Genomic DNA, 72,089 nt, shown 5'->3' with positions numbered 1-72,089 from the left:
GCTACTTTAATTGACAAAAATGAACCGAAAGCAAATCAAAGCATGTAAACCTAGGAAACCCTAATTTAACTAGTCTGACCTCTACAGTGCAAGGAATGTAAATGCAACTTCTACCAATGCTGTCATTACCTCTAATAAGTGAGAATGCATGGATCTAAACTACTTGCATCATGAAAGTTATGTTTTTGTATTTTTCCTTTAAGTGTGTGGAATGATTGTGATCTTGTGCTAACTAGGGTTTGGTTGTGCAGATGGGATGGAGAAGGAAGGAAAGCGTGGGACAGGTTGGGGAGGCTAGGAGAGGTCCCTAGGGATCCTTAGCATCCATCCACAGAGGTTCCTCGCATTCAGATGCTCAGCAACCGAAAGAGTGGCCTTCTACAGGATGGCTGTGGAGGATCCTACAGGATACTCTGTTTTCTACAGGATAGTCCTGTAGGTCTTCTACAGGATGTTCACGAATTGGATTTTTGAGGATGGATGGTTGATGGAAGATGCATGGATGGTTATGGAGGTAGGATGGGGGTCTGAAGTGACCCAGGAATTGATGGATGGAGTGGTGAGGTGATGTGGAAAGCTGACTTGGCTTGAAGGTGGTTGAGACAACAATGGGGAAGAAGGTAAGGTTACTTGGCAAAAGAGAAGATGGGAGATGAGGGAACAGACTTGGTGATGGAGGAGCTGATCTGAACGAGGATCAAATGAACGAGGAGGTGATGAAGATGCCCTGCACAATGCTTATTCAAACAAATCAATGAATTCTTGCAAACAAACCAAGTCCTAGCTAACTTAATCTAATTGTTAATGAAATAAACGAACAGCAGCTTTGTTTGGAAAGAGAACCATGTACTTTACGTGAGAAAGAGCATTCCAAAAGATCTAAATGCATAACAAACTCCTACCAATCGATTCTAAGCATAAAAAGCTACGTTACCCATCAAAACCAACTACCATAACAAAGCAAGTTTGAAAGAGCAGATTTTTATTTCAAGAACGCAGCAAACACATAAAGATACACAAGGGAGGTACTGGGCGCTTGAGATGGGCCCAACCCCAAGCGCTACAACCTCCCATGAAAGATTTAGAGCTGGTGCAAAGCTGGATCCATCTTTATTAATCAAGAAATGAAAAGTACATCAAAACTGTCCATAAGGAGAGCTTGAGAATGAGCTGAAAGTAAAGCTAATCCATGGCCTAAAAATCGAACTACAAGCTAGATAACTAATGGCTAAAACAAAATGACTAACTAGCTACAAAAATGACTACCAACTAGCTACCAAAAATGACCAACCACTAGCTAACCAAAATGAGGCCCCAAGCCTTCTTATTTATACAATTTGAGGACCCAACAGTCCTCCTAAAAGTTAGGGACTTGGCTGTCCAAGACTTGGAGTTAACAGCAGTCCAACTTGACTTGCTTGGCTGCCCTTGTGCTCATTAATTTGGTGGCCTTTGAACTCCGAGCTGATGGTGGAGAATTCGAGGTAAGGGTCCATAAATGAGGGGGACACCTTCCTACAAATCCTCTAGCTTGTTCTCCCACGAATTTGGCTGCCAAGTGCTCATTAAGACCTTCAATTTTGTCTCCAAGTTGACCAAAAAGGCTACACAAAGCACCCATTAGACTTGTTGGCATAATGACTAACCAAATTCACTCTATTAACATAAAAATAATCAAAAACATGCAATAAACAAATGAGAATGGTGGACTAAGCCAACTTAGGAGGTTGAATGAGCCCAAATAATTGTACATTTTTGGGGCTCATCAAGATACTAAGCCCGTATTTTGAAATGAAGTATCCTTAGTTATCGATGTATGAGTGTGATATAAGTGCTTTTGGTATTTTGGATGTCATGTTTGAGGTAGCTCGCAGGAAAGAAACTCAACTAGGAATGCATTTTCATGGTCTCTCAGTTGCGAAGAGATGATAACTCTAGTATTATCTCCTAAATCCATAGTGGTATAATGGAAAACAAGTGAATATAGGACATGTAACTAGATCGCATATGCATATTTGCAAGTGAGTACCAATTTTTGAAGTACATAGTAAAGGAACACATGATGACAACCATATTTTCATTGATTTGGCGACATCGCAAATTTTTTGGCATCCTTTCATGTGGATAGGCTTATTTTAGGACCGCATTTACTTTATAGTTCATATGAAAGTGAAGAAGAAGTATTTTTACGGTTTTATGCCATTAAATGAATAGGAAGACCATTATTTTATAAACTCGACGTGTTGAATCACATAAGTGAGATTACCCCACCTGTTCTTGAGGAGGTTATGCCTTAGATTTTGCAGGAATTTACTCAGCTATGCATTCAAGATCTATCCATAAGGTAAACCTTCAAGAATTTACAATTTCTTGTTGTGATAACAATAGTCATTTATATGCCTTGTATAAGCCTTTGTGTAGACTGTTATCTGAGAACCACTTCTCTATTGTCAAATGTATGTTTCCAAAGGCTATTTCAGTGAAGTATAATATCCAGAAAGAACCCTAAGGTGGTATTAATAGGATTGTAATATATGAGTGTCGATGTGGAGACGTGGAACAAAATTATACAGAAAATGAATGTTTAGTGTAATGAGAATACTTTCACAAAATGTGCCAATTTTTAGTATTTAAAAACATCACTAAGTGAACTTTTCTTTGTCACAGTGTCAATGACTTTTTTCAAGAAACTTGACTTTGATACCAAATGTAGGACTTCTCTTGAGTAGGCCCCAATTTTACCCAAAATCATTGTCAGAAAGAAAAATAATATTACTAGATTTAAGAAAGAAAAGTTGGTTGACTTTTATAACTACTATTATCTCATATTGTTATACAATTTAGTAAGGAGATCAATTGTTACATGTATTCTCTCTCCCGCATAATTGATGGATACATCCATCATCAAAGACATTATAAATCTATAGATGCAATTGAAATATACGATATAAACATCAAATGGTAACATCCATCGTATAAGTATTACATAAATCAATAATTACAATTGAAAAGAAAAAGGCTTACACATCAATAGTTACATCAATCATAAGAAAGATACATCATAAGTGATTGATTCGATAAGACAAGTAATTTCACCAAGGAATTGAAATATTAAGATCTAATTGTCGATTTTTTATTCTCCCTTGCTGTATTTCTCACAAACTTGTTGAATACCTGTGACCCAACTGAGGTTCACTGATTCATCGATTGGCCTACTAGCCTTTTCATTGGGTAGTCTTCTTCCTCGCAGACCCCCGAGTTGCAATGGGGTTGTATGGAAGATGGGTATACCAACAAAGTGGAGGTTAGCTTCTCAAATCAGGGGGTTCCAACTCAGCAAAACTTCACTCACTCCAAACTCACAATTGATCTCTTAATAACCACTTCATATCAAGAATCATTAGGACATTTGTCCAACAATAGGGTGCCAAAAGGTCCCTCTCTCATAGAATGTTCTTCCTTTTATATAAGGTTTTACTAGTGCTACTTGGCTCCTCATGCAAAACAAGCATTTTCTTTAATTTAGAATTTTGATTATTCACCCATCGATGTGTCAACCCTCACCAAAGTTCTCATGAATTTATTTTTCTTTATTTCTTATTAAAATACTATTTTCCCTCACCTACACATGCTTCCTTATTTCTTCTCCTAGTTGTCCCTTGATCCCAATTTAGACTCGCCCTTTTGTATATTAGGTGCTTCATTAATTTAAGTCAACTAGTAGGTTTTAGATTCTTGTCCCCCAACTACCCCTTAATTTTTCTCAAATTAAAATCATATTTGGAGATGTTTGTGTTATGCTTTTGCCACATGGCGGTTCTCTCATGAAATTCATTTTCTATATTTTTTAAACTAATAATATTTAATTTCATGCTTAGCCCCCTTTTCTTATTGAGAGTAAATTGTCATTGAATTAATGTTTCTATTTTGATTTTATATCTCCTTTTCCTCTTGGTATCAAGACAATTTAGATACTTAGGATTTATTTATTTTAAAGGTTTTCCAAGTGTGAGGATGGTTGGTATGAATATTTATTAGATTCAACTTTTACATTTACACCTACTCTTCCCTTATGAATTCTTTTAACTGCTAAATTAAATTTTCCTCAATACCTTTTTATTTATATTGTGTAGTTTAATGTTTATTAATGCATGAGCATGAACCATCATTTATCTCCCAACATTTCTTGATGCCATGTGTGCCAAGCCGGTCATGCCTTTCAAGAACTTCCTCTTGAAGTTCCAAAGATGCCATGTTGCTTGCCCTTCATGTGTATGTGACTAAAGAGGGGGACATGGGCACGATGATTAAGACCACTAGCATATCTTGTGCTACCCTCTATTGTGAGACTAATGGTGTTGAGGATCAAGGAATTTTCCTTGACGTGTGCCCCTTAATAAATCCTCGTGAGTGACCCAATCTTAGGTCCACCCTAACAAGATTATGAGCTTCAAGGCAAAGGCATCCCAATATCTTCCAGCCCAAGCCACGATGAGAGTGCTAGTGGGTGGAATCAGGGATGTTGTCTCACCCCTCCCCTGAAAGTCCATTTGTCCTATATGGCCCCATCACCCATGTGTAAGTCACTCGGCCAAGAAACTCACCTATTCCTACAACCACGAACATGATATTAGTAAGCATAGAATAATATACTTAAAAATTGAATTATATTATCAATGATCTAGATCTTGGGGACCAATATCTAAGAATGTCGAGAGAAGAATAAAACTCAACAAAAAGCACAAAGAAACTTTTCATTAAAACAAAGGAAACCATTATAGCTACATTGTAGTGGACAAATCTATCTTTTTTACGAAGTGAGGCCCAAAATTTATAGCCTTTTGAGTTACAATACCATGGGCGGATACCATGTGTAAATACCATGGGAAAATACCATCGGTAAATTACCATGAGTAACTTCCATGGGTGGATACGACTTCCCATTTATATCATTCCTCCCTCTTTAGGAAGATATAGTCCCCATTGCATAGAGTTCCCTCATAAGAAGCTTTTGTTGAACATGATCTAGTGAAGAGAAAGGTTGTGTGGTTGATCCATAACCATGGGTTTGTTGATTACCCATAACCGTGGGTTTGTGGATGACCCAAAACCAAGAGCTATTGAAAATAAGGGTTTTTCGTGGTTAACCCATAACCATGGGTTTATGGATGACTCATAACCATGGGTTTGTGGATGACCCACAACCATGATGAACGAAGATCCGAGGATGGAGATACCCTTTAATTATTGTGGGCCAATTGTGATGCTGACAATAGGCGACCTAAAAAATTGACTTCAGTGGCAAGAATTTTGTGTGGTTGACCCAGAGCCATGATGAATGAAGATATGAGGATAGAGATACCTTGTAATGCTTGTGATAAACTGTGATGCTGACAATGTGCGGCCTAGCAAATGGACTTTGGTGGCAAGGGTTTTGTGTGGTTTACCCATAACTGTGATAAAAAAGTTTGTTTTTTGGTCTACCTCGTAGAAATCTAGTGGCTTATCTTTGTAAATTCTCACTATCCAATGAGATGTGATAAAATATTCCTCCAAGTACTCAAGTTTCTCATTTTTACGCTAAAAGGCGTTCTCTTTGTGAGATTGGGTGGGCAAACATTGTTCACCCCACCCAATCAGAGCGCTTTATTTTTGCCCTTCAAACCAATTATATTTTGACACGTTTGGCAAGTTTTGCAGAATTTTAGGTGAGTTTTGGTCTATGATCAGTGGGCATCCATCATCCTTGAGGAGATTTATGAACCCATCATATTGGACGTAGTGAAAACCTGCGCAGACCTGCCAAGAATTTATTAGATTGCGCGTGAAAGGTCATTTGCAGATATGAAAATATGAGGAATGGGAAGCATTTACATTTTGGGTTAATGGAGAGGTAGAGAACTACAGAGGAAGCACCATGTCTCCTGTTGTAATGGTGTCGCAGGTGGCATCAGGAATATGAATGATAGTTGGAGCATGTATGTTCAAATCCCTCATTGAGGAAGCAGATCACAAGAAGAGTATGATGGGAGGAGGGGCCATGCCCATGCTCCGATGCCCCACCTGCAATGGCTCCAGGAGGTTTCCCTGTATCTAAAAGCGTTGTTCCGATGGCGATGAGGGTTGCGCTACATGTGGCCATATCGGTATGAAGCCTTTATCCTCCTTTGGTGGCTCTGGAAAGGGCTGGCCAATTCCGGTCAAGCTCCAGATCTCCAATGCCCGCAAGAAATTTTAACAACATCACTATTTTATTTATCTGGGGACTCTCTGGACATCGTTATTTATTGCGAACAAGCTTGATCTTAATCAGGTTGGCCGCTAGGGTTCGATATCGGCTCCATGCCCCTTCTTCTATGTATACTATGTAATATGTTGTAATATGAAAACTTGAATCGAAAGGGGTTCGAATTCTTGATTCATCTGTTATGCAACTACCATGTTCACTCAACATTTTGTGTAGTCATTCCATTGCTTTTCCGTTTTGACATCCAATTCTACTTAATTATTTTGGAAGGGAAAGAAAGCAATGGATAAATTGTGCTAGGAGTGAATAAATGTGAGTAGATGCATCGTGTTTAATTCACACCTGTGTTTTGCCCACTGAATATTGTGGTTTGCAATATGTGCATAAAATTCAATCTTGTCAATTTCAAAGAAGCTAATTTATTTTCTGGAAATTGATGAATCTTAAAATAGTCTAAAGTGACTATTAGCTACAAGAAGTCACACCCCAGTAGTTTAATTATTAGTAATTTTGGTTAGAAATGGTTGGGGAAAATGGTGCCATGGGCTGCACTACAGAGTGGACTTATTTATTAGGTTTGAGGGGTGATATGCTAGATTTGCATCCAACCTCATCATCCTTAAATGGGAAGGACCAAATGGAAGCAATCCTTCAGTGAAGACGTCAAATGGGGCAGACCACATGGACACAATCTTTCAACTAAGACATTAGGACTAGGGTTTTGTCATATTTTCTTAAGACTTGTCCCTGGCCCTAAATTTATGAAACGTACCAAACACTTAGGTAAGCTGGTCCACTAGGTGCCAATATGAACATGTCTTTGGAGTCGTATCTCATCTCATGGCAAAAACGTCCTTTGGTTGTTGGAATTGGGTGATATGGAAAATCGCAGTTTCGATTGGTAGAGTTTGGTGATAAATGAATCACAATTACCATCGATTTGGAGCTTTGATCAAATGTTCAATGATTTAGGATGATTCGGACTTGGAAAAAAACCTTGTGGACATCACTCCACCATACATAGAACTTGCAACATAAAACTCAGATGTATGATTGTGTTGATGCAGTTTGAAGAATTTGTCTAGTCATATTATATCACAAACATTCACAGGGTTTTGTTGAACTTGAGTCTTCAAGTTCGAAATTCAGTTTTGTTTAACTTGAATCTTCAGGGTGGAAATTCGGTTCAAGTTTGTTGAACCGCACAGACAAATATAATATTGAATCTGAATCTAAAGACAATCTTGAACTTGACTATGAATTTAATCGAAAAAAATTAAGGTTTGGTTTGATGTTTGAACAAAATTTTTATGCAAATCATGAAATAATTTTGGTAACTTAAGGCATTGGCACCCATCTACTACCAATGCTTTCCAGCCTAAGAGTTTTTAATATCAATATGAACAACCTCATAGGTAGAGAGAACTATTTCTTCCATCACACACCCACTTTCCTTATAGGAATTTATTTTCCAATAACTTCTTTTGAATTTCGATTTCCTCCCTAATAACACAGTTGACCAACTAGTCGCATTGTTATAGTTCATATGTCCAACTCGATATTGTTGTAGATGATGTAACAATAATAGTAAGTCAAACTGAATAAATGAGATGAAGTTTTTTTGTACAACAAGTTGGGTAGAGTCAATTCCCAGAAGGAACCTGAACCAAAGAGGATCAATGCAAAATTGATGATAAGTAAGCAAGAAACCTTGTCCATCGTAACATAGCAATGCACCCCAACTTTTCATATTTCACAAATGTTATTATAATCATCCATTGGGATGCTTCTTTGAAACTGTTGGTCTGAGAAGATGATGGTGCACTAGTGTTGATATTCTCCTCAATCTCAATTGCTACATCCCCAGTATCACACTTATGTCCATTTTACCCTCCATTGCATTGTCTTTTGAGAAAGGTAGTCATTCATCCCCTCTGCAATACATGGTAGCCATCCTTTCCTGTAACCAAATCACAAACACATTGCATTTCCAAGACAAGTAGGGTATACAAGCCTTCAAGCTGAAAATTTTCCAAACCCAAAAAAAAAAATTATATCAATGAAAATGTGATTTCTTGTTTTGTCTGTTGTCAAATTTGACGTGACTGACTCTAATCTAGTGATGGGCATCGTCTGATTATGGATATCAAATTCCTATCTCAGCAAATATACAGTTTCAAACACTATGTTTTGTTGTTTTCTGCTCTATTTGCAAGATTTTGTCATAAAGGAAATATAGAGCAATTGGATAAGTCCTTATATTGGAAATATGCAAGGGAAGAACAATTGGATCAATGAAAATGTGATTTTTTGTTTTGTCTGTTGTCCAATATGATGTGACTTAGTCCAATCTAGTGATGGCCATCATCTCATTATGGATAGCAGATTCCTATCTCTACAAAAATATAGTTTCAAACAATACATGTGTTATAAGAAGAAATTTCGGCGTAAATCACATTCAGAAAATCATTGTCGACGCGTTTCGAACCAACCAGTGTGGTTCATCGTCAGGACAAGTTGAAAAATCAGATCTATCTTTGCCAGTTAAATACTTAGAGCAGAGCTTCCAACGGCTAACTAGGACAACGTCTAAATTTGACTAGGGACCAGGGTCAACCAAACCAGTTATAAATTTAAAGGTAAACAAGGGACCTATATATAAATTACAAGAGTAAATTTAATTAAATTGGTAGTTTCATAAATCGTTAAAAGTAATTAACTAGAAAAATAGAAAATATAAATGATAGTATATAACTCTTAAATTTATAAATTATTTATTTATTTATTTAATATTTAATATTATTATTAATTATAAATCTATTTATATTTATTTATTTATATAAATATATTATTATTATTATTATTATTATTATATTAGGAGGATAAGTTTAAAGTTAGTTGAAAAAAAATAAAAATAAAAAAAAAACATAAAAAATAATAAAAATAAAAATACATAAATAAATATATGTAAGAATAAAATAATAACTAAATATACTAGAATAATATTCAGTTAAAAAAAAAAATTGGTGATTTAATAAAAAGAAATAATAGTTAAGATTTTATTTAAAAAAAAAACAAAACGACACAAATTCCAAAGAAGGAGGAGGTCAGGAAAAGGACCAAAAGAAAACCACAGAGCAAGAAGGAGACTCCCTAGGAGGAAGGAAAAGAGAAGGCTCCAAGGGGGACAACGAAAGCTCGAAAAAGATAAAAGGGGGGCGGGGGGGGAAGACTAGGAAGAAATGGCAGGGATCCAACAGCTACTGATCTTCCAGCCGTCATCTCTATTGAGATTATTAGGCCTTCTTTCAATTTCAATAGCTTCCCTGAATTTACGATGATGGAAATGAGCCACTTTGGCAATAACCCTGGCCTCCTCTATACAAACCTGATGCTTGGTCTTTTCTGCATGCTCTGCTAATGCTGAAGACTTGGTTTTCCCATGTCTTAGGTCAGCTGCATGTTCGTTGATCCTCTGGTGGATGGAGCGCCATGTTTCCCCGATATAGGGGGTCCCACAAGAACAAGGGATCAAGTAGACACCCTTCATGTCCTTAGGATCAACGGGATCTTTCACCAATCGGAGGGATTTGCGAATGGTGTTGAGGGGCCTAAAGGTTGAGGGAATATCATACCTCTTAAGGATCCGAGCAATCTTGTCTGTGGTTCCCTGGACATAGGGGAGATGGACACCTAGACGGCACTCTTTAGGTTCTTTTTTAATTAACGAATTTTTAGAGGCTTTAAGGAAAGCCTTCTGACCTAGGCGCCTACTATAGCCATTCTCCACAAAGACATTAAGGAGATGGGATCTCTGCTTATCGAAGCTCTCATTATCAGAAATCCTAAGGGCACGGGTAGCGAGGGTGTTAAGAACACCCATCTTTTGAGCAGGGAAATGATGGGAATCGGCATGAAGATACTGCTCAGTATGTGTTTTCTTCCGGAACACTGAGTGGGAGAGAGAGCCGTCCTTATTTTTAGATATAAGAATATCCAGGAAAGGCAGGCAACCATTGACCTCTTTTTCCATGAAGATACTGCTCAGTTATGTGTTGTTGTTTTCTGCTCTATTCACTAGATATTGCCACAAGGGAAAATATAGAGCAATTGGATAAGTGCTTATATTGGAAATATGCAAGGGAAAAACAATTATATCCATGAAAATGTGATTTCTTGTTTGGTTTGTTGTCAAATATGATGTGACTGAGTCTACTCTAGTGATGGGCATCATCTGATTATGGATAGCATATTCCTATCTCGTCAAAAGTATAGTTTTAAACAGTATATGTTGTTTTCTACTCTATTTGCAACAAGCACACCATCTTGCATGGATAAAGTGCCAGATGTAGTTCATCTTAAGTGGAGGACAATGGTCACATGCATGCATGCACACCCCTCCTTTGGATTTGCACCCTCCTCAACTCCTCGTGCGAGTAACCTAGCATATCTAGGACTCTACACCCCGCTCTAACAGTAGATAATGCATTCATAAACAAACTTTGAAATATAAAAGCTAACTTAAGTGGATCAATAGTCTAAAACAAGTGCTGGAAGAGGTTGGCACATGCATACTGGAGGCATGCATGCACCCTTACTCTCTCTCCCTACATAACACCAATGTCGCTCCAAAGAACACTAGTGTTGCACCATCATACTGATCTGTTGTGCCCTCACTCTAACTGCACTGGAATCAAAGTAGCCTCTGCTGGAACTGTTGTGCCATAGAGAAGGATAACAACAACAAGATAAAAATCTAACGCTGCAGGGCATTTGACAAGGATCCACATCCTTAGTTAGTCTAAAGATTAGTTAGTCTAATTTTAGTTAGTCCAACTAAGAATCCACATCCTTAGTTAATCTAAAGATTCAATTTTACAAGGGTTGATTGGAAGACTTCAACCTTTTGCAGGTGAATATTATATGAAAGATCGACAATTTCCAACCTAGGGCAAGCACCAGTAGGAATGGTTATGTCGGATATGGTCGTGTATAACAAAGACAAATATGTTAAAGCATCCATGACATTGTTATCCAAAGAAATTTTTTCTATTGGACAATTGTATATAGTCAAAACTTTCAGATGTTTCAGCAGTGCAACTCCACTTTGGTAAAATGGGCAGTTTAGAGCCTTATATTTCTAAATTTTCCAAACATGTGAGATGTTCAATACGTGTGTTGATATACTTTAATTTGAAGCATTCAACAAGAATCAACTCTTTTAAGTGCACTAAATAGGCCACAAAACATGATAACTCTTTCAAGCTTGCGCTCCCTATTCTCAGTTGTTATAATTTGCATAATGGTTCTTAGTTGTTCTAATTTGCATAATGGTTCTTAGTTGTTCTAATTGGCGTAGTGGTTCTAAGTTCAAGGGCAATTTTCCTAAATTAGTATTTAGTAAATTCAAGTATCTTAAACGCCTCTGACAGGCAATTCCCTATGGAAAGTGTTCCAATTGAGCACAACCTTTGAAGTCGATATGCTCCAGTGTGGAAATCTCTCCCAAAATATCCACTGGGATGGATAAGTTACTGCAGTCTCGCAATGCCAAATGTTGAAGTTGCAATAATTGAGAGAAGGAATTGGGCAATGTGGTTAGTTTAGTAGAGCCAGATAGATCTAAATGTCTTAGGTTTTTAAGTGCCGAGAAGTCAAATGGGAGTGATTGTGCAACTATGACACCTTTCAATACAATCTTATTCAAGTTTTTCATCAAACTGTCAATTGATTGAAGAAAACGAGAAAAATATGGCATGACGTTTTTTTCCTCAACTGACTGAGCACTACTCAAAGTACTTGAAGATACTCCCTACCCCCTCACATCAATGTTGACCTCACACAACTCGAAAGGTATCTGCAATGAGCATAATTAGTTAATTAATTTCCAGGAACTGAGTGTTTCAGTCTAACTATCACGGATGCACATCATCAGTGAAGCATGATGAATTGATTAAATGATCTAACATAAGCGTGGGACAAATACTTCTAAAATATTTTCAAGTTACTTACCTCATCAATAAAATCAAAGAACTTTCCGGTGAGGTCCGTTTTACAACCTTGAAATTCCCAAACTCTCAAATTTCAGTGAAATGGTACGAGGAAGGGAATGAAGGGAGCATTACGCTAGCAAAGCCATACCAATTCCCCCAAATGGACCAAGAAACCACGATGTTGTTCTAACTAAGGATGTGGATCCTTAATTAAAATGCCAAACCAGGGCATTTAACAAGGTGCCACCCACGTCACTGATAGAAATTCAATACATGAAGTTGTATGCAGAGTTGTAGCAACACATTGGGCACTGCAAGGGGATCAACCAATGATGAACTACCTGTGGAGTTGTAGCAAAGCACGATCATCATAAGGAGTTGAACTCAAGACAAACTTCATGTTGATATGGATCCTTAATCAAAATGACAGACTAGGGTATTCATCGAAGAACCCATGTCATTGGTGGATATGGGATCTTTGACTGGTGGATATGGGATTGAAGTCAAGAAGATAAAATAACACAACTTGATGAATATCCGATGAGATTATTGTTTTTAAATATACAATAGTACAAGTTGATGAATATCCTATGTTTTTTGTTGTCTTGATAGATGGTCCTTGTCTATAGATGCCACAATGAAGGGGTATAAGTTAGTTGAGATAGGCCACATTTGTGGACCACTAAGGTCCAATCCATTGAAATGCACCACATCCATGGGTTGTCAAGATTGCTAGTACTTCCATCGGGCCTCAAATGCAGCGGTTAACTTTGTCGGCCACATTAAAGCATAAACATGTCTTTGGGGGTTTTGAAACTGGATCAATGCTCTGATTTAACCATAGACATAACCAACTTGACAAGAAAATGAATATCCAAACAAATTTTAACACCTAAGAGTTATCCAAAAAAAATTCCCCATTGCAGTATTTCGTGAATAACCAAACCTCGCGGCTAATGGACACCCAAATCCTTATTTATTAGATAGCCAATACCTAATAATTGTAATAATATTTAGTTTGGAATACCTAACATTTTTCAAATTCGTCTAGCATTCTTGAATACCCAACATTGATTAAAGTTATCTTCTCACCAATGTGATAGATGAAAACCCAAATTTGATGAAAATGAGGAGGAATTCCTCTGCCAAAAGTTGTTCCACAACAATTGGATAAGTGCTTATATTGGAAATATGCAAGGGAAAAACAATTATATCCATGAAAATGTGATTTCTTGTTTGATCTGTTGTCAAATATGATGTGACTGCTTTAGTGACGGGCATCATCTAATTATGGATAGCAGATTCCAATTTTGGCAAAAGTACAATTTCAAACAGAATATGTTTTGTTGTTCCCTGCTCTATTTGCAAGATATTATCACAAGGGAAAAGATAGAGCAATTGGACAAGTCCTTATATTTGAAATATGCAAGGGAAAAACAATTATATCCATGAAATTGTGATTTCTTGTTCAGTCTGTTGTTCAATATGATGTGACTTCGTCTAATCTAGTGATGTGCATAATCTCATTATGGATAGCAGATTCCTCTCACAACAAAATATAATTTCAAATAGTATATGTTTGTTGTTTTGTGCTTTAATTATTAAATGGTTGTCATCCTTATACGTAAGTTCATCTCTTTGTATATTTTATTGTTGCAAGAGTTGGAGTCCATAGTCATGGCGGTGCTGCTCTTCCTATTGCAATTAAAAACTTTCTTATCGATAAGGGGTATATATTCATCTAAGACTTTTAGCATGAATCATCTCATATTAGTGATTTTAGTGAAAGTAATTGCATGTGGTTCAGTTGTGTTTGCATTGATCATATTATCTTAGACTCTTATTGAACTATGCATGATTTCATTTTGATTAAACTTCTAGAATGAATAGGGAAAATTAGATATCCACCCTGCACATTTCCTTACATCGAGTCTAGCCAGTTATCATATCTTCTCAGCTAGCTATCACTTCGGAAGTTTTGGGTGGATAGGAATGTCTAGAAAATGTTTTGATAGTTGGCTTAGCATATCCATTTGACTGTGCAGGTACAAATTTAGTGAAGCTAGAGCAAGAGTGATTGTTGTTTGCCCCAAGTTTCACTATAACTAGATTTCTCTTTTTAATTGCCCAGCATAAATGTTGTTTGTATGTACATTAGAAGTCAATCTGAAGATTTGTTCCCTGATTTAGGCAAATGCACTCACCCATTGCCGTGAATTATTTATTTTAATTGATTTCATTCTATGAGAAAATTGGCTACTATAATAAAATTATAGCCAAGTCTACAGTCATTTCTTCTTCTTCATAGTTTGTTGTTCCATATTTGTTTTTGGAATTTGAAATTTGTAATTAAACCATACAACACTACACTTCTCAAAATAATTTGTATAAAATAAGTACAACATTCTTTAGTTACTCAAACATATCTTTATACATTCTAGCCAAAACACAACAGGGCATATACTCAATGAGATTTGAACCTCCATCTCGTGGGTTTCACCCAACAAAACTTACCGTTAAACCCCATATCACTGTATAAAAGGTGAGCGGGCTTGGCCCAGGAAACTAGTAACACCCGTGACTAGTCAACGCCCTCGCTCAGGTTTGAGCACAAGACCTGACCGTCTTTACGAGTCCAACTTTACCAACCAGCCGCCTCCGCCGACCTTTAAAGGTGAGCGGGCTTGGCCCAAGAAACGAGTAACACCCGCGACTAGTCAACGCCCTCGCTCAGGTTTGAGCACAAGACCTGACCGTCTTTATGAGTTCGACTTTACCAACCAGCCACCTCCGCCGACCTTAAAAGGTGAGCGGACTTGGCCCCGAAAACGAGTAACACCCGCGACTAGTCAACGCCCTCGCTCAGGTTTGAACACAAGACCTGACTGTCTTTACAAGTCCGACTTTACCAACTAGCCGCCTCCACCAACCTTAAAAGATGAGCGGGCTTGGCCCAGGAAACGAGTAACACCCGCGACTAGTCAACGCCCTCGCTCAGGTTTGAGCACAAGCCCTGATCGTCTTTACGAGTCCGACTTTACCAACCAGCGGCCTCCGCCAACCTTCAAAAGGTGAGCGGGCTTGGCCCAGGAAACGAGTAACACCCGCGACTAGTCAACGCCCTCACTCAGGTTTGAGCACAAGACCTGACCGTCTTTACAAGTCCGACTTTACCAACCAGCCGCCTCCGCTGACCTTGCCTCCTCTATATGTTACTCACAAAAAAACCTGAATCACTTGAATACAGAGGCCCTCCCGAACTACTCAAACAATCAGACTTGTGAAAACCTCGAAGAGTCCCATCTAAACTTTCGTCTCTCCTTTGCACGTCGGTGCCATTGCTAATTTATTTCTATTCTCTCTATTTGATAGTCCCAATGACATTACCTTGTAATCAAGAGAGTTACTTTGTTGCAGCCAGAAATACGTTTCAAGATAGTTACCAAAGATATCGCCATCACCATGGGCATGATGGCACCCGTTACCCGTAGCTACTAAATGCATGGCTAGAAAAGCAGAATACGAAGCTTCAACATGCCCTGCCTTTGCGCCGTAATCATGTCTTAATACGAAGCTTCAACATGCCCTGCCTTTGCGCCATAATCATGTCTTTTCGGCTTGCAATAGAGAAAGCCCCATTTGTTGCCTTTCTTCTTTTCCATGTAGAGAACGTGTAACATCTCAAGATTCTCCGGGGACAGGCTCTTGGTCCCCAACATAAACATTCAACGGTAATAATGCATCCTTCTAAAACAGATCGATTCAATTGATCTGCATCTTCACAGGTGGCCATTGGAACAAATCCAAAACCACGCGATTCCCTAGTACGAGGATCAACGACGAGATGGCACTCCACAACCTTTCCTTCTCCGGAGGAAGTGATCTTCAAGATCCCTTTTAGTAATTCCAGGATTTGCTACATCATTTGAGTCACGGCTCCTGAACAACTCCAAGATCTTGAAAATGACTTTGACAGAATATGAAGCATGCCTCCCTTTCCTTGAGTACGACATGGTAGCTTGCAGAAGAGATTCCTGAGCAAGTTGTCTTCAATCTTCCCACAAATAAAACGCTAGCTTACCCCAATGTGTAGGCCAATCAATAAAGTCTGATCTCTGTTATCAAACTGACAGTTTGGACGCAAACACCTTGCAGAGAAGCTCCACTACTTTAGTCGGTGGAGGCAAATTGTCCGCTATTTGTTTGTAATTAATCCCCATACAATGAACACCGTTGCCATTCTGCAACTAAACCGTAATCGCATAAAACGACGGAACTGAATGCAATATAACGGTGCAACAAGTTTCAGAGTGCCCGACGAAACTCTGGTTGGTCCATCATATCTCCACGGAATCAATAAAACCTGCTATTGGAATTTTGGTTGCGATGGATTCATAACCTGGCTCTCATATCACTGACCCACATATGGGACCTGGCTCTGATATCTCTGATGCACATCTTGGGGTCAAGATCTAAGAATACCAAAGAAGAAAAAACACATCAAAAAAACAAAAATAAAAAACTCTTTATTAAAATAAAGGAAAACCATTACAACTAGACAAATGTCTTTTTCACAAAGTGAGGTGAGGTCCTAGTCTTCTGAATTACAATACCATGGATAATTACCATGGGTAAATATCATGGATAACTACTATGGGTGAATGCAACTTCTCATTTGGATAAATCAATGATATGTAATCACCCTGAGTTTATCAACTCATCACAAGCATGTGTATCCAAGTGGCTTCCTCTTGCACTCAAATAGCCATCAATAGCATTTGCTCATAAGGATAGTCATTGATATATTTACACATACTAGAAAATAAATATCGAACTAATAAGGTTAGTCATTGATATATTTACACATGCAATATGGAAATAATCATGACTATGCAAGCATAATCTTCAACATAATGCTAATTGAAATCAAGCAAATGGTCACCATAGTATGTAAATGTGGCAACATCTAACATAATTATCATTATGATACACAAAACATCAAATAGTTACATCACAATCATCATCACAACCAATAATAACATCAATTAGGTACATTACAATCATCATCACATCCACTAATAATATAAATTAGATACATCACAATCATAATCTATCCACTAATAACAATAGTAAGATAACTAGATCATCGATCTGATGTCCTCCAAGAATAATATATGTGCTATAAAGTTGTATAAAAGTTAAAATAATATAAAATCCAATCAACTAGAGTGGGACACTACCATGACCTTCCTTTGTAGGATTGGAGAAAACTCTTTTAACTAAACATCTTCTTCTAGTTCAACTTCTTCTTGCTTTCTCAAAGTGCACATCCCTTTTATTATCTCTCATATCCATCCTAAAGGAAAATTCTCAACCTTTTTCAAAAAACACCTAAAAATACCATCAAGTGACACAACCTATCACCTAGGTCATCCACTCCATTCTTTAAGCAAAAAAAAACCTAACTAGAGAAATCCCTAATCTAAATCCTAAACTCATTGTTGGTATAGAAGAGAACTATAACCTAAAACTTAATATACATGGAACAACCAACTCACATAAAGTGCCAAATCACAAATCAAGGAAATCTCAAATTAGAAGGCCAAATCACAAATCGAGGAAATCTCAAATTAGGTTCTAGATTAGAATTATTCCTTTGATACACTTTGATGGTTAAAGACTTTACCTATGAGTGAAGCTGGAGATGAATTAGAAATGAATGCAATGGTGACCAGGAGATGAGAACAAATTTCAAAACAATTTTATGATAATAACGAACTAATACTATTGGCCTAAGAAACATTGGTTATTAAAGTGTTTGTAGATAAAGAAAATTAGACATGAATTTTTAAATCTATTAAAGTTGGTTTCTAAAGGTTTTATTTTCTTAGCATTTCACATAAAAATTAGATATAGGATAAAGGAAATAGTTAGAGTTAAACGTCAATATGTATACCCATTGTTAACCTTTTTAAATATGCCACATTCATAATTAATCACACTATATAAAATAGCTCAAAATAATATATAAATTAGCTCAATATTAATTAACTAATATTTAATGTTTATACCACAAAGATTAACAAATTTTAGAATAATTAATTCCGCTTACAAAATCCTATAGGTGACCCATTTTATGACATGAACGCATCATGATTAGCTTGCCATCATAATAAGTTTTTATTTTTAAAGAACCTATGATTGTGTTCAATATAGGACAATGAAATACTTGTGTAAGAAGAGACATTTCATGAACACATATTTTATTATGCAATAATCTTATTGTTAGATTTTTTGCTTTTTTTATGGATATTTTATTTGGGCTAATTTTGCTAAAAAAATTAACTGAGATTTTTTAGACTCATAAATTTAAATTATATTTTTTTAGACTTGTAAGTTTAAATCATGTATTTTGTATAAATTAAATGTTTCATTTTTTTTTTAAATATTGAATCTATTTATATATTTAAAAATACATTTTAATTAATTTAAATTCACAATCTCATAAAAATGTATAAACAAATTTCCATAAAAAAATAAAAACATCTACTAACTAAATTACTCACTTTACTATTGTAAATAAACTTACTATTTAAATTTAAATATCAAGATAAAATAATTAGTTTAGATTCACCCATCTTGAATATGATACGTTTAATAAACCAAATGAAAGAGACTTTTTGATATGTCAAGTGGATTGTTCCATTAACTATTTATTCTAATTATATGCAAGTAAAATGGTGAAATCAATACCCAAAAAAATTGATTTCATTCATACATTTATTACCCTTATAGAAATTTGTTCTAATTATATGTAAGTAAAATGTTGAAATCCATACCAATTTTTTTTTATTCAGATAATATGTAAGTAAAATGTTGAAATCTACCCCCAAAAAAAAATTTAAAATTCAAGTTCATTTATGCATTTTTTACCATCATAAAATTTTACTAGATTATAGTATACATAAATTAGTTGATGTACTCAAATCGCATCGTGATTCAATAGTTCGTTGTTCTCCCGATGGGGGATGGATATGACAACTACAACGCACTCTCTTTGAAATGTGTGCCATGAATGCCATATGTCCCTCCTTTGTTGCAACGTGTTTGGTGAACGGGTGTTGGGATGGATGTAACCAACCAAGAAAGAGCTGCTACCATTTCGGTCCATGTTTCGATACCTCACAATTAGTGGTAGTTGCCTACAATGACCTTTTTGGCTACTTTTCCTTAGCTTGCAAACCACCTCTCAAACTTTGTGGATGGTTCTAGTTTTGATGATTTGATGCTTTCTGTGGATATCTGGGTTTGATGACTTGATGCTTTCTGTGGAAATCTGGTTGGAGGTTCATACTTCCAGATCAATCTTTTTGACTATCATATAGTCTCAATGTAAAACTTTTTTATATTAATAGAAAATATTTTGTACCCATTTACAAAAAAAACATCATTATTTTATAAAATATTTTAAGAATTAAATTAAAAAAAATGTAAAAATTTCAACATGGATTATGTGTTTAATAGTCTAGAAAGGTGTAAATGATGAATGAGACTAGATTTAAATATTTTGCAAAAAAAATAACTCAACCTCACATGTGGATTCAAAAGACCCATTGGCCCTTTTCATACCTAATAACATAGAATTCGGATTTAAGGGGGATTTTAAACACCCATCACTTAGTTGTTGAGGGACCTCAATGCAACTTAAGTGTTTTTATTTAACTTCTTCACGATGTTTGGGCATGGCCCTTTGACTTTAGTTCGAGCAAATGAAATCTTGTTCTCTTCTCCTTTATATGAAGGTTGAAATAAATTTCTAACTTTTGAAACCATTAATTCAATTTAATAACATCAATCTCACCTTAGTAGGGTTTGATGTTACTTTTGTTTCCATTTCAAACAGAGGTTGAGAAGAAGTGATGGCACTGGAACTTGGTCTCTCTTACTCTAACTCATCTTCAACTCCTTTTCCAGGTCTTTGTTATCTCCAAATTTCTCGTCATATCTAGCGTTTGAGTTAGAGATACCAAACTTCTTGAACTGTCTAAACATGTGCTTTATAGTTGCCATGATGACGACGATGTTGTGATGGATGTCAGTGACTTGTGCTTCCATCTTTGAAAATCTCTCCTCTGACTCATCTTCTAAATTTGTTCCTATACTCATCCACCATGGCTAGGGTTTTACACATTTATTTTTTGTGCTAATTCTTGATCTTGCAAATTTCCACAAGAAACACCAATAAAGTTGCTTTGGTACCGTATGATTTGTAAATGTTATGGATACTCCATTAGAACAATTCATCACAATAGATCTTACAATATTTTACAGTCTATTATTATACAAAATTGTACTTTGGATTTAGGTTTAATAATACTAGCTTATCACACAAAATATTAAATTAAATTGAAACTAAAATGAATGAAACTAAGAAAATAATACATCATCCACATCCATAACACGAGATGCACCATCGGAAAATCCAATACATGAAAAAACTAGCTAGAAGGTGAGGCTTGTGATTGATCTTTTCTTCTTAGTTATGAACTGCAAACACAAAGAAAGTGCACCCACTGTGGGGTTGCCATGGATACTGCTGTCTATATGGTCACTACAAGATATGCTACTTCCTATATTCTACTTCAATATCTCACTCTCAATGCTTTGCTTTACTATGGAACAAATATCCAATATAATAAGAATAAAACCTTTTAATTTCCTAGCATCATAGTATTTAACATGACCTAATAGCCATATAAGTTTAGGGTTATGCTTTTTGCATGGTTCAACTCCTAAATAGGGTTAGAGTTTTAGACCCTCTAAAATATTCTTGAAAGTCAACATGTGATTAGTTTTCATATGTGTGAATAATGGAAGTTGACATGACATCCAATTGGTTTAATGGTAGTCAACATGATAGGTCGACTTGTGGGAGGCATGACTTCCTCATACAAACTCTGATTGAGGTGATCTTCACGCTATTGGAAAACTCTCGATATGCAAAATAATATTGAGATGTTGATAACTTTTTTCACAATCTTTTTGACCCCAGAAATGGTTGTTTAAGGCTTTAAATAAGCTACATACATTTCTAAACTCCAAATCACCAAAATAAGACTTGCTCCTAAAGTGAGCCTTACAAGCTAATAACTCTAATTTTTCCACCCAAAATGTACCAAAATAGATCACACATTATATAATTATTGATTCATTAATAGTGAAAAGCTCTTTGTTCCTTGCCATTGGATCCAACCTCCTGGGCATTTTTATTAAAGGACATGTGTTTGGGTTTTGATCCACTTATGTGCATGTGGATCACGAGATAATTTAAGATGAAGGCTAAATGCTCTATGGTTTGTCATCATTGGAATCCAATGAGATAATCTTTGCTAAAAGTTGTAGTTCTAGAATTGATGAAATTATTGTTTTTGATCTAGAAATGGATTCAACAACTTAGAATACACCTATTGTAACTAGATTGTGCATTGCTAACTTATGATATTTGTGATTCCATCAATCCAAATAATTGTTGCTAGATTCTAGACCAAAAATGTTGATTTCCCTTCTTTTTTATTATAAGCAAATGTAAAAGGCCCATTCATAGCATCTTTAGACTATTTGAATACAAACTTTTTGGGCGTAACCACATGTTTGACCACTACATCAAGTTGATCCCATGGCGCTAGGAAAAACCTTCACAAAAATTAAACTTTGTCTAGTAGTGAACAACTCTTCACTCACTCTTAGGCATGTGTGTGAAGGTTTGGGGGGGGGGGGGGGGGGGGGGGGGGCTTATTTCTTGCCCCAAGGAATCCTAGAGCATAGTTTTGCATGGAGCCTTACCCATACGACAAACAACGAAGTAGAAGCATATGCTTTGCTCCTGCAAGGCCTATCATTGGCATAGCAATGGGGCATAAAACTGTTATTGGTACTTGGGATTTCACAATTATCCTTAGGCATATGTTTTCATGGTTCAACTCCAAAGGACAATAAGTTGGCTCAGGTTTTCTTTCGAATTATAACACTCAAAGGAAGTTTTGACTTAATGCAATGGTTCCATGTCCTACATGCCAACAACAAATAGGCAGACACATGAGCCAATCATGGCACATATAAAATGTTGGGGCAATTAATTCCCCCCCCCCCCCCCCCCCACAACCTCCGCACAAAAAAAATAAAATAAATAAATAAAAAAAATAAAATAAATAAAAATAAAATAAATAAATAAATAAATTTATATCAAAAAATAATAAATACATGACTCATATGTATTCGGTTATGAGACCCCTTATTAAAGGATCTTTACATGAAGAAGGCATAGCCTTTACAAAACAAACCGAGAACAATCTAGAAATTGAAAAAATAACCTAGAGAGGCCATACAATTTGGCCCATAATTGGCAGAGGGGCCACATAGATAAGCCCATTAATGGGCAACCAGCATTACAAAGCGGGTCATAAACCCCTGCAAAAGATATTAAAAAAACTAGGGTAGAGAACAACCCTCAAAATAAAACGACAATAGGGCACAAGCCGCCTTGATAGTCGAAACATCAAGCTTGAAATAATGCACAAGCTCCCCTAAGGGCCAAGCAAGAAAAGCCCAGAATTGAGCAATAAAAAACAAGGCCGGAAGGCCCAAAACAATCGACGACATCCACAAGATCGACGATTGTAGGCACCTCAATAGGAGGGCCACAAATGGTGATAGTAGAGAACTGGGCGATGACTCGAAGAAACCTTGAGTAGACAAACACCGGAGTAGGAACACTTGCAACAATTGAAGTCGATGGAACCCAAAAACATGCAAACCTAAGACACCACAGAAAGGGCACCTCATACCAATATCCATCGCAACACCAACAAGGAAAAAACACCATAACATATCGATTGAAAGGGAGGCACGAACTAGGCGCCGAGGTGATTAGGGTTCAACCGCCCTGTCCCCCATGAAAATTCCAACCTAAAGAGTAAGAATGTCCCAACTTCCCATACTACCATATGAGTAAGAAGTTATAGCAACTTGGGGCAATTAATAGTTGATGGACAAGAATATTATCAAGATATTCCATAGGCATGTGTTTTAGTCAAAATGAGTTTTTCTATTATATTAGGAAAAATAATATTTTGTTCAATCTCTACTTAGAAGCAGGCACATTGGTTGATCCACTTCTCCTTGTTGACTTCGATCATAGCTTTTATATTATAATAATATATTCTATTTTTTTATAAAAGAAAAAAAAAAAAAAAAAAGAAAAACTAAACTTCTCATTCTTTGCTAATTTAAAGAAAAAGTTATCTATCAATGTATGTTATAGTTTAATATTGAAAAGATTGTAACACACATAAAACAAATAAATTAAACCATTTTTCCATCAAAATTCTTCCACATATCCAAAAATTAATTAATTTCAAAAAAAAAGAGCAAATGAGAATAAAACTTTCCCTGATGTGATGTGGGAAGGAAAAAAATAACCTAAACTTATCTACTTTTTAATTCACATTTACATATTTATATAATAAATTTATGTAAATGTATTTAAACTAAATTTTATTAAAAAATTACTTTAACTCTTTCTTAATATTTTATAAAATTCAAAATTAAATTAAAATAAATTTAAATTTTAAACACATTTATTTTCACAGTGAAAAAATCACATTATTTTCACCATAAAAAAACCTTGAAATTATATTACCACTATTCCATCTATAAATTAAAATACTTTAAAATTTCATATCATTTTAATATAAGTATTTTATTCTTATACCCTTTCTCATGAATAAATTCCACAACTTTATACGCCTTGCAAAGTGAATGTGATTATTTATGTATAAATAAAATTTAAAATTTAACCTAATTAACCAGAAATAAATAAAATGTTTCCCATGTTGAATGTCGGTGCAACATATTTTATATATATATGTGTCGGTGTTACACGTGAGATGAAGTTAAAGTTTGTGGACCTGAAGAATGTTCCTAGTTGTGTGAATTGAAAAAATTATTTACACAATGTAGATTAGCGTAATAAAACTTATAAATTATTTACCTCTCCAAGTTTACATAGCATATTCACATTGGTGTCCAAGATATTGAACGTTAGAATTTTATCGATGCATTAAATTATTAATTTATTAATAATAGTAAAATAAGGTGAAGATTGATGTGATGACCCCGGGAAAAATGTAAATATGGAATGTTACTGTGGTAAGAAACTAATGTGAGTTGTTAATTATTGTTTACTAAATGACATTATCTTATTTATGAAATTGAATATATTGGAATATATATCTTTGAAATGCTGGCAGCCTCTTGGTGGAGGATTTTTTAAAGAAAATGAATCAGTTATGGAACTGAAAAACTACCCTTTCACACAGGAAAAGTCCTGGGAAGGAAAACCCCTGGGTTGTTGGGACAGACAGGGGGAAAAAATTCCAAGGAAGGGAAAAGGAAAAGAAGAAAGGGTTAAGTCTGGTAAGGACCAGATAACCCAAGCACGGAGGTGCATGAGTCTTGTTGAGGGCTTCAGGCCTGCAAGATAGCTCGGGGGGAGAATCCAACGTGATGATGGATCTCAAGGTTGGGTGGATAAGAGCAAGCATGAAATGCAGGTGAACTTCTGGAGCGCTAACTCCTGTAACTGGTAGACCAGGTACGAGTTATTTACAGAAATTAGACAACAGTAACAGTATACTGAGTATATAGATAGAAAATACAGTTGAATCTGAGTCTCTTTTAACAGCTAAATGTAAAGAGAAATATAACTGTGGGATATCTGTAAAATAGAAACAGTATGTACAGTTCAAATGAATATCTGGAAACTAGATGTTTAAGACAGTAAACGAGAGAAACTATCTGCTGTAAACGATTCACGCTATCTATATATAACAGTACGAAAACCCAAATGCGGTCCTGAAAGACCATAGTAGTTGTGCAGAATATTTATGTAAACAGTATAAATAAATAGCGATTACACGGCATGGTGCCCAGCTACGGCATGGCGCCCAGCCAGAATGGAAAGATACATTTGAAATACCAGAACAGTAGAAAGATACATTTGAAATACCAGTGCTGTGAATATTAAATAACGAAGTAGTAATGAAAACTAAAACAGACCCCTGTACCGAGGGTTCAGACATTCCATTACATTTTGTATCATGTATGGCAGCAAATAACTGTGTTTATCGTGCTACGCTACGCCAGGACTCATCCGGCTAAGCGCACAAGTAAACCAATACAAATAATCACCGAAAATCGAACATTATATCATCTCAGAACAGAACCCAGCCGTGGGTAAATGGCCGCGTACCCTGCTGTGGTACAACTACATATAAAGAATCAAATGTATACGATTGCTATAATAAAACCCTATAGCAGTTTAGCTCAACCCTGTTAAACAATGGAAATAACAATAAATCTTATCATTAAAGCGAGCTTAAGGCATACTACCTTAAGCAAGATTAATGGCGTATAAGGCAAAGACGGCCATTGATACAAACTCGATCGAATGTAGAAATATAAATATCGTATTCACAGAAGAAGAAAGGAAGCATATTAACATTAAGCTATATGAATAACCCTTGATGGGTACAGCGAAACAATGTATATTAAATGTCCAGAGAACCGATGAATACCATATAGTTCTTCACAAATAAAGACGATGGTCTGAGAGTTTCTATTAAACATTTTTAAAGCATGAGAAACAAAAAGGGGCGAGTATTCAGACTTCAGATTAAATCAGTTTAGGCATGGAGGCCGTGAACCCTTAAATCAAATGTACATACAACAATTGGGCATATATGCCAGAAACCGCATTTAACATAGCCTAATAAATCAAACGAGACACAGGTTCCGGCATGGAATGGCCGACCGCAAATCATAACCCAGGGTTTGGATCGATTGCAGAAACCCTGAGACAAATAAAACAGAGAGCGCCATGAGGAACTCCTCTGGCCAAGAAATCGACGTTAAACAAATCTCATATGTATAAACCCTTTACCAATCAGGGTAAATCTCAGCTCCGCATCCAGTCAAGATATGAGTACATACCTGAGAGCGCATTGAGGCAGCATAGTCATTCCGCGAGCGGTAGGAGGGCCGTGGATGCAACCCGCCTGTACACTGGCAAATATACTCGGAGTTAGCTCATGAGCAGAACAATCTAAACTAATAAATTCTGAGAAAATAAACGCACTGTATATATATCTGAACAGCCGAAGAGTAGACTAGTAAGCATGGCGGGCATCAGTTGTTATTATACCTGAAACAGCGATGCAGAACCTGGCAATCGGTGCAGAGGAGGAACCCGCCGAGCTGGGGAGTATTCGGCCTCACCAGACATACGCAAATGAGCCAAATCAAGTGACTCGGTGGTATATGAATCACCCTCCAAACCCTTGGGCGAGTCTGAGCCCTTAGATGTAAGTAATGAATCCCCATCGTTCATTCAAGCGGGAGTCTGGGCGCGAAAATCCACAGCGTGTCAACCGAGGAGTCACATGGCTTCACGACGGTGCTAGGCCACCTGGCAAGGGTTGGTGAAGCCATTTAAATTTCCGTCAACCACCTGGCGCCGGAGTTGGTCAGGGCAACAATCCGGTGGATGAACTGACCTTGACTTAAACATTAACTCCCAAAGGTCACCAAGTGTAAACCATATAGTATTATGACAAGAGTGAGACATACGTGTTGTTAAGGTTTGCATATATAGCAGAGCGTATAATACTTAAGAACGATACCTTTACATATGTGTTTCTATGTTCGAATAGATGGGTGGAGTAAGGTTTAATAAGCCATGTAAATATTTTTTTTTATTTTTACATATTTATTGTTGGGATCGTGACAATGTGGTATCAGAGCGGAGGTTTCAATACTGTGGCCTCTGGAGCAGTAAGATCCAGCTGCATGGAAGATTATCTTATATATATATATGAAGAATTAATTCAGCTAACTGATTCTCTTGTTTTATTAATTAGGAGGTAAATACAGAAACGATAATCAGCTAACAGTCAACAATAAAAGTAGAGGAAATGCAGGGAGCTGACAGCATTCTTCGGGAAAATCCAGAGCTGTGGGTACAGCTTGGTGAAGAGACACGCAGTACCAATCTGGCGATACTAGAAACTGTTCAAGAACTGAAAAATGAGATGGCACGTCTGCGAGAAGACAATGCGCGATTGACGGTGGAGCAGGAAAGAATACTGAAGAGTTTGTCGGACAGACAAAATCCACCGTTAGCCAATCCCAGTGCAGAACAGCAAAGGGCAACTGAAGAACGAAATTACCCAACTGCACCTGAAATTTCAGAAGAAAAGGAGGACCATTCTGATAACGTACTAGAACAACAGACCTCAAAGCGACAGAAGATGGAATTACAGGGGGAATTCCGAAAAATTAAACCTCCACATTTCGATGGGGAACAGGAAGAAGCGGCGGAGGCATGGTTAATTAACATGAACAAGTATTTCCAGCTGTATGAGTATGATCAGAATCTGAAGGCACAGCTGGCCATCTTCCAGCTACAAGGCAAAGCAACCCTGTGGTGGGAAGAAACCAAGATTGTAAAAGGAGTGAGTGAGCAGAACATAACATGGGAAAAGTTTCAGAAATACTTCAAGGAGAGATATCTAACCGAGCGTTTCTATGATGAGAAGGCACGGGAATTCCATGATTTACGACTAGGACAGCAGTCTATGGACGAGTTCATTAACCGCTTCACTTCCCTGCTTCGCTATGTGCCATATATTAAGGAGGAGAAGGCCAAGGTGCAGAGATTTGTGAGCAGCCTACCTGCCTATATAAGAGAACGAATTGAGTTTGACAATCCCAGAACAATGGATGAGGCGATTCGTAAGGCAAGAATCTGTTACCAACAGAACAAACAAAAAGGAGACATTTCAAATAAAAGATGGAATGAAAGAAAGGGTAACAGAATTGCTGGTAATAATAAAGGGAGTCGTGGTAATGGCAGCAAGGGTGCTGGTAAGGGACAGGTTAGCAGAAATGTAACAAAGAGTACTTTCCGGACTAAGCCAAGTGAGAGCAGGATCAGTGAACCACCTGCCAGGTCGGATATTGAAGGGATGACCAGACCTCCAGTCCAATGTTGGGGTTGTGGAGGACCGCACTATGTTAAGAACTGCCCGCAGCGTAAAGGAATGGACCAGATATCTCAGATCCACGAAGCATCGACCGTTGGGGAAGTGGCGCGCAGCGTACCAAGGATTAACGCAGCCTTGGATGATCGTCAAGCGGAATACCAGCCGACCATGGTGGAGTTTGAAGGTAAAATTTCAAATCTTTCTATAGCTGTTCTTATTGACCCAGGAGCTACTTTAAGTTATGTTAGCCCAAAAATAGTAGAACAGTGTAAGTTACCATCTGAAAGGTTCAGGAATCCATGGCTGGTACAGCTAGCTACGGGAGCTAAGAGACGAGTCTTGGCCAAAATTAGTAATTGCTCTTTAAGCATAGCTGGACAGCCAATAACAGCAGATCTGAATGTACTTCCATTGGGTTCCTACGACGTCCTGATTGGTATGGATTGGCTGGAAAAACACTGGTCATTGGTAAACTGCAAGACCAAAACCATCTACTATAAGGATGACTTGGGAAAGCAGCAGGAGTTGCAGGGGATTAAACACCCTGTACAGATCCGACCTATTACTGCATCCCAGCTAGCTAAATGTCTCAGAAAGAAATGTCAAATTTATGCTATTCAAGTTGGTTATGCAAACCAGAAAGACAAAACATCTGCACTGGACAATATTCCGGTGGTACAGGAATTTGCGGATGTTTTTCCTGAGGAGGTACCAGGACTGCCCCCCAAAAGGGATATAGATTTTACTATAGAACTAACACCAGGAGTAGCACCGGTGTCACGGGCACCATACCGAATGAGCGTACCAGAATTAACAGAATTAAAAATGCAACTGCAAGAGCTGTTGGATAAGAATTATATCCGCCCCAGCGTATCACCATGGGGAGCTCCAGTATTATTTGTCAAAAAGAAAGATGGAACTCTCCGTATGTGCATAGACTATCGTCAGCTGAATAAGCTCACGATCAAAAATAAATACCCCTTGCCTCGGATTGATGAACTCTTTGATCAAGTGAAGGGGGCAAAAGTATTCTCCAAGATCGATTTGCGATCTGGTTATCATCAGATCAGGATTAAAGAAGAGGACATTGCCAAAACCGCCTTCAGAACACGCTACGGCCACTACGAATTTGTGGTGTTGCCTTTTGGTTTGACCAATGCACCTGCCACCTTTATGTGTTTGATGAACAGCGTGTTTCACAGGTTTTTGGACAAATTCGTGCTGATATTTATCGATGATATTCTGATATATTCTCGTTCCCAGGAGGAACATGAAGAGCACCTTAGGGTGGTGTTGCAAACTCTTCGAGAACACCAGCTATACGCTAAGTTTAGTAAGTGTGACTTTTTCAAGGAGGAAATCCAATATTTAGGCCATGTGATTACCAAAGAAGGAATTGCAGTGGATCCTGAGAAGATAAAGACTATTATGGAATGGCCCATACCCAAGGATGTAGCTGATATCAGATCCTTTATGGGACTAGCTGGCTATTACAGAAGATTTGTGGAAGGTTTCTCGAGGATAGCATACCCTATCACTTCCTTACAGAAAAAGGGGAAGGTATTTAAGTGGACACCGGAGTGTCAGCAGAGCTTTGATCGGTTGAAGCATTTACTCACCACCGCACCCATCTTGAGTATAGCTGATCCTAATAAGGATTACGTGGTGTGTACCGATGCAAGTAAGGAGGGTGTGGGAGGAGTATTAATGCAGGAAGGGAAAGTAATTGCGTATGAATCGAGAAAACTAAAAGATCATGAGCAGAAATACTCTGCTTACGATCTAGAGTTAACAGCTGTTATTCATGCGCTGAAAATGTGGCGACATTACCTCCTGGGGAGGAAATTTCTGTTGTTAACAGATCACCACAGCTTGACAAATTACTTCAGTCAACCTACCCTGAATGCAAGACAAGGTCGTTGGGCAGATTTCCTAAGTGGATTCGATTTCGAGATTAAGCACTTAAAAGGCAAAGAGAACCGGGTGGCTGATGCATTAAGTCGAAAGGTGCAGTGTTTGTGTGAACTTTCAGTCAGCAAGTGGCGGAACTCTCTGTTTGAGCAAATAAAAACAGCAGCAAATCAAGATGCTGAATACCAACAAATAAAACAGCAGGTACAACAATCAGTTAATGGAAGATTACAGCAAGGATATACACTAGATGGTGCTGGAATGCTGTATTTTAATAAAAGGTTGTATGTACCTGACTCGAATGATCTTAAGAATCTGATTTTGGACGAGTTCCATATCAGCCACTACACTGGCCACCCAGGATACCAAAAGATGGTCACTGCACTTAGGAAGGAATATTATTGGCCAGGAATGAAGAAGCAGGTAGTTGAATATTTGGCGCGGTGTTTGGAGTGCCAGCAGATTAAGGCAGAACATCTGCATCCGGCCGGGCTGTTACAACCTTTGCCTATTCCGGAGTGGAAATGGGAAACCATTTCCATGGATTTTATAACCGGTTTGCCACGAACAAAGAAACACAATGATTCCATCATGGTGGTGGTTGATAAGTTGAGTAAAGCGGCACACTTCATACCCGTGCAGTCCACTTATAAGGCGGTGCAAATTGCTCACCTTTTTATGCAGAATGTGTTCAGACTGCATGGACTGCCGAAAGTAATCATATCAGACCGTGATGTAAAGTTCACATCCACTTTTTGGAGGACGTTGTTCGCTGAGTTAGGAACACAGCTGAACTTTAGCACAGCCTATCACCCGCAGACCGATGGTCAAACCGAACGAGTGAATCAGGTGTTGGAAGATATGTTGAGGGCATATGTGATGCTGAAACCAACCCAATGGGAAGAGTATTTACACTTGGTTGAATTCGCATATAATAATGGATATCATACGTCGACACAGCTAAGTCCCTTTGAGGTCCTGTATGGGCGAAAATGCCGCACACCCTCAAGCTGGGGTGGACCTGAGGATAAGCTGAGTTTGGGTCCGGAAATGCTTAAAGAAATGGAAGACATGGTGAAAAGGGTGCGTGCCAATTTGAAGGCTGCGCAGGACAGACAGAAAAGTTTTGCGGACAGGAAAAGAAGATTCAAAGAATATCAGGTTGGTGACCATGTGTTTGTGAGGATCCAAGCCAGAAGAAGCACACTGCAATGGAGCGGATGCGCTAAGCTGGCTCCTCGGTACTTTGGACCTTTTCAGATCTTGGCTAGAGTGGGGCCGGTGGCTTACCAACTCGCCTTGCCAAGTCATATTAAGATTCACAATGTTTTCCACGTTTCTGTTCTAAAGAAATATGTATACGACCCTAAACATGTGATCAGATGGCAAGATGTTCGGGTAAGAATTAATCCGGTTGTTTTGATTATGCAGATATACTCAACAGAAACTGACTGAAGGTATTGATTGTCTGCAGGTCGAACCGGAAGGCGAGGTTCTGGTCGAACCACAGAGCATTCTCGACCGGAGAGAAGTGCGGCTGCGGAAACGAGTTATTACCCAAGTTAAAGTGCTGTGGCAGCACTACGGGCCTGAGGAGGCTACTTGGGAAGACGAGGAACTTATTAGAAAAGTTTACCCGGACTTATTTAAGGGGAATAGACATCGGGACGATGTCCAATCCCAGGGGGGGGAGATGTGATGACCCCGGGAAAAATGTAAATATGGAATGTTACTGTGGTAAGAAACTAATGTGAGTTGTTAATTATTGTTTACTAAATGACATTATCTTATTTATGAAATTGAATATATTGGAATATATATCTTTGAAATGCTGGCAGCCTCTTGGTGGAGGATTTTTAAAGAAAAGGAATCAGTTATGAAACTGAAAAACTACCCTTTCACACAGGAAAAGTCCTGGGAAGGAAAACCCCTGGGCTGTTGGGACAGACAGGGGGAAAAAATTCCAAGGAAGGAAAAAGGAAAAGAAGAAAGGGTTAAGTCTGGTAAGGACCAGATAACCCAAGCACGGAGGTGCATGAGTCTTGTTGAGGGCTGCAGGCCTGCAAGATAGCTCGGGGGGAGAATCCAACGTGATGATGGATCTCAAGGTTGGGTGGATAAGAGCAAGCATGAAATGCAGGTGAACTTCTGGAGCGCTAACTCCTGTAACTGGTAGACCAGGTACGAGTTATTTACAGAAATTAGACAACAGTAACAGTATACTGAGTATATAGATAGAAAATACAGTTGAATCTGAGTCTCTTTTAACAGCTAAATGTAAAGAGAAATATAACTGTGGGATATCTGTAAAATAGAAACAGTATGTACAATTCAAATGAATATCTGGAAACTAGATGTTTAAGACAGTAAACGAGAGAAACTATCTGCTATAAACGATTCATGCTATCTATATATAACAGTACGAAAACCCAAATGCGGTCCTGAAAGACCATAGTAGTTGTGCAGAATATTTATGTAAACAGTATAAATAAATAGCGATTACACGGCATGGTGCCCAGCTACGGCATGGCGCCCAGCCAGAATGGAAAGAACAGTAGAAAGATACATTTGAAATACCAGAACAGTAGAAAGATACATTTGAAATACCAGTGCTGTGAATATTAAATAACGAAGTAGTAATGAAAACTAAAACAGACCCCTGTACCGAGGGTTCAGACATTCCATTACATTTTGTATCATGTATGGCAGCAAATAACTGTGTTTATCATGCTACGCTACGCCAGGACTCATCCGGCTAAGCGCACAAGTAAACCAATACAAATAATCACCGAAAATCGAACATTATATCATCTCAGAACAGAACCCAGCCGTGGGTAAACGGCCGCGTACCCTGCTGTGGTACAGCTACATATAAAGAATCAAATGTATACGATTGCTATAATAAAACCCTATAGCAGTTTAGCTCAACCCTGTTAAACAATGGAAATAACAATAAATCTTATCATTAAAGCGAGCTTAAGGCATACTACCTTAAGCAAGATTAATGGCGTATAAGGCAAAGACGGCCATTGATACAAACTCGACCGAATGTAGAAATATAAATATCGTATTCACAGAAGAAGAAAGGAAGCATATTAACATTAAGCTATATGAATAACCCTTGATGGGTACAGCGAAACAATGTATATTAAATGTCCAGAGAACCGATGAATACCATATAGTTCTTCACAAATAAAGACGACGATCTGAGAGTTTCTATTAAACATTTTTAAAGCATGAGAAACAAAAGGGGCGAGTATTCAGACTTCAGATTAAATCAGTTCAGGCATGGAGGCCGTGAACCCTTAAATCAAATGTACATACAACAATTGGGCATATATGCCAGAAACCGCATTTAACATAGCCTAATAAATCAAACGAGACACAGGTTCCGGCATGGAATGGCCGACCGCAAATCATAACCCAGGGTTTGGATCGATTGCAGAAACCTTGAGACAAATAAAACAGAGAGCGCCATGAGGAACTCCTCTGGCCAAGAAATCGACGTTAAACAAATCTCATATGTATAAACCCTTTACCAATCAGGGTAAATCTCAGCTCCGCATCCAGTCAAGATATGAGTACATACCTGAGAGCGCATTGAGGCAGCATAGTCATTCCGCGAGCGGTAGGAGGGCCGTGGATGCAACCCGCCTGTACACTGGCAAATATACTCGGAGTTAGCTCATGAGCAGAACAATCTAAACTAATAAATTCTGAGAAAATAAACGCACTGTATATATATCTGAACAGCCGAAGAGTAGACTAGTAAGCATGGCAGGCATCAGTTGTTATTATACCTGAAACAGCGATGCAGAACCTGGCAATCGGTGCAGAGGAGGAACTCGCCGAGCTGGGGAGTATTCGGCCTCACCAGACATATGCAAATGAGCCAAATCAAGTGACTCGGTGGTATATGAATCACCCTCCAAACCCTTGGGCGAGTCTGAGCCCTTAGATGTAAGTAATGAATCCCCATCGTTCATTCAAGCGGGAGTCTGGGCGCGAAAATCCACAGCGTGTCAACCGAGGAGTCACATGGCTTCACGACGGTGCTAGGCCACCTGGCAAGGGTTGGTGAAGCCATTTAAATTTCCGTCAACCACCTGGCGCCGGAGTTGGTCAGGGCAACAATCCGGTGGATGAACTGACCTTGACTTAAACATTAACTCCCAAGGGTCACCAAGTGTAAACCATATAGTATTATGACAAGAGTGAGACATACGTGTTGTTAAGGTTTGCATATATAGCAGAGCGTATAATACTTAAGAACGATACCTTTACATATGTGTTTCTATGTTCGAATAGATGGGTGGAGTAAGGTTTAATAAGCCATGTAAATATTTTTTTTTTATTTTTACATATTTATTGTTGGGATCGTGACAATTGAGGTTTTAGAACTAAGGGTTAATTTTGTTTAGATGTATAGAAATAAGTTAATGGTTTGTTTTTTATTATATGGATTTAACATTTTAAAATTTTTTTAGGGTATTTTTATTGTGTATGGGTTACTTATCAAGTTTGTGATTTCAATAAATTTTTACTAAATTTGATAGAAAATAGATCGGAAAAATCCATTGGAAAATTTTCTAAAAAATGGTACTAAAAACAAGTTGGTAATTTATAGATGAAATGGCTTTTTTCACAATTTCAAGTAAGATTGTGATTTTTTGTGAACACATACAAATTTACTGCTCTAAGAAATTTTCAGGGCACTCCAATTCTATATATTAAACAACTTAAACTTAAATTTTTAAAATTCTCTACAAAATTTGGTTAAAATTAATAAAAAATTGTTATTGAAAAGACCATTTATTTATTAAATAAACTATACCATAAATAAATAATTCTAAATAATATAGTTTTTCTGAATAACATTATGTATTAATAAACATTCTAAATGACACATTTCTCTATTTTGACCATTCAATTATTTGAATTTTCCCGGTTTATTAAAAGATTTGAATTTTAAAATATACCTATCAAACACGAGTTTATAATAATATACCAAATAAAAAACTTTAACCCTTATTCGCTAGGAGTCAAGATTCAACCTGGTCACATCATGGACCCATTAATAATATACCAAATAAAAAACTTTAACCCTTACTCGGTAGGAGTCAAGATTCAACCTGGTCACATCATGGACCCATTGAAAACAACACCATATCATCCCCTCAAAAATCACATCAAAATAAGCATCCATATGGTTGTGGAGTCTTTTTTAAATACCATCATTCTAGTTATCATTGCCACAAATCAATGGATGAAATCCTCTCTGTATATTAAGTGTTCATACATAAAGTTGTCTACCATCATTCTAGGTATCATTGGCCAGAAATGAATTGATGGAAATCCTTTCTGTATGATAAACTGTTAAATATGTAAAGCTGCCAATGGGTGTGCAGATTTGCAGCAATACAAACTGATCAAATGCCTCGTTCCCCACACTGATCAGATCCCTATCAAGGACATGACAATAATGGAGGAAGGGACGAGACTCTATACTGTACTTGGAGTGGTCTCCTGCATTGTCATTCTCTTCTTGAATATTGGGGATGTCCATATTCTTCCATTTTCACAGCCAAGAATGAGTTTTATGGAGCGGAATGGATCTCACTTTGTGGTGGATGGCAACGAATTGTATGTTAATGGGTGGAATTCGTACTGGTTAATGGACCAAAGCGTGGACGATTTCAACAGGCACAGAGTGAAGAAAATACTCAGGAAAGGTGCGGAAATGGGTCTCACCGTCGTTCGAACATGGGCCTTTAATGATGGAGGATACAATGCTCTTCAACAGTTACCTGGAATTTTCGATGAGAGGGTTTTCCGGGTAAGATTTCGGGAGCTCCATTTATAGTTTTCTAATAATATTTGGTTTGATTTCATTATTTTTAAAGTTGTTCATGAAACACGCTTACAGATCAGGTCTGTACACTATAACATTGACTTCGTTCAGCTTAGGTGACAGGTTTAAGGGTATATATTTCCCAAAAATTTCCGCGAATTCTATACTTTTATAAAAGTTTTTTAAGGCCTCTCTCAAAATCAACCCTGTATCGTTCCTTTTTGACATAGTAGTTGGCAGGAGGACTTAATACTCTGCCAACCTTACCAGTGAAAGAAGACACCGTTAATGCTAATCTTTTCTTTTCAAACCATGTTTTATAAAATCTCGTTATGGTTCTTCCCTTTCATTACTTGTAGGCTTAGAATTTCTCATATAACATTTGAATTCCTGCCCACCTTGGGAAAATGGCCCCTCTTGAGGATTTGGTGTACGTCTGGGTTCCGATCCGATTCCAACTTCTCAATTTCACATCTTTTGTGTAGAAATCTTCATTGCTGAAACACTGATGGAAGGGAGAAACAGTGTTACTCGTTATAAAGCTTGATGTGCAGCATAGCCTAGGCATGGTTTTTCATTTTTTGAGTTAGGGACTCTCAGGATTCAAATGTAACTCTATGGTCTTTAGTTATCCACATTCTCACTGTGGCTTGGGAACTCCCACACAGTATGCTGACACATGTTCAATCATCACAGTACATCTGTTATGATTTTGCAAATAATATTCCCAATGACCTGAGACACACTCTGAATCAACCTCCCAAAAAGTATCCAACAAAGTTGCTTGAAAGTGGTGCTTGAAAGTTGCACCGCAGCCAACACAGCTACTCACATTGTGCTGGGGCCAAAACAGTTTCTATGCCTATGCTAAAATTCCTGCAACTGTGGTAGGCAGTTCCAGCACTAGTGACCGAAGTCCTGCAACCCAGGCTCCATGCCTGAGTCAGCACCAAGATCCATAAGTGACCTGACAATTCGGCGCATCAGCAACAATATATTCTAGTCCCGCACAGATGCTACATCAACAAAATAATTTGACCAAGTCAACAATGGTCCCATGCTAAAGTCTGTGATCCATTGTGACCAGGTCTACATCTGCAAAAGCTGACCTGAGTTCAAGGGATGAATCAGTGGTCATCCTTGACCATAATGCCCAAGGTCTATCTGTAGGATTTGCCTTGGATAACACACTTTAGAGTCATTATACTCCTCAATTGTAAAATTATGTAATCCTTTTTCATTGTAAGTCATCAGTTGAGCACTTAGCAAGCATGACTTGCGTGGCAACCTTCCCTTAGTTTTTGGCATATAGCAATTCAGTGCTCAACATTCATTACTATCTACCTCTCTTTGTAATGGCAAAAACATTTTAAATTTATACATTTTTGCATGGGTTCTTTTGTCTTCTGCCTGGATTATTGATGGGATGCTCTATTCTTTCCAGTTTATGTTTTTCACTCCATACTTAATCTGATAACTATATTTCTACACCCTATATTGTTCACTCATTAATTTGCACAATACTTTGGTTCTTTACACTACTGTTTGCAACTGCACTACTTTAAGTCGTATCATACAGCGTACACTACTCTGTTTGACTTTCTGGTTACTATAATTCTACTCAATTATTTGATCATTGCATTATTGTGTAACTGCGCCATGCACTATCATTTTTTTTTTGCTGAAGCAAGAATTGGACCTTCTTTTCACTTGTAGCTAAAAAATAGGTTACATAAAATACAACAAACCCAGAGCCAACTGCTCGAGCTCTTGGCTGAGGGCCCACAAAACAAAACAACCTCCTAAACCGTTCGATCTGTCTAACGGACGAGGATCTAAATCTGAACGAAAACAAGAAAACTCAATAAGTCTTTAAGCGGACCCGATGAGGAAATAGAGACCGCAGTGAAAAGATTTCGGGTCCGCTAGGGTGATAACCCTCGAGCAAGTGTTCTGCCCGAAATTCCCCGATCCTGACCTTGAGGAGAAACGTGCAAGGAAGATAACCCGGTCCCATCAACTTGCACAACAAACCTTAGTTGTAGATCTGCTTATCCTAGATCCAACGGCTGTAAAGGATATCGGGCTGGAAAGAAGAGTGAGGAATACCCGCCCGATGAAGGCGATATTCTCTCTCCTCCTTGAGCCACGTGTTGAACGGTTAGTGGCATTGGGAGCCTTTCTATTAAACCACTTAGGGTCTTGAGGGCACCCAAAAACCACTTTAACTGTAGCAAAACTACCTTGTACTGTAGCAAAACTCTTGGTGCCGCGGTTTAGCTTCACGCTCTTCCCCGTTGCCATCCTTCCCACTGCGAGACCCAAATGTGCCAATTCTCTGGTCCTCTGTTTGTTGAACCCTTATCATCCATCTGCGTGATTTTCAACTGGCTGCTTCTCCTTCATGCACTGATAATGCTCCCTGTCTGCGCGAGCCAGAGTGTGGCAGTCCTCACGCAGTTTCCCTATGGGTACCGACTCCCATGGCCAAATCTTGTTGTCTCTTGTATAGAGCACCCCTTCATTAGCCAGCCGGTCCGCCACTCTGTTGGCATTTCTGCGCACATGAACAAATCTAAGTGTTCTTAGTATTCTTAGGTGAGATTGAATTCGGTGATAGACCTGCAAAAGTCTCCAGGTTCGAAACTTTGTCTGGTGCAGTGCCAGTGCCTATCTTTTTGATTGAATTAATTGTTAATTCCAAGTCAGCCTCTATGATTGTATTATGTAAATTCTAAGTTACCAGAAAACAGATACGGGAATGGATACGGGTACGGGTTTTGAAACGGATACGCAAAATTTTCAAACAATCTGGATACGATACGGCAGGAAACGGCACACACACACACACACACACACACACACACACATATATATATTAAAAATAAGAATTTCATATTACCATTCATATTTCAGAATCTAGATTATCATCTACGATCTATCATGATTCATCATCATCAATTCAACATATGCCATAACCATTCAACATTGTCAACATCATTAATGATTATCGATAAAATTTGAATTGTGGCTCAAAGAAAAGCATAATATATTAATACATCCAAAAACAGTAAAACAGGGTTGATGAAACTTCAAGAAAATGGCAAGTAGTTAACTTTTTTTATATAACTTCAAGAACAGGTTTGAGGTTTCTCAATCGGAAACGAAGAGATTGAATTTACTAACTTGGAAAGAACTTCGTCGGGAACAAACACACATTAATCAAAACTACATGATGGCATTGTATTATAAAAACATCTGCACCAGAACAAATCACTGATTCTCCAAACAGAAAAAGATTTGCTTATTGCCATTAAGGTCCAAAATGAATTATTATTTTTATTTATTCTACAAGACGTTGGAAAGAACTATAAATAGTTCAACCTACCTCACAAAATAAAATATTATTTTTATTTATTCTAACATATGTTGAGAGAATTATAAAAGTATCCTAAATGGGCGAAATAGATGAACAGAGCCTACACAAAACACAACATGAAGAAATTAGATGGACTTGGTGGCCACATCAATGCTCTTGATACTAGATAATGGGGATGGCCCCATCATGAGGTTGACCAAAACGCCATAATATGGACGGCTCTCTCTACAACGCTCAGGTCAACCGCATGGTTAAATCATCTCCTGTAAACCATATCTTCGTGGACCCGAAAACTGAACCTGTATTCGCGTCCTCAAAGACCAGAGTTCAACGAAAAGAGATGTAGCGTTGAAATACTTTTTGGCCCCTTCTAAGCTCGATGCATTAATTATATCAAAAAATCCCTTTAGCTGACCACCCACAAAATATCTAGCTCATAACTTGTTTTAACATGGTTCCGTCCAATTTATCATACTCGGCCGCTGCATAAATGATGCGGATTGGCAAGGTGCTTAGCTGTAATGTGAAGGCGGCCCATTAAATTTTCCAGATTACCATTCATTCGGTTTAAGAAGCGATCCCTGATAAAATTTTTGATATACAATAATGGAATATGGCTGCCAGAAAAAATGGATGCGGTATTTGCGGACCTCAAAACAATTTTTTTTTTGCTGTAAAACGTTTAAAATTTTTCCAAATACGTTTTAGAATTTCAGAAAACGTTTTCAAATTTTTAAAACAACACGTTTTTCTACAAAAACGCCATTTGAAAAAAACGTCCCGTATCCAAAAACAAAAAACGGCACCAAAACGTTTTTCTGGCGTTTCGTTCCCGGATCTGTATCTGAAACGGGAAAACGCCGTTTCGGGGGTTAGGGTAGCCGTTTCCGGTAACTTAGTGTAAATTGTATTCAATCAGAATTTCTAAGCATTGCTCAATGGCCATAAGTTCCGCCATATTGTTAGTGGCATTTCCCAAATGACTGTGAAAGATGATTTTTATATTGCCCTCTTCATCTCTTATGACTCCTCCGTAACTAGCATCCCCACGGTTTCCTTTTGAGGCTCCATCTATATTGAATTTCAAAAAGCCATGGGGAGGGGGTTGCCAGAAAGCCTTTCCTTCTAATATGTGCCTTGCGATCTTGTTTATGCCCTGAGGGACAGGCAGCTGGAGCCCCAACAGTCGTAGAATGTGAGCATCCTGGTGACAAGGGGGTTTCTCAGGGGGTTGCTTCAGAAGGGCATTAACAGTTTCTTTGAGCTATTTTAAGATTTGAGCCATGATGCTTTGGGTTGAGCCAGATTTGTCCTTGAAAATCCTGTTGTTGCATTCTTTCCAAACATCCCAGATCAAAAATCTTGGAATCAGAGTCTAGGCTATGTTGACTATCTCATTATCTAAGAAGTCTTTCCTCCAATTCTTTAAAGTTTCAGTGATGTCATTTTTGTTCCTGTCCGTTTGATTGAAGATTGAGGCCACCCAGTTCCATAAGGTGGAGGTGAATGAGCAGAGGTTGAGAAGGTGATCCATAGTTTCTTCCTGTAGACCACATAACTAGCATCTTGATGGACTAGCAAAACCTCTCTTTCTAAGATTTTCCCAAGTCAGAATCTTTTTATGCTGTACCAGCCACATGAATAGTTTGATCTTCATCTAGTGTGGGTTGTGCCATAGGTCCTTCCATATCTTATCAGGGCTTGGATAGTTAAGTCTGGTGGCTATTCTTTTGGCTTCTTTAAGGTTGAAGATGCCCTCATTGTTTCTCCCCCATCTTAGTTGGTCATTCAAGGTTGAAGTCAAAATTTTTCTCTTTTCCAGAATCGCTTCAAGAACTTCAGCTTGGTCCTTCAAAGGGGTCTCTTCACTGTAAACTGGTACCTTCCATCTTCTCCATTTACCATTGTCCCTTGTCTGATCCCAAAAGTCACTTACCCTTTTCAGTCCTTTATTGATGGTATCATTTTTGATAATGTCCAGTCCTTCTCTGCATAGGTTAGGTTCCTGCTGCCAGTTATCCTCCCAAAACCAGGCAAGATTCCCATTTCTGATCTCCCAGAAACTATGTTTCTGAACTAAGGCTCTGTTCTCCCAAGCATTGTTCCAAATATGGGAACCCCTGATGTGTCCTGTCATTCGAATGTGGTCCCTTTCTTGCCAGTCCATTGCATATTTCTGTTTCCAGAGCTTAGCCCAGGGGTTTCTCGTTTCCTTTAGCCATCTCCACCAAAGTTTTGCCCCCAAAACTTTGCTTAGAGTGTCCGGGTCATGGAGACCCAAACCACCGTGGGTTTTGGGTTTGCATAGCTTGTCCCAAGCTACCAGAGCCCATTTCTTTTTCTCTTCCCCTTTACCCCAAAGAAAATCTCTTTGGATATTCCTGATTTGTTGTGAAACTCCCATTGGGACAGGAAGAGCTAAAAACATGAAAATTGGAATGGTTTGTAGGACTGCCTTTGTAAGAACTAGCCTTCCTGCTACATTCAAAGATCTGCTTGTCCAATTACTGACTTTTTCCTTCAGTTTATTAGTTATTGGCTCCCAAACTTCTTTACTCAGAGGTTTGTCAGTGAGAGGTATTCCCAGATATTTGGAGGGAAGATGATCTCTTTGAAAGCCGAGAATTCTGGAGAGATTTCTTTGAATAGAAATATCAGTATTGAAAAAGAAAACTTTTGATTTTGTGAGGCTTACCTCTATGCTAGTCGCCATCGCGAAATCATGCAAGATTTGTTTGAAAGCTTTGGCTTCCTTGACTGTGGGTGTGCCCTGCAACATAGTGTCATCCACAAATTGCTGATGAGTCAATGTGTCCCCATTCTGAGTAAGTTTGAGTCCCTGGATTCTTCCTTCCACCTTGGCTGAATTGATCGCTTTGCCCAATCCTTCCATCATGAGAATGAAGAGGAAGGGGGAGAGCGGATCTCCTTGCCTAAGACCTCTCAATGGCCTGAAGTTCTGGATGGAGAGCCATTAAGAAGGATTGAACAACTGGCTGTGGTAACCAAGGCCATGACCCATCTTATCCAGTTGTGGTCAAAGCCATACGCTTTAAGAACTTCCCTGATGTATGACCAGCTTAGCTTATCATAAGCTTTCGCTATGTCAAGCTGTATTATCATACCTGCTTGCTTATTAGTCTTGAGGGAATGAACCACTTCGTGAGCTTGAATGATATTATTGAGAATTTGTCTACCTTCCACATATCCAGTCTGCTCCTTTGACACAAGCGTTGGGAGAAGGGGTTTGAGTCTGTTAGCAATAACTTTGGAAATGATTTTATACACCACATTGCACAAAGCTATGGGTCTAAATCTGTCTGGTGTCATGGCTTTTTCCTGTTTAGGGATTAAGGCTATGAAGGAAGCATTAAGTGCTTTTAGAACTGTTCTTGATTTTCTCGAATCCTCCACCACATCAAGAATATCATGTTTGACTGTTTCCCAGCATGTTTTGAAGAAGTCTACATTGAAACCATTCGGGCCTGGAGCCTTCCCATTGTGCATCTCTTTGATTACTTCTTTGACCTCTTCTTCCGTCACTGGCCTGTTGAGATTATAATTATCTTCCCTGGTTACCAGTTTTGGAATATGCTGAGTGAAGCTTTTAATAAATTGAGATCTGTCTGCAATGGTCTCCTCTGCTATGCTTTGAAAATGTTGTACCAGAACAGATTCCATTTCCTTGTGAGTATTTAGCTCTTTCCCTTGAGGATCTCTGAGTTTTGTGATCCGATTATGTGCCCTGTGTTCCATGGTAGACTTGTGAAAGAACCTGGTATTTCTTTCCCCTTCTTTAATCCATTGCACTCTTGATTTCTGTCTCCAGAAGATTTCCTCCTGCTGGCATCTGTTGTCCCATTCTTGTTGAAGAGAGTCTGCTTGCATTTTCCCGCCATGCACTATCATTTCACTGCATAAGTATGGTTGCATTATTCTGTTTATCTGTTTCACTAGACTGTGCCAAGCATCTCTTCTGTTGTACAAATGACAAGGCAGTAAATGGTTGTTCTTCTTCACAGTTCTGCAGTTCCTCATTCTCATGATGCCTCATCCCACCTTGTTTTAATTAATGAAAAGGAAAAATCTGTTAGTCCACCTTTACATGCCTCGAAGAGACGATATGTCTTACCTATGACATGGATAGACAACTCATTCTCAAAAAGATGTCAACAATACTTTAAAGTTTAATTACACAAAAGAATGAGAAACTATACTTGTACAAACCTGAAAAATTGTTGAAGAAAGACTGACCATGAACATTTTAGTAGCATTTTGATAATGAGATAGTTAACTGTTTAGATTGTTTTTCCAATGTCTTCTAGTTTTCTTTTCACTGTAATCAGCTGTGAAAACTCTTGCCAAATGCCTCATTTTTATTATAAGAATTTGCTTCTGGATTCAATCTCCTTAGTGACATTATTGCCTGCAAAAATGTGATTTTTTTCTTCAATGAAATTACAGTGTAGAATTTGCTATATTAGTTATCAAACTTGCATGTGGAATGAAATTTATAGTAAAATTGGCTAAAAATGAAAAATCAATTGAAAAATTTGCATTTTTGTAATGATTTAATGGAATAACCATGTTGAAATATGAATATCTATTATTAATATTGCGAAGTTCTTAAACATCTATCATGCATTGTACCTGTGTTTAATCTTAATCTGAGTACCTGTTATCGCTCAACCTGTCGTCTTGAATGTGTGAAAGCTCCAAGCACTGAGATGATAGATTCTGGTAAATAGGAGGATAGCCGTTGTCACCTTGCCAAACCTCTTATGCTCTTAAGGCCATCTCTTCTCTGGTTCAAGTGAGGCTTCCCTATGAGGGTTGCTGGAAATTACAGTTATGAAGTGCAAGGTGATGTGAAGGATAATTTTCAGCAACACAGGTTTGAAAGTTGCAGAAATAAAGTGGATGGGAGGCTGTTCTAATGATAGTAAAGGGACAACATGGCTGAAAAGTACAAGCTAGAAGTCCCCTTTCCCTGCTGCTATGTATTGCAAAAATATAGCCGTGAGTATTGCATATGTAGACAACACTCAAGATTTCAGGGAAGTACAACTATCAAAAACCATGTATGAGAAGTTTCAATCCTTGAACAGAGAAGGAAAAACTTTCATAGGAAAAGTTTAAATGATAACACAGTATGGAAGATAGGAGAAATACACCAACCTCAAACACCTGAATTATATTATTGCCTGTTTCAGCAATAAATGGAACAACAATAAGAGATATTTAGACAACCTCACCCACAAGAAATTGTTGGTTATCCAAGCACATTCAATGGTTTTGCTACTATGTTTGAAGAGAGAAAAGTCTTCTAAATCCAACCATGCCAAGAAGAGAGGGAGCTGCTCTTTAAATAGAGCCTCTAACTCAACCTCTCACTATATATATAATTTTATTATTCTAAAAAATGTGCAAAGTATTCAGGAAAATAGGCCTCCATACAACAAAATAGCTCCGCTGGTGAAATGGGCCCAATGCCATGATATCCCCATGAACCCTATGACACCCCTCTAATCTGTTGCACGGTTTGTAGGGATACCATGGCATTAGGCCCATCTCATGGGTGGAGCTGTTTTGTTGCGTGGAGGCCTATTTTGGAAGCTTGAATACTTTTAACACTTTCTAAAATAAATGAAATAAAAAAAGAAATAAAAAAAATATTGCAAGAGGTTAAGCTAGAGGTTCTATTTAAAGAGCATCTCCCTCTCATTTTGGCATGGTTGGAAGTGGGGGACTTCTCTTCCTTGGGAGTTTAATGAGAGATCTCTTGGCTGTATTTCAGATTTTAAATGTTATTTCTGTTCTGTTGAAAGTAATCTAGCGTTGAAATTTGGTACCAGAGGACAGGTGGTTCCCTTAGGCTTTGATCTTTGGCCTAGGGAAAAGTGTCCAAAAGAATTTAATTTTTCTCCTAAAGTGACTTTATAATTTTATAAAGTTAAATCTAATTTAAAAGTGACTTTAAGTGATAAAGTTACTAAGTTTAATTTTAAAGTGACTTTTATAAAGTCAATGAAAAATTAGAAAGGAAAAGTGACTTTGGAAATAAATGACTAAGTGGGTCTTTATTAAAGTGGGGTGAATTAAAAAATAAAAAGTGAGATTTAAATGAGCATTTAATCTCAGCCATTGATCTAAATCTATTTCAGCCATTGGATTTAGAGATCACCCAAAAGTCACTTGGGTCACCCAAAAGTCATTTGGAGTTATATTAAGGGAGGAAAATGAGGAAAATATCACATTCGATTCAATTCTTTCATGAGCAGATTGGGAGAAGGAGAGCAAGAGAGATTTTTGAGCAGGGAGGAGAAGGAGACAGCAGCTTGGCACACATTCCAAGGCAGCAGTTGAGCAGCTTTGTACAGCTGATTCAGCACACAGTGAAAGGCAGATTTTGGCACGATTTTCGAGGAGAGGTTTGCACAAAAATCGAAGAGCAGTTTGCTGATTTTTCTGCACGCAAAACGAGGGCCATACAGCAGCATTTTATGCTGAAAGTGGGCACGAAAATCGAGGAGACTGTACAACATTTATTGCTGTCCTGTTTGCTGTAATTTCCAGTTTGCTGTGAAGCATGGGAAAAGAGATAAGTTGTAAATTTGCTTGCTGATTTTTTTTGCTGAAAATTTCTCACTGTAAAAGGCAATTTTTAGAAATAAAAAAGAGCTCTCAAACTGGTTTTCCCCAAGAGTTGTAGGGGGTTTTTCCAGGGTCACATTGACCAAAAATCTCAGTGTTTAAATGTGTTTTAATGGATGTTTATTACTGCTGATTTTTATTTCTGTAATTCCCAGCATTCTGTAAAATTTCCAGAATTTGTGTTTTCACCAAATTTATTTTTTTCAGCTTGTTAAATGTATGGTTATGGGAAAGGGCATTTAACTATATGGGAGAAATAAGGAGAAATTGAAAACCGGGGTGGGAAATGAGAAATTTCTACATGGTATCAGAGCTTGAGTGCTGAAGGGCAGTTTGGGACAGCAAAAGGAAAAATTACAATTGCTGATTTTTCACTCAGAAAATTCCAGCAAGTTGATTTTTTCATAAACAACAGTTTTATCTTTACTACAGCAGTGTTATTTTTCAGTTTTAGGACAGCAGGATGTCATTGGGATTAAGGGTGGAGGATAGGCTGAATGGGCATACAAATTACAGCGTTTGGAAGGAGAGAATGCAGAGTATCTTTGAGGAGACAGAAGTCTGGGATATCATGGTGCATACCACACAGAACCCTGTTGTTGTGCCCACTGATGCTACTCAGTTGGCTGCTTATAATAAAAAGAACAACAAGGGTAAGAGGCTGATTCTAGACGGAATCAAAGACCATTGCATTCCTCATGTGAGAGGAAAGAGCAATGCCCATGAGATGTGGACAACATTGTCCAATCTCTACCAGAGTACCAATGAGAACCGGAAGATGGTCCTGAAGGAGAAGCTGAAGAACATTAAGATGGGTAATGATAGTGCAGCTGGATATCTCACAAAGATTACTAATGTGAGAGATGAGTTGGCAGCGATTGGAGAGGCCATTCCACCCATTGAGTTGGTGCGGATTGTAGTGAATGGCCTCCCCCGTTCATGGTTGAACTTTGCTGATGGGGTTTGTGCACGTGAGACCCTTCCCACATGGGAGAAGTTTTGGGATGATTGCATTCAGATAGAGATCAGGAAAGGTCAGCTTGGGGCAGCCAAGCCAGTTGAGCAGGATGAGGATGTAGCACTAGTGGCAGGAGGCAAGAAAGGCAAAGGGAAGAAGCAGGCTTCCACAAGCAGTGGTGGGGGCAAAGGCAAATGTAAAGGTAAACAGGGGAACACACAGAAGGACTATTCCAAGGTGAAGTGTTGGAATTGTCAAAAGATGGGACACTATGCAGTTGTGTGTCTGGAGAAGAAGAAGAAGAAGGGGAAGAACCAAGACGTGGCAGCTTCAGCAGAGATTGAGGACTTTGTTGGTCGTTTTGACCGAGAGTTTGCGTTCACTACGTGTGAGTCCTCTAGTGCAGGATCACCTGCCACACAGGTTCAGAGGGAGCATGCTTTTCCCTCGATTAGCGGAGCATCTTCAGGTATCTAGTATGTGGACAGTGGGGCTTCACGTCATATGACAGGAGTCCGTGAGTACTTCTCAGAGCTTTCAGAGAGTGGCACTGATATTGAGGTAATACTCGGTGATGACAGAGTTGTTAGAGCAGTCGGGGTGGGGACAGTGACATTTCAGAGGGAGTCCAAACCTCCCTTGAAGGTGTCAGAGGTTCTTTATGTGCCAGGGATGAGGAAGAACCTCATATCCGTCTCAGCTTTGGAGGACAGAGGATATGAGGTACTGTTCAGGGGAGGACAGGTGTTGATGTATCCCAGGGGCACTCCAGCTGATTCAGCTAGAGTGATAGGTGTACGCCATGCAAAGGTGTACAAGTTTGCATTCCAGCCCCTTTTGGCATTGAGCAGTAGTACCGACAACAGAGCTAGCAGTTTTGAGCTGTGTGAGATTTGGCACTGCAGGATGGGACATATGTATCATGGAGCCTTGAGGACATTGCGGGAGATCACTACAGGTGTGCCAGATTTCAGTACTGATCACTTTGATACTTGCAGAGGTTGTGCGATGGGCAAATTTGCCAAATCCCCTTTTCCCAACAGTGACAACAGAGCGACGGGGATACTTGATTTGATTCATTCCGATGTGAGCGGTCGGATGTCTCATGTTTCCTTGAGTGGATATGAGTACTATGTTTTATTCATCGATGATCACTCCAGGAGGACCTGGATTTATTTTTTGAAGACCAAGAGTGAGGTCTTCAAGCGGTTTCAGGAGTTCAGAGCTCTTGTGGAGACTCAGATAGGTCGAAAGATCAAGTCCTTGAGGTCGGATAATGGAGGAGAGTACACCCTTGGAGAGTTTGTTGACTATTGTGCGGAGGCAGGCATTAGGAGGGAGTTCACTGTTCCTTACAACCTCCAGCAGAACGGGGTTGCGGAGAGGAAGAACAGATCCATCATAAGGGCTGCCAAAGCCATGTTACATGATCAGGGGTTGCCATTGTTCTTGTGGGCAGAGGCCTGCAACACAGCTGTTTACTTGCAGAACAGGAGTCCGTATCGTGCCTTGGGGCACATGACTCCGGAGGAGGCTTTCTCTGGGAAGAAGCCTGATATTGGTCATCTTCATATCTTTGGATGCATTACATACTCCTATATACCCAAGGAGAAGAGGACCAAACTAGAGCCCACCGCAGAGAAGGGTATCTTTGTGGGCTACAGTGAGACCTCAAAGGCCTTTCGGATTTACATTCCTGCACAGAGGAGAGTTGTTGTCAGACGGGATGTGAAGTTCGAGGAGGACAGGGCCTTTAGGAGGTCACGGGAGTTAGAGTATCTGGATCAGCCAGACCCTCAGCAGCAGTTAAGTCAGTCGCAGGGATCCAGTGGGCAGGGATCAGGAGGATCCGGAGGTACATCTATGAGGATGTCAGGTCTGTCAGTGAGTAGTGGCTCGCCGAGCCAGAGGGGTGGTGCTCCGGGCAACATACAGAGCAGTTCACAGAGCAGTTCACTAGGGAGTCCATTGATGGACAGTTCACACGGTACCTCAGCTTCTACAGGTTCAGGTGCAGGCAGGAGGACAGCAGACAGACAGTCAGGAGTTCAGGCTACTGATGGTGATGAGGAGGAGGAGTTTCATTCTCCTATGGGAGAAGCATGCTTAGGGAAGAGAAAGCCCAAGTGGCTTCAGGACACCTTGAGAGATGCCACATCTGTTGCTGAGCCGAAGAGGCCGGTCAGAGAGAGTAGACCACCTGAGAGGTTTTGTAGCTATATGGCGATGGTTACCAGCATCCTTGACTCTGAGCCTTCTAGCTATGAGGAGGCAGCTAGCCAGCAGGTCTGGAGAGAGGCCATGCAGGAGGAGTATTCTTCTATCATGAAGAATGATGTTTGGGAGATGGTGCCGAGGCCTGAGGGAAAATCCGTGGTTACTTCCAGATGGCTTTACAAGGTAAAGCATGCTGCAGATGGCAGCATTGAGAAATTCAAAGCGAGGTTTGTGGCTAGAGGGTTTTCCCAGGTAGAGGGAGTTGATTATGAGGAGACCTTCGCTCCCGTGGCTCGATATACTTCGATCTGCTTCATTATATCGATAGCAGCAGAGATGGGTTGGAAGATCCACCAGATGGATGTGAAGACCGCATTTCTCAATGGCTTCATACAGGAGGAGGTGTACATTGAGCAGCCACAGGGCTTTGAGGTGCATGGGAAGGAGTCCCATGTGTGCAGACTGAAGAAGGCCCTTTATGGCCTGAAGCAAGCTCCCAGAGCTTGGTACTCCAGGATAGATACATATTTGTAGGGGATGGGTTTCACAAAGAGTGAGGCAGATCCGAACCTTTACTTTTTTGTGATTGGTGAGGAGCCTCTCATTCTGGTGCTGTATGTGGATGACTTGATCATTACAGGTGCAGAGAGACTCATAGAGCACTGCAAGAGAGATCTTGCGACGGAGTTTGAGATGAAGGACATCGGCTTGATGCATTACTTTTTGGGTTTGGAGGTGTGGCAGGAGGAGGGGCATTTCTTCCTGGGGCAGGGGAAGTATATTGTGGATATCCTTAGCAGATTCCACATGGAGGATTGTAGACCCATGTCGACACCAATGATCACCAACTGGAAGAAGCTTCATGCTTCGGATTCCGAGTTGGTGGATCCCACATTGTACAGGCAGCTGATTGGTTCCTTGATGTATTTGGTCAACACTAGACTAGATATCTGTTTTGCAGTCAACACGATGAGTCAGTTTATGTGTGAGCCTAGGAAGGTTCACTGGGTGGCTGCAAAACACATTTTGCGGTACTTGCAGGGGACAGTGGATTATGGTCTGGACTACAGGCAGGGAGATGGAGTGAGATTGGCAGGATACACTGATTCTGATTGGGCAGGTTGTGCTTCTGATAGGAAGAGCACTTCAGGGTGCTGTTTTGGGTTGGGTTCAGCAGTAGTGTCATGGTTCAGCTGGAAGCAGCAGTCAGTAGCACTGAGTTCAGCGAAAGCAGAGTATATGGCAGCCAGTCTAGCTAGTTGTGAGGCTATCTGGCTTCGCAAGATGTTGTTTGGCTTATTTGGTCAGCCGTTGAGACCTTCAGTGATTTACTGTGATAATCAGAGTTGCATTAAACTCACGGAGAATCCAGTATTTCATGACAGGTCAAAGCATATCGGGATCAGATATCATTTTATCAGAGACTATGTTCAGAAGGGAGTTGTGAAGCTTGAGTATATTTCCACTGATGAGCAGGTTGCAGATATCCTTACCAAAGCCTTACCATGGGGCAAGCATGTCTACTTTAGAGACAAGATGGGTGTGGTGAGGAACACCTTCCTTGGTAAGAGGGAGTGTTGAAATTTGGTACCGGAGGACAAGTGGTTCCCTTAGGCTTTGATCTTTGGCCTAGGGAAAAGTGTCCAAAAGAATTTAATTTTTCTCCTAAAGTGACTTTATAATTTTATAAAGTTAAATCTAATTTAAAAGTGACTTTAAGTGATAAAGTTACTAAGTCTAATTTTAAAGTGACTTTTATAAAGTCAATGAAAAATTAGAAAGGAAAAGTGACTTTGGAAATAAATGACTAAGTGGGTCTTTATTAAAGTGGGGTGAATTAAAAAATAAAAAGTGAGATTTAAATGAGCATTTAATCTCAGCCATTGATCTAAATCTATTTCAGCCATTGGATTTAGAGATCACCCAAAAGTCACTTGGGTCACCCAAAAGTCATTTGGAGTTATATTAAGAGAGGAAAAGGAGGAAAAGATCACATTCGATTCAATTCTTTCATGAGCAGATTGGGAGAAGGAGAGCAAAAGAGCAAGAGAGATTTCTGAGCAGGGAGGAGAAGGAGACAGCAGCTTGGCACACATTCCAAGGCAGCAGTTGAGCAGATTTGTACAGCTGATTCAGCACACAGTGAAAGGCAGATTTTGGCACGATTTTCGAGGAGAGGTTTGCACAAAAATCGAAGAGCAGTTTGCTGGTTTTTTTGCACGCAAAACGAGGGCCATACAACAGCATTTAATGCTGAAAGTGGGCACGAAAATAGAGGAGACTGTAGAGCATTTATTGCTGTCCTGTTTGCTGTAATTTCCAGTTTGCTGTGAAGCATGGGAAAAGAGATAAGTTGTAAATTTGCTTGCTGATTTTTTTTGCTGAAAATTTCTCACTGTAAAAGGCAATTTTCAGAAATAAAGAAGAGCTCTCAAACTGGTTTTCCCCAAGAGTTGTAGGGGGTTTTTCCAGGGTCACATTGACCAAAAATCTTAGTGTTTAAATGTGTTTTAATGGATGTTTATTACTGCTGATTTTTATTTCTGCAATCCAGCATCCTGTAAAATTTCCAGAATTTGTGTTTTCAGCAAATTTATTTTTTTCAGCTTGTTAAATGTATGGTTATGGGAAAGGGCATTTAACTATATGGGAGAAATAAGGAGAAACTGAAAACCGGGGTGGGAAATGAGAAATTTCTACATCTAGACACGTGCTTTTGGGAGCAGGAATTTTGTATATCTTTTCCATTTTCTGTTTGTTAAGGAACCAAGTATAGTGTAGATTAAAACTCGTTTCCTCTTCATGATAATTACTTGTTATTGTTATCTGCTTTCTTATTACTTATTATGTTCTCTTCATCAAGCAATTATACAAATGTTCAAAAACAAAAGGATCACAAAGAGACAAAGAACACTAGAAATTAGGCTCCAAGCCAGGGCAAAACCTCACAAGGGGGAAAACCCAACCAATCCTTCTCTTATAGAATCAGAATAAAATGAGATATCCAAGACCCAAAACCAAGACCAAGACTGCCACAAGTTTACTGAGTCAACCCTCCTCCAATGAAGTCAAAGTCAACAAAAGTTAACACTGGTCAAAAATCTGAATCTGGTCAAACCCTGAAATTTCAGCTCCTGAAATTTCGGGCATGCAGTACCTCAGAAAAATTCACACATGTGAGCAGAACTAGGGAAAAAAACGCGTCTTCTCTCTCCTTTGACTTTGGTTGTCTTCTTATTTTTTGGCACAAAAGTCGTTGTGATGTTGAATGTGAATGAATGAGCTTCCTAGAGGTCTAGTTGACTTGTATATATAGCTGTCCAGAAGGGTCGAATAGCTGCCTCTTAGGCCGACTTGGTCTTGTGTTAACACTTTGACTCAAAAATAAATTTCTTTTTCTTTTCTTACAAAGATTCCAAATGGGACTTGACTCAAATACATTTCCTTTTGATTCTATTTGACTGAATTGACTTTATAAGCATGAAGAACATGTTTTGACCAATAATAATAATAATAATAAATAATGAATATAATCTATGACAAAAATAACATTTTATTACATTCTATGTCACAGGGTTCGCCGAATTTGAACCTTGAGGTTCGAAATTCGGCAAACCCAAAAAAAAATTCAAATTCATTTAGGTTCGGCGAACTTGATAGTCGAACCTCAATGAATTCGCACCTGATAGTTGAACCTCAAATTCGAACTTCAACAAATTCGAACCTGAAGGTGAACCTAAAGACGAACCTAAAGCCCAATTTTATAATTTTTTAAATTTTTTTTGGGGTTCGAGGTTAGATTTTGGGCAGTTTTTGTCAGTGGTTTTAAGGTTTATGAGAAAAACCATGGGCAACACATGGTTTTCTCTTGTTCCGCTTCCCACCAATTAGTTTCCCGTGGTGGACACTGGTTTGGCTTTATTTACCATGGTTGTCGATAGATTTTCACAAGCCAACTTCAGTCTGAGTGTACTCGCTCTATTGTGCTCAGTGCTGCCACTGCGTGTTGTATTCTCTGCAATTTCCTGAATTCAATTTCTAGATGCTGCTTGTCCCCGCTGCCTGGAGCGTGAAGTTAATAGTGGTCGTGATTTGTGGCTCGTGGGTGCTCACTACCACTCATATAGTGTTATTGATTGATTTTGATTTTTTATTATTTTATGTCATATATATATATATACACACACACACACACATATATATAGTCGAACTTAATGCTGAATCTCATACGAACCTCGTCGGAAAATTCGAATTCGAATCAAATTTAATTGTTTCCGAACTCGAATTCGAACCCGAACCATGTGACATAGATTACATTATGAAGACCGACACTAGTTACATTATTCAACACTGTTGATCTATCATTGGAGTTTTGTCAATGATTATGTTGTTTCTACTTGTGGACTGAATAGACATTAACATGACTCGTGATAACTGTAATCACTTTGAGCATGGGATGTTGTCTAGAGATGCAATAACCCCAGGTTTATTTCTGCGATACAGGGCAGCAAGGAAAGGGTAACATGGGTTTGTACTTCTCTGCCACATTACCTTTTTTCATCTTTAGAATTGCCTCCCATTTGTGTCCTTGTGACTCCATTCACCCAATATACAAGGAACTAATCTCTAGCCCACCATCCATTCATTTTCCTTTCAACTTTTAAACCTGCTTTGTTGGAGATTACCCTTCACATCACCTTGCACTTCATAGCTTTAATTTCCAGCAACCCTCATTAGGGAAGTCTCCCATGAGCTGGAGAGAGCTGGCTTGAAGAATAGAGGAAGGTTGGCAGGGTGACTGTGGCCAACCTCTTAGTTACCCAAATCTATTAGCTCAATGCTTTGGGCTTTCACACATTCAGAATGACAGATTGAGTGGTAACAGGACCATTGTGCTAGCTTGCAGCCTCCAAAATGCAATTCAGAGAGTAAGGGTTGCACAAAACCACCAATTTAGTTTTTTGCAATTAGCTAAAATCTGCCATGACAATGCTCTGTAAAGGTTGATGATTCAATGGTTGTGGCTTTTATTTTTCCTAGAGAAGAAGCAATCACATCATAGAAAGAATAAATATTGACCAACCTTTTGCAACTTCCAGATTTGCAGATGCCCTTGCAGTAACCTGGAACATATAGAAATGTTGAATAGAGTTACAGTTAACAGGCAATAAAGCAGCTGGCTTGGCACTTCAGGAACATTATGTCTGGGATTTTATGCTAATTTATGTTGAAAAGCGTAGCTTGGGAGGTATTCCACAAGCCCAGATTGGAGTTTGTGAGAATCTTGGTCACAAAAGGACCTTGTGGGCAAAATACCCAAGTGAAAGGGTTTTAGACCCAGATGGGGTTTAAAATTCTAAAAGGAAAAATTAAAATTAAATTTCTAAGTCTAAAGAGGATCAAACCCCTAAGGTCTAGAGGGTTCCATAGAAGGCTTGGGAAGTCTATTTAAAGCAGGCCTTAGGACAAGGCTAAGGCATCAAGTGAGAGCGAATTCATTTGATGAAGTGGCTAGCGAAGATGTAGCCAAGCTAGGAGGTCTGAGTACCTCTAGATCGCTGAGATCTAAGGAGGTCGAGTGGGAGCAAGAAAGGTCAGAACCAAGTCTGGAAGGAGGCCATTGATGCTCAGATTTAATGGAGGAAGTTCCTCAAGGGCACTCGTACTCAAGGAGAGATCAGATCTGTGAGCCCTAGATAGGGCTAGTTTCATGATGCCACAGACCTTAAAGTCTGCTACATGATTGCTGGGTTATGAACAAGTGTGAGGGCCGAGACCCTTAGAGGCAGATCTCCATCCTGAGATAAAGCCGCAGATTGGTAGGCCTATCTCTGTGGTATAGATCAGCAGACTAGGGAGGCCGAGATCTTGATCAGAAGTGCAAGAGTGAGGGCGGAAGAGAAGGCTGATAAGGCGTGTGGAATAGGGCTAGCAATAGGGCAGAAACAATATAAGAAAGCCAGATAAGAGGAGCCACAGACCTAGAAGGGTTAGAATCTAGATTGAGGGAAAAGAAGGCCGAGATAGGAACCCTTCTGCTCAGATCTGATCTGTCCGAGATAGGAGCTGTAGGCTGAAATCTTGAAGCACTGTACAATGCATCAAGGAGTGTAAAACCCTCACAATGAGTAGTGATGCGTCGAGAGGCTAAGAACCTGCAATGGAAGTCTGAATATGTAGATCTATTGCAGAAGATGAGCTGCTCAAGTTTGTGACACCAGCGCTGATTGTGAGAAGGGTTTTTGCACAAGAAGATGCGCTAGAACAGTGACCTTGTAATGTACAACAAGACATTAGATGCATGGTCATTGAATGCTGATGTTGGAGGGCTGTTCTACGTTGAACAGCAGATCTATAAGAGCCCTAGTAAGGGCTGTTCAGTGCATACCAAGTCTGCTCAGAGAAACTGTGTATGTTGCTTGGATCTGTGTGTGAAGAAGAGGGTGCCGAGTCATCCAATGAAGCCTAACAAAGTCAGGTGTGAGTTCTGTGTAGAGGCCACAGTGATTAGGATGAGCGGCAGTCTCTGTGGGTTGTATGGCATGTATAACCTCACAAGATGAATCCAAGTGTGAGCAGAAGTATGACTTGTATGAAGCGAACAGAGAGTGATGTATGGCAGATCTAGGTGTGTATGCAGTGGTTGAACAGCAGATGGAAACAGCCCTAGATGAGGGCAGATTTATGGAGCAGCTTCAGGGTTTGGAGCAGCAGTATAGTAGAGATCCAGATCTGTGCAATAGGGGAGCTATTGCAGAACAGAGCAGTTTTGTATTAGCTCAAGATCAGTCAAGTAGTGACTGAAGAATGGGCAGAGCTGAAGCACAAGATGCAGTGCAGGAAGGAATCCAGTTTGGACAGAATTGAAGGACACTCATGGTCTGTTGGAGGACAGCGGGAGAGTGATTCTTGGTGTGCCCTAAGTGCAGCACTTTGAAGGACTAAGGTAGCTGTTAGAAGTGGCAAATTGGCAGTATTGTACAGCCCAAGTTCATTGTGGGAGAAGGACGTCTTCCAGCCTAAGTTTGTCTTCATTGGAGCAGCGTAGGAAGAAGTCCCTAAGTAGCTGAAGATCAGCAGTGGTAAAGAAGGCTCAAAGTGTTGTGGCCTTGAAGTACTAAGGAGCAGGTAGTGAGCATGAAAACTCTGTGTTGGTTGTAGATGGACTTATGATCAACTAGAGGGCAGATTGGATAGCCGAGATTCAGTAACCTAAAGTACCAGGACCATTGATAAGAGGCAGTGCTGCAGAATGGGAGCGGAGGACCCATAGGTGTTCAGGATATGACCACGACAGTTGTGATTGCATGCTACATCAAATAGACGGTCAGTGTATCTTGTTCTGGGCAGTTTGGTTGCCATAGGTGTTTTACAACTAGCCCTAGCTTGTATCTTGTACTCGTGGATGTACGAGGGCCATGATCCTTGGTACGGGAGCCCTAGACAGTTGTATTATCAGTTTGTTAATATAACGAAGATGGGTTGAAATTTTTTAAAAATTCCCCTGTGCGCTAGACTGCTAGTTGATTCATTGATATGTACTATTCTGCTGTGCAAAGTAGGATATGTTGAGGCATTTGAGTTGGTTATGTCAGAGATTTTAAGACATTAACCCAGATTCTCACATGCCATGGAAAATCAACATGGTATCAAAGCCTACTTTGAACTTTGAAGGGCTAGTGGATCAGAGTGTGCAAGTGGTAGCGTGTGAGCCAGTGGAGATCGTGTAGGCTCAGAGGGAGCAACCTTGAGGAAGTTCGAGATCTTCAGGTTTTGATGAGGCAATGACATTACAGTGACAATAATTCATTCTATAGGGTATGCTGTAGAGGTGGATGCCAGGTGGGCTAGTGTCACTGATGATGTTGGATACTTCAATGGAAGTACCTCCCTCGCTAAGAGGGAGTGTTGAAAAGTGTTGCTTGGGAGGTATTCCTGATTCCACAAGGCCAGATTGGGGTTTCTGAGAATTTTGGTCACAAAAAGACCTTGTGGGCAAAAGATCCAAGTGAAGGGGTTTTAGATCTGGATGGGGTTTAAAATTCTAAAAGGAAAAATTAAAATTAAATTCCTAAGTCTAAAGAGGATCAAACACCTAAGGTCTAGAGGGTTCCATAGAAGGCCTGGGAAGTCTATTTAAAGAAGGCCTTAGGACAAGGCTAAGGTATCAAGTGAGAGGGAGTTCATTTGATGAAGAGGCTAGTGAAGATGTAGCCAAGGTAGGAGGTCTAAGTACCTCTAGATCACAAAGATCTAAGGAGGTCGAGTGGGAGCAAGAAAGGTTAGAACCAAGTTTGGAAGGAGGCCGTTAATGCTTAGATTTAATGGAGGACATTCCTCAAGGAAACTCATACTCAAGGAGAGAACAGATCTGCAAGCCCTAGATAGGGCTAATTCCATGATGCCATAGACCTTAAACCCTTGCTACATGATTGTTGGGTTATGAACAAGTGTTGTGAAAATTTCACTACTAAAATCCTATTGTAGCAACTAGAATTAATTCTTCTAACTGTAAATTAAATTAACTCTTTATTGCTACGACAACAATGATTTAATCACACTGCAACCTTCACAAATAAAAAATACTGTGGAAGATAAACTAGAATCTAAGAAAATATTGGCACACACAAAAATTATGACAGTTATTTTTGGACAAAAGTCCCCAGAAAAACCCAACTTGGGAAAACTGGTGTAGCAGCTGAGGGTTTTTATTATTAAGCAACAGTGAGAAAGTCTGAGTACAATAAATATTGCCAAATTGGCTAATCTATCCAAGAGGAATACTGGAAAAATTTCTCTAAGGGAAATTACCCTCTCTCCGAGCAATCTTGGCACTTCATTGCCTCTGAAAAGCTAGCAGTCCAACCAGCTCTGTGCAAACCCTGTGTCACCCTAGCATGGTCCCTTAAACACTTTGCTTGAATCAACTTCCATTCTAGTTGTCCCGCCTGTTGCTGAATGGGAAAATGCTTCTCTCGCCCTCTAGAAAACTTTCTCGACCTTCGGAATTGAAAACGTCTTCCTCTTCAGCTGGATCGAATTGCCTTCTTGAGGCTTTGCGCTGCCTCTACGCAGCCTCTTGGAGAAAATCTCGGCCTCCTCTTTTTGACTCTCCGGAATTGGAAAAAATTCCTCCAGACTCACATTCTGTGCCCCTCTGCTTCCCTTCTCTAGTTCGAACTCTTCTGGGAACTGCCCAAGGAAATCGATCTCTTGTGCCTCAAGTGTGTGTCGTCCATCTACCCATCGACCTCCTCTTATAATCTCCAGTTGGGACTCCAACGACCAATATTAAAACATAATCGATGGCTAAGATCATTTCTGGATTGATTTGTGTGAGTTTCTAGATGATTCACACCTTTCTCAATTAATACTGATTAATTAACCACTTTTACAAAGTTTAGACTTAGGAAATATTTAAAAATAGTCCAATAATCTAATTGACACAGTTCTAGGTGGAATTTCTAGAAGCGATTTTTGGGTTATGGAGAATCCCTGTGTTTTAGCTTCTCCACAAAGCCTCGAGACTAGAACATCTTTGATGCTACAAAAACTAACAAGTGTGAGGGCCGAGATCTTGATCAGAAGTGCAAGAATGAGGGCGGAAGAGAAGGTTGATAAGGCATGTGGAATAGGGCAAGCAATAGGGCAGAAACAAGATAAGAAAGCCAGATAAGAGGAGCCACAAACCTAGAAGGGTTAGATCAAGGGAAAAGGAGGCCGAGATAGGAACCCTTCTACTCAGATCGGATTTGGCCAAGATAGGAGTTGTAGGCCAAAATCTTGAGGCACTGTACAATGCATCAAGGAGTGTAAAACCCTCACAACGAGTAGTGATCCATGGAGAAGCCAATACCCTGTAATAGAAGGCCGAATATGTAGATCTATTGCAAGAAGATGAGTTGCTCAAGTTTGTGACACCAATGTTGATTGTGAGAAGGGTTTTTGCACAAGAAAATGCACTAGAACAGTGGCCTTGTAATGTACAACAAGACATTAAATGCAAGGTCATAGAACGCTGATGTTGGAGGGTTGTTATACGTTGAACAACAAATCTATAAGAGCCCTAGTAAGTGTGAAAATTTCAACTACGAAATTTCTATTGCAGCAATTGGAATTAATTCTTCTATTTGTTAAATAATTTATCAGAAGATAAATTGGAAATTGAAAAAATATTGGCATACACATTAAAGATAACATCGTTATTTTTGGACTAAAGTCCTCGGATAAAACCCAACTTGGAAAACTGATGCAACAATTAAGGGTTTTTATTATTAAGAAACAATGAGAAAAATTTGTACAACTAGATGCCCAAACTAGCAATCCAATAAAGGAAAACAGGCTACAAAAAATTAGTGAGACAAATTTTATCTCACCCGACACTGATCCAACTTCGAAACTGGCTCCAAATGGGCTCCATGAAACCCCTGCCTTAGTTTCTATGTCAAATATGCATAAACACTTGTACACTCTACCTGGAACTGCAACTGATCAGGTTGTCTGCCCAATCCAGCCTCTGAGAATGACTCGTTGGCCTCTTCTAGAAATTCTCCTGGCCTCCAGCAACTGAATTGACCCTCTGTCTGGCCAAATTGAACTCTACCTCTGAAGCTTCTGCACCAGCTCTACGCAGCCTCACTAAGGAAACTCAACCCTCCTAGAGCTGACTCTCCGAAACTGGAAGAGTTCCTCTGGACTCACTGTCTCTGCTTTCCTTCTCTGGCTTGAATTCTTTAGGCAAATTGTCGTTGCTCTCTGAAAAGTCGAATTGCCCAAGGAAATCGACCTCAAGTGTGCTCCTCCATCTACCCATCGACCTCTTCTTATAATCTCACTGCGGGACTCCAACGACCAAAGTTAAAACTTAATCAATGTTTGAGATTATTTTCTAGTCGATCAGTGTGAGTTTCTAGAGAAATCTCACCTTCCTCAATGAATTACTGTTAATTAATCATTTTCCCTAAGTTAGACTTGGGAAAAATCAATTTCTGATAATAAACTTATTAAGGCATCTCTAGGTGGATTTTCCTGAAACCTTTTCTAGGTTTTGGAGTCCTAGTGTTTCTTAGCCTTTCTGACAACTGTCGAGACTAGAACACCATCTGATGCTACAAAAACTAACACTCCCTCTTAGCGAGGAAGGTGTTCTAGTGTCGTACTGCTACAACACCCTGTCTCTGCATCATCTTGCATACACGTTGCTGATGTCTGGCCACTGTGATTGCCTGCCACTACCCACCAACCACTACGCAATTATGATGTTGCATCTGTGTTGTTGTTGACACTGCTATATTGTTGCCAACTCTGCATTTGTACTGCAACTCCCTCTCATTTGTTGTTGTTGTTACTGCAGTTGAGAAGCATCCGAAATACTGAATCAACTGTGTCTTTGCGCTACATCTGTCTCCTGAGCATCTGACTGCTACTAGCCATTGCACTATCCACTAAAGAATCTGCGCTATTGCTCACTGTGCTACTAAGCCTCTTGCTTTGCTGTCAACACCGCTCTGTGCTCCTTAACATCTGTCTGCAAGTTGCAACTATCACTCCAGAATCTGACTGCATCAATTAACATTGATCCATCTTGCTACTGACTACTGTGGGCCCTTGTAGCAAGGTAATGATCCATGAGGAAGACACCTCAATGGACCCTCCCCAAACCTCTGCGCTGCTCTGGGATTATAACTCCATATCACCCCACCTCACTCCTGGAGGTATAACTGCTAACATGGCGAAGTATTCCTCCAACTTGGAGGACAATTTGTCTATCTTTGCGAATGTTGTTGCCTGGTCTTGCTTCTCTTGCTTGTCCTTCTTCCTTTAACGAACATTGAGTACTGTCGTTGCCAAACTCACCACATCTGAAGCACTTGACCGTAGATAGGTCCTTCTTTTTTTCTTCTCCCCCTACCCCTCACTGGGACCTTTTGATGCAAGGGCCACATTTTCTTCCTCCTTTTCACCGTTCGAACCCTTACAGCTGCTTCCGCTGATGGAGGTCTTCACAAGTGCTCCCCTCATCTCCTCCTGCTGTAGGCTTGATGACATCCTGTGCCACCCTGGTAATGTGTCTTGTCCCAAGATGCTTTGAACGAATACTTCCCATTCTTCTGAGAGGCTGTTTAGGGCCAAACACACAAGCTCTGTAGGCCGAGGCACCTCCCTAACTGTTGAAAGCTGATCTCGGATTTCCTGAATTTTGGTGAGAAAGGGATCAATCTCTTCACCCTTCTACATCCCGATGTTTCTCAACTTCTCTTGCAGGAATATCTTTCGCTGCTCAGAAGGATTCTGATATAGCTAAGCGAGAGCATCCCACATCTCCTTGGTAGTGTTCTTGCCAAATATATGCGAGACTTTTTGGTCCCAGACTCACATGTAGGATCATCCGCTTCACTTTGGCCATCTCTTTCTTGTATTCTCTGTTGATCTGCATCATTCAATATTGCCACGACATTTTCTGCGTAGGTCTTTATGCCAAATTCATCTAGCAGGAAGGACATCCTAGCCTTTTGGATGACAAAGTTGGAGGCTCCCTCCAACCTATCTTGATGTCTAAGCCCAGCTATGGCCATCTTTGAATCTGGAACAAAAATATCCCTCTTCCCCCTGCTCGATTGCTGAATCTGCGATTTGCACTCCTTTCTGGAGTGAGAAAATCTGCTTGTAGCTATTGCCGATTTCAACTGGAAATATGGATTTCTAGGCTAGAAATGCTCTGAGATAAATTCCCTATGTGTGTGCGCTTCCTCTTCCACCCGACGTTTATTCTGCTCTAGCAATTGCAAAATCCTCTTCGCCCAAACAAGGAATCTGCTTAGCGAAAATTATTGAGCTGTTGCCCCCTTCTGCTTGTTTGAATCACTCAATTTGGCAAACCAAATTTTTTTGCCAACCTGCATTGAACAGTCAAACTGCCCAACAATTCACACAACCTAGCTTAGGTACTGCGCAGCCCCCAGAAAATTCGTCTTGCTAGGTCAAAATCGCTCTGATACTATGTGAAAATTTAAACTACGAAATTTCTATTGTAGCACCTGGAATTAATTCTTCTAATTGTTAAATAATTTATCATCTTATTGCTATGACAACAACGAATTAATCACACTGCAATCTTCACAAATAAAAATACTGTGGAAGATAAACTGGAAACTGAGAAAATACTGGCGCACACATAAAATATAACACCATTATTTTTGGAATAAAGTCCCTGGAAGAAACCCAACTTGGGAAAACGGGTGCAACAACTGAGGGTTTTTATTATTAAACAACAATGAGAAAAATGAGTACAACTGGATGCCCAAATTGGCAATCCACTATAGGAAAATTGGCCAAATAAAATTAGTGAGACAAATTTTGTCTCACCTGAAACTGATCCAACTCCGAAACTGGCTCTAAATGGGCTCCACGAAACCCCTCCGTCAAATCTGCGTAGGCACTTGTATGCTCTGCCTGGAATTGCAATTGATCAAGCTATTTGCCCAATCCAGCCTCTGAGAATGATTCATTGGCCTCTTCCGGAAATTCTCTTGGGTTCCAGCAACTGAATCGACCCTCTGTCTGGCCAAATCAAACTCTGCCTCTGAAGCTTCTACGTCAGCTCTACACAACCTCACTGAGGAAACTTGACCCTCCTGTAGCTGACTCTCTGGAATTGGAAGACTTCCTCTTGATTCACTGTCTCATTTCCTCTCGATTCATTGTCTCTGTCCCTCTTTGTCTCTGCTTCCCTTCTCTGGCTCAAACTGCTCTCTGGAAAGTCGAACTGCCCAAGGAAATCGACCTCAAGTGTGCTCCTCCATCTACCCATCGACCCCTTCTTATAATCTCACTATGAGACTCCAACGACCAAGATTAAAACTTAATCAATGGCTAAGATTATTTCCTAGTTGATCCGTGTGAGTTTCTAGAGAAATCTCACCTTCCTCAATTAATTACTATTAATTAATCATTTTCCCTAAGTTAGACTTAGGAAAAATTTAATTACTGATTAATTAACTTAATTAAGGCATCTCTAGGTGGATTTTCCCAAACCCTTTTCTGGGTTCTGGTGTCCTAGTGTTTCTTAGCCTCTGTGACAACTGTCGAGACTAGAACACCATCCGATGCTACAAAAACTAACAGTAAGGGCCGTTCAGTGTATACCACGTCTGCTAAGAGAAACTATGTATGTTCCTTGGATCTGTGTGTGAAGAAGAGGGTGCGGAGTCATCCAATGAAGCCTAACAAGCTCAAGTGTGAGTTCTGTGTAGAGGCCACAGTAATTAGGAGCGACAATCTTTGTGGGTTGCATGGCATGTATAACCTCATATGATGAATCCAAGTGTGAGCAGAAGTGTGACTTGTATGAAGTGAACAAAGAGTGATGTATGGCAGACCTAGAGCCCTAGATCTGGGCAGATCTAGGTGTGTATGCAGTGGTTGAACAACAGATGGAAACAACCCTAGATGAGGGCATATTAATGGAGCAGCTTCAGGGTTTGGAGCAGCAGCATAGTGGAGATCCAGATTTGTGCAATATAGGAGCTATTGCAGAACAAAGGAGCAGTTTTGTATTAGCCCAAGATCAGTCAAGTAGTGACTGAAGAATGGGCAGAGCTGAAGCACAAGATGCAGTGCAGGAAGGAGTCCAGGTTTTGACAGAATTGAAGGACACTCGTGGTCTGTTGGAGGGCAGCGAGAGAGTGATTCTTGGTGTGCCCTAAGTGCAGCACCTTGAAGGACTAAGGTAGCTGGTAGAAGTGGTTGATTGAAGAAGCTCAAGGTCTGATAAGCCAGAGGAGCAGTACTATACAACCCAAGTTCATTGTGGGAGAAGGACGTCTTGCGGTGATAGGTGGCAGCCCTCTTGCCCTAAGTTTGTCTTCATTGGAGCAGTGCAGGGAGACAATAGTGGGAAGAAGTCCCTAAGTAGCTGAGGAGCAACAGTGAGCAAGAAGACTCAAAGTGTTGTGGCCTTGAAGGACTAAGGAGCAGCTAGTGAGCGTGAAGACCAAATGTGTTGGTTGTAGTTGGACTTATGATTAGCTAGAGGGCAGATTGGATAGCCGAGATTCAGTAACCTAAAGGAGCAGGACCATTTGATAGAGGCAGTGTTGCAGAACGAGAGCAAAGGACCCGTAGGTGTTCAGGATACGGCCACGACAATTGTGATTGCATGCTACATCAACTAGACGGTCAATGTATCTTGTTCTGGGCAGTTTGGTTGTCATAGGTGTTTGAAAACTAGCCCTAGTTTGTATCTTGTACTCATGGATGTATGAGGGCCGTGATCCCTGGTATGGGAGCCCTAGACGGTTGTATTATCAGTTTGTTAATAACACAAAGATGGGTTGAAATTTTTAAAAAATTGTCATGTGCCCTAGTTGATTCACTGATGTGTACTTTTCCGCTGTGCAAAGTAGGATAAGTTGAGGCATTTGAGTTGGTTATGTTAGAGATTTTAAGTCATTAACCTAGATTCTCACATGCCATGGAAAATCAACAATTTTTATCTTTGCTGATAAGCTAGTTGTCAATATAATTTTTTTTGTTGAACAGAAGTAATGATTACTTAAATTCTATAGGAGACACTTGCTTATCTAGAGAACTCTTAAAATCCTGTTCCAAACAGTGAAAATACGATTGCTAATTTTATTTCAGCTATGCTTGTGAGATGATGTCCTTTTGAACAGTGATGAATATCGAAAATATTGCGATATTTTCGGCGAGCCGAAATATCCCCGAGAAAATATCGCGATATTTTAGCTCCCGAAAATATCGCGATATTTCCGAAATATCGCCGATATCTCGGCATAATATCGCAAGACGACCTAAAATATCGCCGGGCGTGTTATGCCGCGGCTAGAAAAAGGGAAAATCATTTTTTTTTCTTCATTTCTGTTTCTGAGTGTTGGAGAAGGAAGGGGAAGAGTTTTGTGGTGGTTGTCAAGGAGGGTTTGAGGATCAGACAACGATTATCACCACCAACTAAGATCTTTGTGTGTATCAAATATTGAAGAACAGTGAGACAAACTTCATTTCTTCCATCAACAGGTATGTTCTTAAAAACCCCTATGTTAATGATTTTTTCATAGATTTAGGGTTATGATTGCTTGCCTCTTTGCCTACCAACATTTTGTTTCTTTGTTTTCTTTCCATTTGCTATGATTTTCATGCCCATGAGCCAATGCAAGGGTTTTCTGATTTCTCCATATTTGGACAGCGAGCTTCATTTTTTTTTTCAACTTTCTTATGCACCCTCTTATTGCCATTTTTCATTCACATTGCAAAATGCAAATAATGTAGTAATTTTTTTTAAATGAGGTGGTTATTAGTTATTAGTTATTATTTGTTGTGTTGGGGGGTTTAATGCCAATTTTTTGGTTTTTTTGTGCCCTAGGTTTGAATTAGTTCCCTACAAATGTCAAATATGCCAAAAGCCTTGGACCCATTTTGGGAGTATGGGGAGGCTGTTGGTGGGGCAAATCGGGCATATATATCATGCAAATTGTGTGGGACCAAGATGTCGGGAGGGGTTACACGATTGAAATACCATCTGGCTAGACTCTCTGCCCATGATGCAAATGTAATGCCTTGTATGGTTTTTAGTGCGGAGGTTATACAAAAAGCTCTTGAAGCAATTGCTGAACAAGACAGAAAGAAAGCTGCTAGGGAGAGGCCAATGGTCTCAGATAGAAAGTTGCTAGTTTTATTTGTTTTGCAACTTTTCCTACATATAAGTTTATAACTCATGATGATGAAATACTGTTAAAGTTTTGTATATGTGATGTTATTTTGTTTGAGTCCTTGAGTGGACAATTATCAGGGATCAGCAGGATATGTGATGTTATTTTGTTTGAGTCCTTGATTGGACAATTATCAGGGATCAGGAGGATTTGGTATCGCCTTTGAAGTTTGATGTATCATTTCTATTTGACATCATATATATCAGTGCTTTCTTCATATTTATGTGCCAATGTGTTTAGTTCATGTTGTTATTGCTTTATATGTTTAGAAATTTGAAAAAAATGAATATATTATGCATTTTTTATGCTTGCCGATATTGCCGATAAGATGTTTTCTGGACCCTCGCCGATATTTTGCTGATACCGATATTTTCAACACTGCTCTTGAATGCTTTTTTGAGGGTAGATACTCTGCCACTTTTATATGAGATTTTGAACTTATTCTCAGACCTGATTGAACTTGGTAATAGTATTTTGCAAAGAAGACATTGGTTTTTACTATTGAGAATAAATTTTCCTTTTATGTAATTTAAAGAAACAAGAACTGATTGTTTATAGTTATAGAAGAATTCCTTGTCAAAGTGATATCTTGCTTATTTAGTATGTTTTAAGTTTCAACAAATTGATAATCCCTGGGACAGTGATTGCAGGCATTAGATTTTGTTATTGTGGAAGCTAGACGGAATGGACTTAGGTTGATTTTCAGCCTTGTTAATAATCTCAATGCCTATGGTGGCAAGGTTCAATATGTAGAATGGGCACAAGCAGCTGGTATAAATGTGGGGTCTTCAAATGATTCCTTTTTCTCTGATCCCACCATTAAAGGATACTACAAGGAGTATGTTAAGGTAAAGTTATTGCTCTTGATCTAATGCCTGGCTTAAATGTTGGTCCATTGTAGAAGTTCATTCTCAATTTCAAAGAGCTAAAGTATCACATTTCCACATTTCTATAACATAGGAAACAAAATTTTCTAAATTAGGAAGTCTTCCTCAGCAGGAAGATCATTTCTGGGATGTGGAAAACACAGCCCATTTATTGTTTCATGGGGGAGTTTTATCATTCAATGGCAGAGATTGAATCTCTACCCAAAATGAACATACACTAAAGCTTTCGCATCAGCTATCCTTAATGAGTACGAGTTTGACCAACTTATAAGAATCGGTTGTTTGATATTGACAATGCATGCCAACCTGTAAGATGACAGAGTCACAAACACACATTCTGTGTAACTTGAAATTGTGGAGCTCTCCACACTCTTGAATCTTGATTGATGTAAGCAAGTTTTGCATTTCTTGGTCTGTTTCTACCCCTTCATTTTATTGTATCCTTCTGTTTACCGAATGTCCATTTATGGCATTGTAAAAGAATGTCCAAAATGAACATACACCAAAGCTTTTGCATCAGCTATCCTTAATGAATATGAGTTTCACCAACTTATAAGAATCGGTTGTTTGATATTGATAATGCATGCTAACCTGTAAGATGACAGAGTCACAAACACACATTCTATGTAACTTGAAATTGTGGAGCTCTTCACACTCTTGGTTGATGTAAGCAAGTTTTGTATTTCTTGGTCCGTTTCTAGTATCTACCCCTTCATTTTATTATCCTTCTGTTTACCGAATGTGCAATTATGGCATTGTAAAAGAATTTCTTTGTTCTCAATTTCCTGCCTTCACTCAAATTCTGCAATCCTAAGATTATTTCTTGTATCAGCATGATCCAACCCCAAAAATAATTGTCATAAATCAGTCTTTTCTGATATGATTGATGAGGTTGTGCATTGTTCTATCTGGGAATTATTCACATCCTCTATCTTTTCATCGTGGAATTCCTATTACCTATGGCAGTTGAGCAAATCAACCACATTTTTTCTGCTTTTCTGCAGTGACAAGACAAGGGCACTATTTATGAAGAAAAAGATCTGCTTTTCAGAAAAGCCATGGTTTTGTCTTTAATATTGTAGGCTAATGGAATATCTCCTCGGCATTTTTATCCCAGACTCCAGAGTCTTCTTCTTTGTCTGACATCTTGCAGGATTAAGTTTACATATTAGAACTCTTTTGCAAAGTATCGGACATTTATGGTGCAAAAGCTTTCCAGTGATGTATAGATTTTCTAGTGTTTTAATCATCATGCTTTGGCCTTACTTCACCTGGCTGTCCTGTACTTGCTGTTGAGATATTTCTTTTCTTTCCTTGTTTGTAAATTGTCTGGGCTTTATTGAATATTGCATAGAAAATTTTCAGACATGGCACCTTTAGGGGATGCTCTTCTACCTTTTTCTAGAAGCATTTAAGAAATCATTACTCCTTGAATTGATCTCTACAAGGGACAGCACAATCTGTTGATGAACCGTCCAAGTGTAAAAAGAAAGTCATCCTTTAATAGTGAATGCTTAAATATTGGATGCGTTAGGGGATTAAGCGTCTAACTTATTTAGAAGTACACTGCTGCCAAACATAAAAGAGAAGCCTGTTGATATGATGGAGATGAGCCTGGTACAAGAAGTTAAAATCTTTTGAACTTGGGGTGGAGGTTTAATGTGCATCTTCTATATAAAAAATCTGAGTTGATTATGACAATCTAGCATTATTTCATTCCATGAGTCAAAATAATTGAAACATGTCATGCTAATTAGTAAGTTGAAATGAGTGCTTAATGATCAGTCGTGCATGTATCTCTAACAGTCTTAGCCAATGTGTTATTTCCTCATATATTTAGTTTCTGGCTGGATCATGATATTCTGTTACTAAGATGGCTAGATGAACATTAAAATATCAGAAAGCATGCTGCCTTTGTCCTATACTTATAGCTACTCTCCAAAAAATATCAATTTTATACTCAATAGGCTGACCTTATTTTCTTTTGCTTATACAGTCCATCTTAATGAGAAAAAACAGTATCAGTGGAGTTGAGTACCGCAATGAGCCAGCCATATTTGCATGGGAGCTTGTGAATGAGCCTCGCTGTATGTCAGATGCATCTGGTCATACACTTCAGGTAGACTAATATTTTATGTTCGTAATGAAGCCAGTCCTTGGACTGTGGTTTGTTCATTATCAAAGTTATGTGATTTAAATATATATTATTCATATATGCTTCTAAATGCAGGAAATCTTGTTATCAAAAGGAGTCACTAGAAAGTTTTGTTGTTCTTATGAGGGTGCTTGGATTTCAAATGCAGACCTGGATAAGTGAAATGGCAAAGTTCATAAAATCATTGGATAGTAGGCATCTCCTCACTGTTGGGCTTGAAGGCTTCTATGGGAAGACAACACCTAATAAGATTGAACTGAATCCTGGAGATTGGGCTGTCTCACTTGGTTCGGATTTCATTTGGAATTCACAAGTTGAAGAGATTGACTTTGCCTCTGTCCATGCTTATCCTGATAGCTGGTGAGTAATTTCTTAGGAACCATTTCATAATTTAGACAAGAGAGGACATGTAACAGGCATCCATTTTCAAAATTTCGAGCCATCAGTAATTCTATCAGTGCATATTAGTATACTTCCAAATATTCTATTGTATGATGTTGGAACTTGGAACCACACTTATGAGTTATTTTCCTGTTATTGTCACATTATAATATTATATGGACACGAGAGTGCAGGATTCCTAACGTGGAGCTAGAGGACAAACTCAAGTATTTTTCTAAATGGGTAACCTCTCATATTGATGATGGAGAGCAAACCCTGAAGAAACCTGTGCTTTTTACAGAGTTTGGACTTTCTTCACATCATAAAGGTTTTGAAGAGAGCCACCGAGATCAGCTGTTGAAAACTATGTATGGAAAAATATATGAATCAGCTAGGAAAGGGGGTGCTGGAGCTGGAGCTCTGGTTTGGGAATTTGTAGTAGAGGGGATGGAAGAATATGGGGATGATTTTGCATTTGTTCCATGGCGGTTTCCTTCTACATATCAGCTGATTGTGGAGCAATCCTGCAGATTGCAAACTTTATTTGAAGGTCAACCTCAAGTAAACAAAAGCTTACATGCTGCGTGCTCAAGTTGAACAATCTTTGAATTGTCTTATATTCAGCGGCGTTTTGAATTATGGAGAGGAAAACTTCCATTTTAATACATAAGTCCGAGCTTATTTCAAATACTGTGTCTGACAAGTTGAAGACTCGATAGCATGATTTATTCTAAATTTGAAAGGATTTGGCTGTGGAACCACCAAATTAAAGTAACCTATAAGGCTCATATTGTGATACTGTTGTAATATGGCTGCATTTCATGTCTTGACGGAGCTGCTGGTGCTCCTGTTTGTACATTTCTACTGTAACTTTAATCTTTGGAGGCGACTTTTGCAATGGAATAATTTGCAACTATTTATTTATTTATTCAGCCCAGCGATCTCTATAGAGGAGGTTTCCCTCCACGAATTAAAATATGCAGTATTTTGTGGAGCCAACTACTTAAATGTTTTAACTGCCCAAGAGAGTCATCGTGATGTTTTGAAGTTGACTTCAGGTTGATTCCTTTCTCATAAAAACTGGGCTGGGCAATGTAGATTGTTTTGTCTTGATCTTTTCTCTGATCATGCCTATCATGATTTAGTTGCTTTATTTATTCTTCCAAGTAAAAAAGGCTCAGTTGTTTGCAAATTAGTTTTAAGAATTTGTTTTTATTTTAGATATAACATAGTATATGGAGGGCCTTCGTAATTGTTGTTATACAAAGTATACCGCTCTACTGAATCCTGACCAGGAAGGAATTATTTATTATTTATTTATTTATATTTTTAAAATATGTTATGGAAAATTGTCATAAATTCAAATAGAAGAGTGATGTAGTAATCGACAAGGGTCTGGAAAACGAAAAAAAATGTATAGATTGGGTAAAAATCGGTAAAAGTTGGAAAAACATCAAGTATCCACAATATCAGATACACGCATTGCCACATAAATATGAAAAGAAAATTAATATATAAGATGTATAAGAAGTTTAGTGCTACATCACATATCAATAGTGAATCATGTCCTGAATCTTGAACTTTGACTCAATTTTAAGAGTCAAAATATTAACAAAAAATATAATAAATGTATCATATCATCATGAATAATCTAGAATCAGATTAGATACATAAACCAGTGAGTTCCTCTGCACCTTTTATAGGAAAAGGCAATGGCTTTTCCTCTAGAGGAAGAAGGCCCTGAGGATGGAATTGGACTGTGATGTCCTCTAGGAGAAGAAATAGGAGGTAGCCTATGATGTCGTCTGCTGGTAGCCATGCTAGGTGATGTCACTTCATCTTGCTGCTACTCCACCTCTTGCTCCTCTACCTCTCTCTCCCTTGCAGCTGCTACCTCCTCCGATGCCTCCTCCTCTAACCAATCAAGGATCAATTCCATGATAGGCCTCTCAGTGTCAACCCTCTATGCAAAAGTGGTGTCAATCTAAACCAATAAGATGGCATCTACGTCGGGTTTTGTTGCCTCACCCACAATCAAAGAATGCAGTAGGCGTAGACCATGTCATTAAGGTGTTGGGATTCCAACTTGTATGATAGTCATAGATTATAAATTAATAATTATAAAACATAAATATTAAAAATAATAAATTATAATTTATAATGTATTCAAAATTTTAATTTGAAATTTGTAACCTGTTGGGCTTCTTGGTGTGTATTTTTTCAAATACACTCCATTTGTGCCCGCATCCAAAGGAACTACATGTTTGGTTGAACACTCAAATGAAAAGCTTTTGGAGATTGGGTACTTTGCACGATAGCTTGTCCACCAAGCATCTAGAAGTTAAAATGAATAAGGTAAACATAAGAAAAAACATTGAAATTTGAAATTTGAAGCAAATTATGAAGAGAATGAAATTTGAAACAAACTGAATCTACCTAGCATTTTGGTCTTCCTATACTTAGTAGCCATGCTAAAGCCAAATGTGCCACTTGACAATCTATACATTTCCATTTCTTTAGAAACCTGTTCATGTGCTTGCTCAAATGCCACCATTCTCTCAACAGAAGTGAGGAATCCATCCATCATCTTGGCATAAAACCTGAAACATAGGAGTAAGAAGATGCAGGG

General features: G+C 39.1%; 1 protein-coding gene across 1 annotated transcript; it reads left to right on the top strand.

The window, feature by feature from the left end:
- Positions 1 to 35,486: 35,486 nt before the first annotated feature.
- LOC149266258 (mannan endo-1,4-beta-mannosidase 2-like) lies at positions 35,487 to 70,388 on the top strand. Its single transcript, XM_089430202.1, has 5 exons — positions 35,487 to 36,087; positions 66,688 to 66,885; positions 68,921 to 69,043; positions 69,228 to 69,439; positions 69,655 to 70,388. Exons 1-5 carry the CDS (start codon positions 35,725 to 35,727, stop codon positions 70,055 to 70,057), a joined length of 1,299 nt encoding a protein of 432 aa, XP_089286328.1. The 5' UTR covers positions 35,487 to 35,724; the 3' UTR covers positions 70,058 to 70,388.
- The last annotated feature ends 1,701 nt before the right edge of the window (positions 70,389 to 72,089 follow it).

The sequence above is a fragment of the Pinus tabuliformis genome, chromosome 6, assembly GCF_031772625.1.
Source record: "Pinus tabuliformis cultivar Carrire ecotype Pingquan chromosome 6, CPIR1, whole genome shotgun sequence".
NCBI lineage: Eukaryota > Viridiplantae > Streptophyta > Pinopsida > Pinales > Pinaceae > Pinus > Pinus tabuliformis.
Note: the sequence above shows the minus strand (reverse complement) of the source record. Positions and strands in the feature narration are given on the sequence as shown.

Excerpts from the sequence above, each read along its gene's own strand:
- LOC149266258 (XM_089430202.1), top strand. The coding sequence starts at position 35,725 with ATGACAATAATGGAGGAAGGGACGAGACTCTATACTGTACTTGGAGTG. Across the intron at positions 66,886-68,920 it reads ACTACAAGGAGTATGTTAAG|TCCATCTTAATGAGAAAAAA; the intron begins GTAAAGTTATTG and ends TTGCTTATACAG. Across the intron at positions 69,440-69,654 it reads CATGCTTATCCTGATAGCTG|GATTCCTAACGTGGAGCTAG; the intron begins GTGAGTAATTTC and ends ACGAGAGTGCAG.